Source organism: Garra rufa, chromosome 20 (assembly GCF_049309525.1).
Source record: "Garra rufa chromosome 20, GarRuf1.0, whole genome shotgun sequence".
In the NCBI taxonomy this organism is placed as follows: Eukaryota; Metazoa; Chordata; class Actinopteri; order Cypriniformes; family Cyprinidae; genus Garra; species Garra rufa.
The window spans coordinates 33816952-33880263 of record NC_133380.1 but is presented as its reverse complement, the minus strand read 5'-3'; the positions used below and the strand labels follow the sequence as shown (position 1 = coordinate 33880263).

The window sequence follows — 63312 nt, the reverse complement described above, 5'->3', positions numbered from 1 at the left end:
ATTGTCAGGATCATGGACCCGTTTTGCCCCTGTCTCTGTTTCGTTTTTTTCTTAATTTGGTCATGTTTAATTTGGTCAATTTGGGAAAACCAATTTAGATAAATAATTTTCTAATAATTAAATTAAAAAAGGAAAAGCACCTGTAGGGTCCATCTTCAGAAGCCTTCATACAGAAAAATTCATGTTCCCACAGTTGTTTTTCCTCGGCTAAGATCTCAACTACATCAGTTCCAGTGTGTGGTTTGTATTTGGGTTTTCTCTTTTTCTTGGTTTTAGTTTTTTCCTTTGAGGCTGCAGGCTTCTCATGTTCAAAACTTCAAAACACAGACAAACTCATTATAATCTTCAAAGCAAAGCAAAGAAAAGGTGAATGAATGGAATAGGTTGGCAACACTCAACTTACTTGAATCTTCTAACAGGTGCCACAAAAGAGGTTCCATCTTTCCGCACGGTCTCTCTGACTGGCACTTCAGTGGCCATCTGTGATGATAATAACTGAGGAAGTTTAACAAGACAGATCGAATTGTGGAGGGCTGAGGGCGTGAAAAGTTGAGGGTGTACATTTAAATTCTGGTGTAGCAGCATGAGATTAATGAAACATCAGTGGAGGCTGAGAAGGGGAAGGTGCAGGTTTAGGACTGCAATCTGACGAAAAGCTTGTTTCCTCTCTTGCTTCGGGTGACAGCGGGTTCATTTTTTTGAGGTTCTCTCTTGGTTGAGGACATGGTTAAAAGTCAGTTTGAGATATCACTGACTGCACTGTGAGACTTCTTCAAAATCATCATCTGAAAACATTCAATTTTTCATCATGAACTGGCAATATGAATCAAAAAGTAGTATTTGTTCAAATATCGAACACGAATTAGGTTAAGACGACTACTTATGACAGCATTACTACAAACAAAACAACATTTGACTAGCATTAGGCTACTATATAGTACTATGTAGTTAAAACTCCAAGCCCAACTTCTCCTTTTATACACCAAATGAAGGCTACATCATTGTGGCCAAACAATTCAATTGTTGTTTCATCTGACCATAAAACTGAAGACCAGAAGTCTTCTTTGTCCAGATGAGCATTTGCAAAGGCCAAGCGGGCTTTTGTGTGTCTTATCTGGAGAAGTGGTGTCCTCCTTGGTCTGCGTCCGTGGAACCCAGCGGTGTTCAGTGTCCGTTGGACTGTCTGCCTTGAGATGTTGCCACCAGCAGAGCCCAGATTCATCAGGATGGCCTTGGTGGTGATCCTTGGATTCTTTTTTTACCTCTCTCACTATCCTCCTGGCCAGCACAGGTGTCACTTTTGGCTTCCAACCACATCCTCTGAGATTTTTCACAGTGCAGGACGTCTTGTATTTAATAATACTTTGCACTGTAGCCACCGGAACTTCAAAATATTTAGATATGGTCTTATAGCCCTTTCCTGACTTGTGAGCAGCCACAATGTGCAGCCGCAGGTCCTCGATGAGCTCCTTTGTCTTAGCCATGACTGTCCACAAACCAACAGCAGAGAGCTTCTGTTTTTCACCTGTTGAGTTGATTAAAACAGCTGTTCCTAATGAATCAGGGTAATTAGGATGCTTTAGAACAGCTTGGGCTGTATCCGAAATCGCCCCCTATACCCTATTCACTATTCCCTACATTAGTCCACTCATACAGTTCACTTGAAGCAGTGAATGAAAACGAGTGAGTGAATTCGGACACTAAGAGCACCGGAAGGACTGCCGCTTTTGCACAGTATGCTTGCTGTTTAATAATCATTGTAATCCAGTAGTAAGATTAAAGCATTTATCTTGAACTATGTCACAGAAATTACGTTTAAACCATAGTTAAACAATTTTATAATCAATTTACAACGAATTTGTACCCGTGTTGTACGCCGTGGACGAGCCCGTTGTAGAATGAACGGATGGATGATTCTGCTGCGGCGCCATCTTCTGGTGAGACGCGGGAAATCAATCGCCGTGCTGCGCGACTCTCACAGTGCATTATGGGTTATCTCTAGCCTTTGAGCGTACATCAGTTGTACACTCGTTTTTGCGGTGTATTGTGGGATTGAATGAGTGCACTCGAGAACGTCCACTATGGTTTCGAACACCACTTAAAATGGATGTCCCCTCAAATAGTGCACTATTTGAGGGTATAGGGGGCGATTTCGGATACAGCCTTGGACTATTTGGAATGGTATAGAACTTTGGATTTTCCCATAGACTGTGACAGTTTGCAAAGGGTATGAATAATTTTAGACGTGCCACTTTTTGTTCAAATGTAAATAAAAGCTGAGAAATATTTTTTTTTTTCACAATGACGCCTCTTCATCGTCTTATTATCTTTTGGGAGAAGCCTGTGTCATTTCCGGTCAAAAAAAAAACTATACAAAAATGACTAAACTTATTAAAACCCCACTAATTAATACAAATTTAAACTAAAAATAAAATATAAAAGGAAAATATAAAAATAAAAGCTAATAAAAAACATTCATGGAAACTATAATAATATCTCAGCGACACTAAAAAGCTGATAAAGCACCCCAAACTCTATTGAAACCAACCAACAGAAACTTTTTTTTTTGCAAATCAGCATATTAGAAGGATCGTGTGACACTGAAGACTGGATTAATGATGCTGAAAATTTAGCTTTGACCACTGGATGAAATTACATTTTAAAAATATATTCAAATAGAAATCAGTCATTTTAAATAGTACAAATATTTCACAACATTACTGCTTTTGCTGTGTTTTAGATCAAATGCATGCAGGCTTCTTTAAAAAAACATTAACAGAACTTATAATAGTATCTCGGTGATACTAAAAACCTGGTAAACTTGGTAAAGCAACCCAAACTCCATTAAAATTAACCAACAGATACACTGTTTTAAGCAGTTTCAGAACAGATTTCTCTGTGGTGTCTCATTCATTAAGCAGCATTATTGACCTACATACTACAGATTTATAGTTCATTGTGCCCTAGCTTTCAGTTTTACTTACTTATTTTCCAGTAAATTGACTTCTCAGGAAATGTATACTATACAATAACCACACTGTTTAATAAATGTATTGCAAGATATATCTCACACTGTCCTGGTGTATCTAAATGGACTGAATCCTTAAAATAAACATTAAAAAAAAACATTTGAGTTTGAATATCAGAAGTGGTTCTTTATGTCAGGAAAAAAAGAGCTATAAACAAATAAAAATGCATTTCACACATTCACTATTGAATAGACATGTTTATAAAATTGACATAACCAATAGCTGTATTAATGTTTATGCACAGTAAACAAAATCCCAAATAATAGCATAAAAAGACTGTAGATTTATCAGAATTCAGTCATTTTCTTATGCGTGTCTGCTTTCTTCTGCTCTCTCTGGATGGACTGTTCCTGAGCTTTTAGCTGCTCCAGCAACTTACGGGAAGCAGTGAGCTTCTCCTCGATTCGACTGACCACTGCTGCATCCCTGAGGACAGAGAGAAAGCAAAAACTAAGAAACATTTAAAGTTGACAATAAACACAATTAATGAAAACAATTAAATTCATTATTTCTGCATGATTATTCTAAATGTTTCTTCATCTTTCCTTTTTTCCAAATAATTTTTTGTTTCTTTATTAAGCAGTTTGAGAGAGACTGATAATCGGTAGTTCATTTGTAGGTTTCTCTTGTGTCCTCAATATAACTTTTCAAACTGAGACTATCATAGTTGGTGCCGAAACAACATATTTAGAGAAAGAGAAATACGTAAGTTTAGAGAATAAGAAACTTAAAACTTTACTTTTTCAGCAGCCAAATTAGCGGTTTTGGAAACAACGCCTCTGCAACAAAACAATTCATTGCTATTTTTGTACCAGATTTATGTCAGAGCAATGGTGATAATTAAAGGTGCTCTCCAACTGTATTTTTTTTGTACAAGCAGCTTTATAAAATAATGGAAATAGAAATAATATTTTGCATGAATGCACGTATAAATATCTTCAAAAGTGATTCATCTAATCATCTGGTTTAGACAGTTCATTCAAAAGGATCAAATAAAAAAAAAAGCTTCCAAATCCAAAAAGGCTGCTGCAGTTTGTTCAAACAACTTGTTTAAATCGTTTAAATTCAAAAATGAGTCGTCAAAAATTTTGATTCATCCAATTGATTTGTTTATACAACAAATTTAAATGGGTTGAATTAGTCAAAAAGTCTTCCAGTCAGTTTGTTCATTTAAATGGTTTAAATTAAAAAACGAGTCTTTAAAAAGTCAGATTCATCCAATCGCTTGGTTTGGGTTCAAAAAAGGTTGGTCAGAAAGTTAATTCGTCCAATTTGTTTATTCAACCCATTTGAATAGTTAAAATTCAAAAATGATTTGTCAAAGTTTTATTCATCCAATAGATTCCTTCATAAAACTTAATTTAAATGGGTTAAATAAATAAAAATTGGTTGTAAAAATGTATTCATCCAATCAATTTGTTCAAACAACTCTTTGAAATAGTTTAAATAAAAAAAATGAGTCATTAAAATGTTTGATTCATCCACGCTATTTGTTCATACAACTCATTTAAATGGGTTAAATAAAAAAAATGAGTTGTCAAAATGTTTGATTTGTTCAAACTCTCAATTAAATAGTCAAAAATTGATTAATCCAATTGATTTGTTCAAACAACTCATATAAATGGGTTAAATTAAAAAATGAGCCGTAAAAAAGTTTGATTTATCCAATGGATTTGTTCATACGACTTATTTAAATAGGTTAAATAAAAAAAAAGTCGTAAAAAGTTTGATTCATCCAAACGATTTGTTCATACAACTAATTTAAATGGGTGAAATAAAAAATGAGTCAACAAATGGTTCATTTAAATAGTTTAAATAAAATAAAAAAAGTCTAAAAGGCTTGATTCATCCAATCGATTTGTTCAAACAACTCAATTAAACAGTCTAAATGAAAAAAATGAGTCATCAAAAATTGATTCATCGATCCATCCAATCGATTTGTTCACACAACTGAATTAAATAGTCTAAATGAAAAAAATGAGTCATCAAAAATTGATTCATCCAATTGATTTGTTCATACAACTGATTTAAATGGGTTAAATTATAAAAAAATACTTGTCAAACAGTTGGATTCATCCAATCGATTTGTTCACACAACTGATTTAAATGGGTTAAATTAAAAAAATTAGTCGACAAATGGTTCAATTCATCAAGTCGATTTGTTCAAACAACTCATATAAATGGGTTAAATTAAAAAATGAGTCATAAAAAGTTTGATTCATCCAAACAATTTGTTCATACAACCAATTTAAATGGGTTTAATAAAAAAAATGAGTCGACAAATGGTTCGATTCATCAAGTCGATTTGTTCAAACAACTCATATAAATGGGTTAAATTAAAAAATGAGTCATAAAAAGTTTGATTCATCCAAACAATTTGTTCATACAACCAATTTAAATGGGTTTAATAAAAAAAATGAGTCGACAAATGGTTCGATTCATCAAGTCGATTTGTTCAAACAACTCATATAAATGGGTTAAATTAAAAAATGAGTCATCAAAAATTGATTCATCCAATTGATTTGTTCATACAACTGATTTAAATGGGTTAAATTATAAAAAATACTTGTCAAACAGTTGAATTCATCCAATCGATTTGTTCACACAACTGATTTAAATGGGTTAAATTAAAAAAAATTAGTCGTAAAAATTAACTTGTTAAATTAAAAAAATGAGTCATAAAAAGTTTGATTCATCCAAACAATTTGTTCATACAACTAATTTAAATGGGTTTCATAAAAAAAAAAAGAGTCGACAAATGGTTTGATTCATCAAGTCGATTTGTTCAAACAACTCATATAAATGGGTTAAATTAAAAAATGAGTCATCAAAAATTGATTCATCCAATTGATTTGTTCATACAACTGATTTAAATGGGTTAAATTATAAAAAATACTTGTCAAACAGTTGAATTCATCCAATCGATTTGTTCACACAACTGATTTAAATGGGTTAAATTAAAAAAAATTAGTCGTAAAAATTAACTTGTTAAATTAAAAAAATGAGTCATAAAAAGTTTGATTCATCCAAACAATTTGTTCATACAACTAATTTAAATGGGTTTCATAAAAAAAAAAAGAGTCGACAAATGGTTTGATTCATCAAGTCGATTTGTTCAAACAACTCATATAAATGGGTTAAATTAAAAAATGAGTCAATAAAAAGTTTGATTTATCCAATGGATTTGTTCATATGACTGATTTAAATGGGTTAAATTGACCAATGACTCAAACGGTTTGATTCATCCTATCGATTTGTTCACACAACTCATTTAAATAGTTTAAATTTAAAAAAAAAAATTGTCAAAAGGCTCGATTCATCCAATCGATTTGTTCAAACAACTCAATTAAATAGTCTAAATGAAAAAAAATTAGTCATCAAAAATTGATTCATCCAATTAATTTGTTCATACAACTGATTTAAATGGGTTACATTATAAAAAAATACTTGTCAAACAGTTGGATTCATCCAATCGATTTGTTCACACAACTGATTTAAATGGGTTAAATTAAAAAAATTAGTCGACAAATGGTTCAATTCATCAAGTCGATTTGTTCAAACAACTCATATAAATGGGTTAAATTAAAAAATGAGTCATAAAAAGTTTGATTCATCCAAACAATTTGTTCATACAACCAATTTAAATGGGTTTAATAAAAAAAATGAGTCGACAAATGGTTCGATTCATCAAGTCGATTTGTTCAAACAACTCATATAAATGGGTTAAATTAAAAAATGAGTCATCAAAAATTGATTCATCCAATTGATTTGTTCATACAACTGATTTAAATGGGTTAAATTATAAAAAATACTTGTCAAACAGTTGAATTCATCCAATCGATTTGTTCACACAACTGATTTAAATGGGTTAAATTAAAAAAAATTAGTCGTAAAAATTAACTTGTTAAAATAAAAAAATGAGTCATAAAAAGTTTGATTCATCCAAACAATTTGTTCATACAACTAATTTAAATGGGTTTCATAAAAAAAAAGAGTCGACAAATGGTTTGATTCATCAAGTCGATTTGTTCAAACAACTCATATAAATGGGTTAAATTAAAAAATGAGTCAATAAAAAGTTTGATTTATCCAATGGATTTGTTCATATGACTGATTTAAATGGGTTAAATTATAAAAAAATACTTGTCAAACAGTTGAATTCATCCAATCGATTTGTTCACACAACTGATTTAAATGGGTTAAATTAAAAAAATTAGTCGTAAAAATTAACTTGTTAAATTAAAAAAATGAGTCATAAAAAGTTTGATTCATCCAAACAATTTGTTCATACAACTAATTTAAATGGGTTTCATAAAAAAAAAAGAGTCGACAAATGGTTTGATTCATCAAGTCGATTTGTTCAAACAACTCATATAAATGGGTTAAATTAAAAAATGAGTCATCAAAAATTGATTCATCCAATTGATTTGTTCATACAACTGATTTAAATGGGTTAAATTATAAAAAAATACTTGTCAAACAGTTGAATTCATCCAATCGATTTGTTCACACAACTGATTTAAATGGGTTAAATTAAAAAAATTAGTCGTAAAAATTAACTTGTTAAATTAAAAAAATGAGTCATAAAAAGTTTGATTCATCCAAACAATTTGTTCATACAACTAATTTAAATGGGTTTCATAAAAAAAAAAAGAGTCGACAAATGGTTTGATTCATCAAGTCGATTTGTTCAAACAACTCATATAAATGGGTTAAATTAAAAAATGAGTCAATAAAAAGTTTGATTTATCCAATGGATTTGTTCATATGACTGATTTAAATGGGTTAAATTGACCAATGACTCAAACGGTTTGATTCATCCTATCGATTTGTTCACACAACTCATTTAAATAGTTTAAATTTAAAAAAAAAAATTGTCAAAAGGCTCGATTCATCCAATCGATTTGTTCAAACAACTCAATTAAATAGTCTAAATGAAAAAAAATTAGTCATCAAAAATTGATTCATCCAATTAATTTGTTCATACAACTGATTTAAATGGGTTACATTATAAAAAAATACTTGCATGAACAAATCAATTGGATGAATCCAACTGTTTGACAAGTATTTTTTATAATTTAACCCATTTAAATCAGTCATATGAACAAATCCATTGGATAAATCAAACTTTTGATGACTCATTTTTTGATTTAACCCATTTAAATCAGTTGTGTCAAATCGAACAAATCGATTGGATGAATCCAACTGTTCGACAACTGATTTAAATGGGTTAAATTATAAAAAATACTTTTGGATTTATTTACTTTTGGATATAGTTGGATTCATCCAATCGATTTGTTCAAACAACTCAATTAAATAGTCTAAATGAACAAAATGAGTCATCAAAAATTTATTCATCCAATCGATTGGTTCACACAACTGATTTAAATGGGTTAAAAAAAAAAAAAAAAAAAAACTAGTCAACAAAAGGTCTGAAAGGTTTAAATTCTAAAGGGTGTTCAAAAAGCCTGATTCGTCCAATTGGTTTGTACGGACCAAACCTAAAAGATTTGTTCAATTTGAAATGAGGAAAATAATTTCCATGTTCATATGTCCCCAAACAGAATCAGATTTTCGAAAGAGCAGATGGTAGTTGAACTACTTAAGTAGCTTCTGCAACACTAGTAAGAGTAATATTAAGAACGAGGGGCGATGAAAAGGAAAAGAGGAGAAAACTGTCCAGCTGCAAAAAAAGTGATGAAAATATACCTTCCGTTTCGTCTACTGAGAGACTTAGTGAGTTGCTGAATCTCTCTCTCCACTTGAGCTACTTTCTCCGTAGCCTGAAACAGACGCACATTCAAGGAGCGTTTGGTGCTCTTTCCGCCCCTGTAGGCCTCTACACCTGGGACAGATGAGCTTGATGAATGAGGCACAGGCTGAGCTCCGTCACCAAGCTTAGAGTTCAGGAAATCAAAAACATTGTGTCGTGTTGATGTGGAGGCTTTCCTCTTTTTAGCCTTCGTTTTTCGAGAGGCCGGGTTATTCTTAGCGATAGCGGCTGCAGTCTTTCTCTGAGTGAGCTCAGCACATATGTCCAATGAGCGGCCTTTCGGAAGAACCACGGCCTGAACGGGCTCTACTCGACCAGAGAGGGTTTTCCCCAAACCTGTGCATACACAGAAACACTTGTTACAAACATATGCACAAGATATAAATAAGTGGCTGAACGATATGGATATTTGGATAGCTGATAAAAATCTGAAATATATAGCACAATATAAAAAGATAGTAAAAACACATGCGCAATTTATATTTACTTTACATAATATTCACAAAATTTGACAATTTAGAAGTGAATAAATTGAAAGCAAGTCAGTATTGCAGATAAAAGTCACAGTTTTGACTTTTTTTCTTGCAATTATGATTTTTTCCCCTCACAATTGTAATATCTCGCAACTATGATTTTTTTTAATGATTTTTTTATTTTTACTCACAATTGTAATATCTCACAATACTGATTTTTTTGTCTTGCAATTCTGACTTTTTTCTTGCAAATTCGAGTTTATATCTCAAAAATTCGGATTTATTTCTTGCAATTGTGAGTTTCTCACAATTCTGATTTTTTTCCCCCCTCACAACTGAGTAATATCTCACAACAGATTTTTTTTTATATTTTTTATCTTAGTATTGCAGATAAAAGTCACAGTTTTGACTTTTTTTCTTGCAATTATGATTTTTTTCCCTCACAATTGTAATATCTCGCAACTATGATTTTTTTTTTTTATCTCACAATTCTGAATTTTCTCACAAATGCAAGTTCGTATCTCGCAATTCTGACTTTTTTCTCGCAATTGCGAGTTTATATTTTTTTACTCATAATTGTAATATCTCACAATACAAATTTTTTTTCTCGCAATTCTGATTTATTTCTTGCAATTGTACGTTTATCTCACAACATATTTATCTCTCAATTGTGAGTTTATATCTTGCAATTCACATTTTTACCTCAGAATTGCAAAATATATACTCACATTTGCAAGAAAAAAGTCAGAATTGCGAGATACAAACTCTCATTTTATCTCGCAATTCTGACTTTTTTCTTGCAAATGCGAGTTTATATCTCGCAATTCTGATTTATTTCTTGCATTTGTGAGTTTCTCACAACAGATTTTTTACCTCAAAATTCTGACTTTTTTCTCGCAATTGTGAGTTTATATCTCGCAATTCAGATTTTTTTTCCTCAGAATTGCAAAATATAAACTCGCATTTGCAAGTAAAAAGTCAGAATTTCTAGATAAAAAAATAAATCATAATCGTGAGATATACTCAATTGTAAGAAAAAAAGGATTGCGAGATACGAACTCGCATTTGCGAGAAAAGGCTAAACTGCGAGATAAAAAAAATCAGAATTGCAGTATAAACAAGAATTTGTCACGATTCAGACTTTTCTCGCAAATGCAAGTTCGTATCTTGCAATTCTGACTTTTTTCTCGCAATTGCGAGTTTATTTTTACTCACAATTGTAATATCTCACAATACTGAATTTTGTCTCGCAATTCTGACTTTTTTCTTGCAAATTCGAGTTTATATCTCAAAAATTCGGATTTATTTCTTGCAATTGTGAGTTTCTCACAATTCTGATTTTTTTCCCCCTCACAACTGAGTAATATCTCACAACAGATTTTTTATCTCGCAATTCTTTTTTTCCCTCATAATTGCAAAATATGATAAGATATTACTCACAATTCTAAGAAAAAATTTAAATTAGAGATATAAACTCGCATTTGCCAGTAAAAAGTCATAATTGCTAGATTAAAAAAAAAAATCTGAATTGTGAGATATAAACTCAATGGCGAGAAAAAAAACTATTTTGAGATATAAACTCACATTTACGAGAAAAGTCAGAATTGTGAGATATAAACAAGAATTTGTCACAATTCTGATTTTTTTTTATATAATTTATAGTAATATCTCGCAATACAGATTTTTTTCTCTGAATTTTACATTTTATATCTTGCAGTTTAGATTTTTTTCTCGCAATTGCGAGTTTATATCTCACAATTCAGACTTTTTTCTTCACAATTGTGAGTAATATCTCACAATAGATTTTTATCTTGCAATTCAGATTTTTTTCTCGCAATTGTGAGTAATATCTCACAAATGGGAGTTTGAGTACCGTTCCGCAATACTAATTTTTTTCTCGCAATTTTACATTTTTATATCTTGAATCGCGAGTTTCTAACAATTTTTTTTCCTCACAATAGATTTTGTATCTCGCAATTCTGACGTTTTTCTTGCAATTTTGAGTTTATATCTATATCCTGAGGAAAAAGTCAGAATTGCGAGTTTGTATCATGCAATTCCGACTGAACAATTATGAGAAAAAAAGTCTGAATTGCGAGAACTCACAACTGCAAGAAAATAAAATTAGAATTGCAAGATATAAACTCACATTTGTGAGAAAATAGGCAGAATTGTGAGAAATAAACTCAAAATTGCGAGAAAAAAAAGAATTTCGAGATACGAACTAATTTGCGAGAAAAGTTAAAATGACGAGATACAAAAAAATTCTAAATTGCAAAATATAAACAAGAATGTCACAACGCTGACTTTTTATCCCACAATTCTGACTTTTCTTGCAAATGCGAGTTTGTATCTTGCAATTTTGACTTTTTTTCTCACAATTGTGAGTTTATGTCTCACAATTCTGACTTTTTATCTCACATTTCTGATTTTTTACTCACAACTGTGAGAAATATCTCACAATACTAATACTGAATACGCAATAGTTAGTTTATAACTCGCAATACTGATATTTTCTCACAATTCATTTTTTTCTCACAAATCTCACAATTCATATATTTTTTCTCATAATTGTAAGTAATATCTTGCAATACTGATATTGTTATTCACAATTGTGAGTAATCTCTCACAAATGGAAGTTTGTATCTCACAATTCAGACTTTTTTCTTGCAAGTTTAAGTTTATATCTCACAATCCTGAAAAAAAAATGCAGAATTCCACATTTGTATCACGCAGTTCCGAGAAAACATATCAGAATTGTGAGTTTGAGCAAACTGGAATCAATTTTTTTCAAATAAAGACAAGGTAGTGCTAATTTTACATATAGCATGCAGTGAATGTGACATATATAGTGCAGCATAGTTTGAAATCAACTATTCAAACTCTCCTGTCAGCGTCTAATTCACACAGACTGACTGTTAAAAGAGTAGTTCACAGATTTTGAACTTCCAAAATGCAGCTTCAAATGGCTCTAAAGAAGGGTCTTATCTAGCAAAACGATGGGTTATATAAACATTTTTTTTTTTTTACAATTTATATACTTTTTAACCTCAAATGCTTGTCTCGTCTAGCTCGGCAAGACAAGCGTTTGAGATTAAAAAGTATAGAAGTTGTAAATGTTTTTAGAAAGTAACCCATCGTTTCGCTAGACAAGACCCTTCTTCCTCGGCTGGGAATATTTAGAGCCCTTTGAAGCTGCATTTAAACTGCATTTTGGAAGTTCAAACTTGGGGGGACCATAGAAGCCCATTTATTTAATATCCATTCAATTTTTGTTCTGAAAGGGAACTACTTCTTTAAACACAGAGCACACTTCGTATGCAGTCCACAAATGCACACTTCAGCTGAAGCTGACAAAGTTTGCATACTTTGTGAAATGAAACATTTTCAAAAGACGTGTTTAAATGAAATGTTAATTTGCTGAAAGCTAACATTTTTTACCAAAGTATTACAAAGCATTATAGTATTATAACGTTTGCCTTACTGTTACTAATAATAAAAAAAGCAAATGCTATAAAACTTTTTGGAATACTGTTTTGATGGTTTTTAGACTATTTTCTGATATTTTCGCTTACCTTTACCAGGCTCATAACCCATTTTAAGCAAGAGCTTGGAGCCAATGCCACGCGTGTGAGCCTCCCAACCGCAAAACTCTGCACTGTTTACTTGCGCCATGTCCTCCTCTCTTGATGTGAATACTGTAATGAGAAACAAAGTCAGCATGGTTTCAACACCACCCTGCAAATGTGTTGAAGAGCTCTAAATCTATACAATATTCCAGATGATGCTGTAATTATGCTTTAGCACCTTTAGCGTAGGCGTCATCACACTGGTCATCCTCAGAGTCCGATGAGGAAGAGGAGGAAACGTCATCCTGACGAAGAGGAGGAATGATCCCATCAGCCTCTAGCACAGCCTCCTTCAACAGCAGTGAGTCAAATTTCACTGTGTACAACCCACCTTCAATCTCTGGGAAAAGAGAAGCAGAATGTCCCATGCACACCTGTAATGTCTTGCACTGTTTGACCTCATGTAGTGTTGTGTTTTTTCATTTCAGCTATTTTTCATTAAATGTCCCCTTGGGGATCAATAAGGAATCTCTATGTTTTGTGAATTGCAGGGAAGGTAACAAACAAACGATATCATGTAGCAATCTCTGTTGTTCATTTCTATTAATGGTGCTGAAAGAACTCTGAAATTGTAAAACTGCACCTGATATTCTGGCCGGGTACCAGATGCCATCTTCATGCTTGGCCAAACACGCAGAGCCCGACTCCATATTACTGATGTCAGCCTCCAGGAAGTCCCTGAGCTCGGATACACACACCACCTCACCATGAGAGTACCTGAAAACACACACACTTCAGTCAACAAAACACCTGCAAGCAACATAAAAAAACTAAATAGCTAAAACAAAAACTGCCATCATAGAAAGGGCCACTACAGACCCTCATAACATGTTTAGGTCTATAATGCTTCTTTAAATAACATAACTTTTTATGAAAAGGCAAAGTTAGTTGAGTTTGTAAAAAATGTCATAAGTTGACCCCCTCCCCCAAAAAAATATTTTTCTAAGTAATTATTAAATTAAAAAAAGAACATTTTTAACTGGAAAATATAGTTGAATGTATTAATGTATAAATGTATTAAATGTATTCGTTTAACTTTTTTAAAATTATAATCACATTTAATGATTGTCCACATAAATATATTTTCATAAAAAAAGTATACTTTTACAATTATAATAAATTATTTAGAAAATGTATATTTACAATATAATTAAAACATTTTTGAAAATAATATTTATTTTGAATGAATTTATGACAGTAATGATTAAGATGTGTGCACTCACATGTATTGTAGTTATAAGGTATAATATATATATATATATTTTTTTTTGAGGGTTAATTATTAAATGTATTTTATACAAAAAAAAATACTTTTCAACTTGAAAATATAATTGAAATGTTTTATATTAAGAAATCACTTTTTATTATTACCTAAATAAAAAAATATATATTTTCATAAAAAAAGTTTATTTTTACAATTATTAAATGTAATTATATATAATAAATTATTTAGAAAAATATAAATATAACATACTTAAAGACTTTTTACATTGACAATATCAAAGTTTTTTTTAAATAATATTTGTAATTATTTTATGCATGTATGTACAGAATTTATTGAAAAATACATGTTTTTTAATTGAAAATAATGATTAAGATATGTGCACTCACATGCATGAAAGGTGTAAGAAAATATATAGAATTAAATTTTTTTAATTGTTGAAAATTTTTAAAAAGTTTATATTGTTGCTATGACAATAAAACAGTTTTATGAAAAAACATTAATTTTTGAGGGTTAATTATTAAATTTATAAAAAAATAATTTTCATAAAAAAGTATATTTTTACAATTATTAATGTAAAAATATATAATAAATTTTTAGAAAACTATAAAGATATCATACATAAGACTTTTTACATTGACAAAATCAAAGTTTTTTTTAAACTAATATTTTTAATTAATTATTTGCAAGTATGTATGTACAGTATTTATTGAAAATACAAGTTTGGTAAGATTACTTGCACGTTTAGTGGTGCAATTTACGAGATACATCACATGTACCATTCACTCCTGTAACAAGCAATTCGAAAAACTCTAATATCTCCATAAATGTTCGACTAAGGTAAAAAAAACTTCGGATGGGGTATTTACATGGGCTTCGGAGTGCATAGCAATGAAGTCAATTCTACTCCGAACCATCCCTTTAAGCTTGAAAATAAGATTAAAAATAAAAATAATGTATTAAAGGTGTAAGAATACATCTTTTTTAATTGACAATTTAAACTTGCTGAAAAAACTTTTTCAAATCTCTGTAGTTATGGCAATAAAACAGTTATATGAAAATAACACTAATTTTTGAGGGGTAATTATTAAATGTATTTATAAAAAATACTTCTTTAACTTTAAAACATAATTGAACATTTTTATTTAAAAAAAACACATTTAATGATTACCTAAATAAAAAAACATATATTTTTCATAATTTATATTTTTACAATTATTAATGTAATTATATATAAGAAATTATTTTAGATATTTATAAATTACATTCTACACTGACAATATATATTTTTTTGATAAAACTTATTTTTAATTATTTTACGCATGTATTGAAAATATGAAAAAAATGAATTTAACCTATATATATGATTTTTAATGAACATAATGATTAAGATGTGTGCACTTACGTGTCTTGAACTTAAAAATTAAAAATTATAATCACATTTAATGATTACCTAAATAAAAAAAATATATATTTTCATTTTAAAAAAAGCATATTTTTACAATTATCAATGTAATTATATATAATAGATAATTTAGAAAAATATAACGATATCATACTCTTAAAATGTTGTTTGTTAAAAATGTTATAAAAGTTTTTTAAATCTTTTTTTCAAAATTTGTAATGTTTTCTTTTTGTGAGAATTACGTGGCAGTCAAAAACTACACAATTTGTACATCAAGCTTAGATTAAAATGTGAAGAAAAAAACTGACATAACATAAAGACACCACCTGCAGTTGTCCATGAAGCGGCACTTGCCCTCAAGGTAGAAGCCACAGGGTTTCATGGATTTGTGAGTGGGATAAAGGTAAAGCACCCGAACTTGAGCCTCTTCTCCTTCTGGCTCTTCAGAACAGACCACCATGGCGTTATGGTACTCTAGAGTTCCCCACGAGGTACGGTAAGGAGCTCGTACCTTAGTTCCACTTATATCCACCTCCTTCTCCTCCTCTTCCTCACCAGCTTCCTCCTCAGGTTCAGTATTTTGTTTTACCTCTGCGGAGTCTCCAGACAGTTCAGCACAGAAAGCAGAAAACTCATCGTCTAAGCCTGTTTCTTGAGTAACCAACGTGGCATTTTGGTTCGTGGAGAGCTCCTCCAAAGAGGCCAGCAACTGGCTTTTTTTGACAGACACCAGGCTGGACTCTGTGAGCTCGATGAGCTGCTGCAGGTCCTCCTTTAGCTTCAACAGGTCAGCCTGCTCCGCTGAGCCCAAACCAGCAGATAATGCCACCTCCACCTGCTGAAGCTGAGCTCTGTAGGTCTTGATGGCTTCTTCCAAACTGCTTTCATCCATAGTCAGGATCAGCTACTCGCATGACAGGAGCTCACTGAGATACAACTGCAAGAATAAAGCAAGTCTCGTTACATAATACAAAACACTACACTCTTCACATATTTCATAAAACAGTATTTAATGTTTTTGCGTTATATATACAGTCAAGCCCAAAATTATTCATACCCCTGGCAAATTCTGACTTAAAGTTACTTTTATTTAACCAGCACGTTTTTTTTTTTTTTTTTTTTGACTGGAAATGACACAGGCTTCTCCCAAAAGATAATAAGACGATGTACAAGAGCCATCACTGTGGAAAATTTACATTTGAACAAAAAGTGGCATGTCCAAAATTATTAATTCCCTTTGCAAACTGTCACAGTCTATGGGAAAATCCAAAGTTCTATACCATTCCAAATAGTCCAAGCTGTTCTAAAGCATTCTATTTACCCTGATTCATTGGGAACAGCTGTTTTAATCAACTCAACAGGTGAAAAACAGAAGCTCTCTGCTGTTGGTTTGTGGACAGTCATGGCTAAGACAAAGGAGCTCACTGAGGACCTGTGGCTGCGCATTGTGGCTGCTCACAAGTCTGGAAAGGGCTATAAGACCATATCTAAATGTTTTGAAGTTCCAGTGGCTACAGTGCAAAGTATTATTAAAAAATAAAAGACGTTCCGCAGTGTGAAAAATCTCAGAGGACGTGGTCTGAAGCCAAAAGTGACACCTGTGCTGGCCAGGAAGATAGTGTGAGAGGTAAAAGAGAATCCAAGGATCACCACCAAGGCCATCCTGATGAATCTGGGCTCTGCTGGTGGCAACATCTCAAGGCAGACAGTCCAACGGACACTGCACACCGCTGGGTTCCACGGACGCAGACCAAGGAGGACAGATGAAACAAAAATTGAATTGTTTGGCCACAATGATGTAGCTTTCATTTGGTGTAAAAAAGGAGAAGCCTTTAACCCTAAGAACACCATCTCCACTGTCAAACATGGTGGTGGGAACCTGATGTTTTGGGGGTGTTTTTCAGCCGGGGGACCAGGGAACCTAATCACAGTAAATGGCACCATGAAAAAGGAGCAATACATTAAAATTCTCAACAACAACATCAGGCAGTCTGCAGAGAAACTTAGCCTTGGGCACCAGTGGACATTTCAGCATGACAACGACCCAAAACACACAGCAAAAGTGGTGAAGAAATGGTTAGCAGACAAAAACATTAACGTTTTGCAGTGGCCCAGCCAGAGTCCTGACTTAAATCCAATTGAGAATCTGTGGAGGGAGCTAAAGATCAGGGTGATGGCAAGGAGACTCCAACCTGAAAGAGTTGGAGCTCATCACTAAAGATGAATGGGCAAAAATAGTGGAGACATGCAAAAAGCCGGTCAGCAATTATAGGAAGCGTTTGATTGCTGTAATAGCCAATAAAGGCTTTTCTATTGATTATTGAGAAGGGTATGAATAATTTTGGGCATGCCACTTTTTTATTATTAATAATTTTTATGATTTTGAATTATCTTTTGGGAAAAACCTGAAAAAACGTGCTGGTTGAATAAAAGTAACTTTAAGTCAGAATTTGCCAGGGGTATGAATAAATTCGGGTTTGACTGTATATGTATGTATGTATGTATGTGTGTGTGTGTGTGTGTGTGTGTGTGTATATATATATAATATAGGATGAGAGTGATGTGGAGGAGACTGCAATTATGCCGGTTAGCTTTGAAGCTAACGTTACAGACATCCCGAAAGTTAGCACTCTCTAGCTAGTTTCCTGCTTTATCTTAACTCAGATAAATAATTTTACGTTTGTACCCGGCTAAAATGACGTAAAAATCACGGACTTACATTTTAAATCTGCCGTTTGTCGTCTTCGTAGCATTGTTTTGCTTCTGTATGGACACTGACAGACATGGTGAGAATTTCTTTCGCTGCAGCTCATTGGCAGGCGATCAACTTTGACCTCACTGTCGTCATCGATCAGCACTTGCTTCCTACATCCGAGTTCAGTAAAACCCTGCGTCTCAATGTTAATACTATCCATCCTAAATAGTATGTGAGATTACGATAAGAGTATGCTAAACGTCCCCGGATGGTTTACTATTTCAGGTCGATTTTTGAAGTGTGGATTCGTGCACACTCTAATGGCTAATATTGCCCACAATCCATTGCACTCTGGCAAAGAATTCGGTCCAGGACTACAAACACTAATAAAACGCGTTAAAAACTACAAACATGGCGGATTGTGCGTGACCAGATGATTAGGAAAAAAGGGTTTAAGTTACTAATAATCAACCTGGTAAAAAAAAAGAAAAAAAAAATCTGAGTATAAATTGAACTTTGAATTCAGTATATTGTATTGAATTCTCACTATAAAAGTAATTATTGTGCTCGATCAAAAGGAGGAATTTTTTTTTACTCATTCCCAGTAGGTCGTTTTATTTTTTGAGCCATCTAACATGTTTTAACATGTAAGCCATTTTTATTTGGCTTTAATGTATTGTTTTTACAGATGGATTCATCAGTTTTTAATCAATAGTTTACTGTTAGTAATATAAAATATTATACAAAAAAACAAAAACAAAAAAAACAGGAAAACCAGAATTATTTAAAATAAGTCATTTTAATTGGCTTTAATGTGTAATTAAAATCACAATTCCTTAATATAAGCCATTTTATTTGGCTTTTAATGTATTGTTTATACAGATGAATTCATTAGTTTTACAAATCTTTTACTGTTAATATTTAATTTGTTTAAAAATGAATAACTAGAAGCCTATAGTGTTTTACGGAAATAAAGTAACAATGCATATTCAATCAATTTAAATTTCTAAATAGCTAAATGTTTATTATTTAACTGTATATTATTCATAATAACAGTATCTTAGCATTGTACTTTGTGTTATATTTTCCTGGCAATCAATATTCATAAATATCCCAACTCTAAACATGAGATTGAGATTTGTTTATATAAACACATTCAGTCTTATATCTTTTCTCAAGAGAAAACAAATATAGTGCTAAAGCCGTCCAAAAAACAAACAAAAACTATAGATGGATATAGATATATAGATATAGAGCTACTTAATAGTATAGGGAGGATAAAATTGTCAGATACCAAATCACTCATATATTTTCATTTCAAAATGATTTTACATTAATAAAAAAGAACTTAAACACCATTTAAAAGAAGTATAAAGCTCATTTATTTAATAAAAGTATTTAATGTAAAGTATTTATTGAAAAACAATTAAGTACATATAACACAATGAAATGTCAGTTGTGCAATATTTTGTAACATTCTTCTGCATAAATCTCTTCATGCGTGTTATGTGTAAAATATATGAAGATACTGATTCAATATCTTAGAGCAGCATTCATGAAAAGAAGGATGATATCTTGCTTTGAGTCTTTCCTGCAGATAAGGGAGATACTGGAAGAAAAATAACAATTAAATAAGAATAATTAGCATTATTATCTACCATCCTTGCAGCAGAATAAATTTGCATACACTTACTACAAAGAATACCTTGATTTGGTTGACTTGATCCCATGTCTGAATCCTGGATTGTGACAGAATCATTTCCTGTCAAGGATTTCAACAGCTCAGCAAACTGCTTCCTGTGCTGTGGTCGAATGAGCACAGATAACCCTAGACCAGAAACAAAAAGTTCAGCTTCTTTCCCAACAGATAACCAGTGGTTATGATGAACCTAAAAGAAACAGACTAACGTTCTAGTAGAGCGATGTCTTCATCTCTCTCAGTCAATAAGCTCACAACAGTTGACACCATCTGTTCGTAATTGTTTGATGTTTTATAGGCCTGCAAGGCCAAAAACATCTGACGGGTTTTTTCTGCACCGATGGCTTGTTTAATGTCTGACAGCAGAGAGGAGCATGACAGACCTTCTTTGATGGATGTCTGTGGTTTCTGGACTTCACTTCTCACATTCACTGTGGGAAACGTCAAACTCACACAATCAGAACAAGCACATAATATAAATATACAAATGTCTGCATCAAGAACAGAGTGGCAATTTCTGTAACACCTGAAAGGAAGACACTTTTGCAGGTTTTGAAGCCAGGATAAAAACTGAAAAATAATCCTAAACCACATTTCTATCAAGGAGCAATATTTTCTCCTAAAATTTATACCTAGGAAAATAATTATTTTCAAATAAGAGTGGGCACGGCCATTTGTAAATTTAATGGGTTTGACTTTTTTAGCTGTGCAAAACTGCTGCTTGGTATTGCAAATCTGGTGTGTCTTACCCTATTACTTAAATGTCTTATCTTAATTTTGAGCACACTGGTTTGTAGTGCAAACAGCAAACAGAAGTCTCAATCACACGCTTACTTCCGCGTAAAAATATAGGTAGATATGGGCAAAATTTCTAAACATATTAAATGTATGCATCCTGTTTCATGTAAATTCTTATATTTATGCAATAAATTCAGTTAGAAATATAGCTGCAAGCAGCAATTATGGGGCCAAGCACTCCAAAGGGAAAATGAGGAGCTAAGGATGGCATGGAACACCAGACCAATTGCAACAACGAGTAAAAGGAAGCCATTTTAAGATGATTTATGAATTATGTCGAACTGGTATGATTTAATGGCTTATTACGTTTGACCAAAAGGTGGCGCTGTTATCAAATCGATGTGGTGTGTTTAGTGTGAGGTGACAAAGGCACACACAAAGTTTGGTGTCTTTATGTCAAAGCTTTGCAGAGATAAAGCCTCAGAATCATTTCGGCATCAAGCCTAAAATTTGTAGAGGCGCTGTACGAAAACTAGTGTATATCGACACGAAATTCAAGGCTTTTTGTCAGCATGCTCTGAAGATGATCCGAGTCAAATTTGGTGAAAATCCGACAAATGGTCTAGAAGGAGTTCGAAAAAGTAGGTTTTCTACAATAATCAAAATGGCGGAAGGAAGTTCGGCCAATATTGGCATAATTGGTATCAATGGTCTCAGCATGACCCAAGGAATATTCTGAGATCCCTTTTATCACAATAAGCCATTTTTCTCAGAAGTTATTAGCATTTTTCTAAGTTTCACTATAACTTTTGACCAGAAGGTGGCACTGCCACCAAACTTTTTGAGTACTGTTAGGGCTTGGTGCTGAAGACACATACCGAGTTTTGTAATGTCAATGCGTTTGGAAAATATAGCATTTTATGACAAAATTCAAAATGGCTGACATGGGAAAATTGGACATGGTTCGACTCGGCATGCTCCTACGAATCTAACGAGACCAGTTTTGGCCAAACCATTGAGAAGTTATAAGCTAAAAGAGCCATCTTTCATATCTCCTGACCACTAGGTGGCACTGTGACAAAACACTGCAGGTAGCCTCAGGTCATGCTTGTTATAACACACACCAAGTTTGGTCTCAATACGCCAAAGTGTTGCAGAGATATGGCCTCACATCCATTTTTGAGTGTTTTTCATAGAATTCGTTAGCATGTTATTCGAGAACGGTTTGTCCAATCAACTTGAATTCCATAACTTTTTGCCAGCATAATCTGAAGATGATCTGAGCCAATTTTGGTGAAAATCAGACAAACCGTCTAGGACGATTATTGAAACCTTAAGATTTTTGAATTTTGGTGTTCATTCAACTCGGCATGACCCAAGGATTCAGAGGAAGAAGAAGAAGAAGAAGAAGAAGAAGAAGAAGAAGAAGAAGAAGAAGAAGAATTCTAACGGATACAATAGGTGCCTACACACCTTCGGTGCTTGGCCCCTAATGATAAGACTGGAACCCATTATAATCATAATCTATCTTTGTACCACAGAAGTGGCACAAAAGCTGCATCTGAAGTGGCATTTAGACGCATTTACACAGACTGTTCAATGCAGCTCACAATCCGATTACAATTCATAAATAATGTTAAGAGATAATTGCGCTAAATATATAACATACTGAATACAAAACTATGAAATGATACATTAAATATGAAACTAAAACCATCAGTAGGTGGCGACAAGTCAGATCTTTTTATTTTTTATATGAAGTCATGTCAAAAACAAATATTCTCTGATAAAGTAATCCGCATGATACCAACGCAAGCTCAAGTTTTTCCTGTCTAAACTCATTCTCTTATTTCTTTTCAAACTTTAAACATTCATGTGAGATGCGCGGACGTGTAGGTAAACACCCACATCACCTCTGTAAACAAACGTGAACATTCATCAAGTTCATCACGGCTACTTTTCGTTTCAGGAAGACGTCGCGCTGAGAGGAATAAGCCAGAGTTTACCTCAGAAGAAGAAGGCAACGTGATGCAATGCGCTGCTTTGCAGGTCCTATGAAAATTGAATTACAGTAATGCCACATTTTATTTTCAGTAACAGGGGAAACAGTAATTTGTTTTTCTCATTACTGAAAAAAGTAATGTCGCCATTATTGCCATTACTGTTAATTATTAATCCTCACATTGTTCCAAACCTGTAAGATCTTCGTTCATCTTCATAACACAAATTAAGATATTTTTGATGAAATCCAAGAGCTTTCTGACCCTGCATAGACAGCAACGCAACTGACACGTTCAAGGCCCAGAAAGGTGGTAAGTACATTGTTAAAATAGTCCATGTGACATCAGTGGTTCAACTGTAATTTTATGAAGTTACGAGAATACTTAAAGGAATAGTTCACCCAAAAATGAAAATTTTATGTTTATCTGCTTACCCCCAGAGCATCCAAGATGTGGGTGACTTTGTTTCTTCAGCAGAACACAAAGATTTTTAACTCAAAGCGGTGCAGTCTGCCAGTCATATACTGGCAGTGGATGGGCACCAGACCTTTAAAAGTAAAAAAAAAAACATGCACAGAAAAATCCAAATTAAACCCTGCGGCTCGTGACGAGACATTGATGTCCTAAGACACGAAACGATCATTTTTTTTGCGAGAAACTGAACAGTATTTATATCATGTTTTACCTTTGATACACAGCAATGTCCATCTGTCCTAAGCACGAGCTGAGCATCCGGCTCGTTACATGTGTTCACGCTCTGGCGTAGTATATGCAAACACCGGGAAGAGATCTGTGGCGTGTAAACGACACTCATTGTTTACACAGTGCACAGAGATTGTGTGTATAGCAGCTATTCAAAATAATAACTACTTGCGATTATCCTGATTGTTCAAACCAATTTAAAGCTAAAAGATTACGTTTACTTGCACAAACTCATCCGGGACTGTTGACTTTTCACCGATTTCCCCTTCCGGCGTTTGCGTGTACTACACCAGAGCGTGTACACATGTAACAAGCCGGATGATGAGCTTGTGCTCATGACAGTTGGACATTGCTGTGTATCAAAGGTAAAAAATTATATAAATACTGTTCAGTTTCTCGCAAAAACCAATCGTCTTGGAACATCAATGTATCGTCACGAGCCGCAGGGTGTAATTTGTATTTGTCTGTGCATGTTTTTTTTTTTTTTTTTTACTTTTAAAGGTCTGGGGCCAGATTCACGAAACATTCTTAAGAAGAAAATTCTTCTTAACTGCCATTTTCTTCTTATTTTTTAAAATAAGAAAAAAAGTTAAGATTATTTTGTATTCCCAAAAAATTGTCTTAAGAATATTCTTATCTTTTTACTTAAGAAAATTCTAATTCTTGAAAAGAATCTTCTTAAAAACCATCGTAAATAACTTCTTAAAGTTAGGATAGCCCGAGACTTGTCTTAAATCCCAAATAGTAAGAATTATTTAATTAATTTATTGGGTTATTTCAAATTAACTGTTATATTTAAGCATTGCAACACTACTAGCTACATATAATACATATTAGGACTATTAATAGAGATGAGCACGAGTTCGCTGAAGTGACATGACTGATAATGTAAACAATGATCTGTCATGATTAGCCTATGTATGACCCTACATTTTTGCCAACATCAAAACTTAATAGCAACTCTACAAAATCGAGTCAGATAGGGAGATTTAATTAAACATTTTTTTATTTTACTTGGCCTATAAATACGACATAATCTTTGGCCGTATTTAGCGCATATGTGCAGGACGCGTTTGCTGTAGCAGCGCACACACATACCGGAAGCGTTCATTCAGACGAGGGAACAAAAACAACAGAAAAGTGAATAAAACTGATCGCCAAAGCTTAAGACAGACCCTTTAAAAGTAACGGTTCAAAAACACGGCGCATTAAAAACATGAAGCCGAGCGCCAGTCAAGGTCGTGACGAAAAAGTGTGTTCTTATGATTATTAGGATAACCTGCAGAAACCGCAAAAAAGACGTTCAAGTGTTTATAAATGCGTCTTCAGCCATGTATTCACTCAGATAGATGTATCATTTTTTTTCTTAAGAAAAAAATTAAGATGTTCTTAAGAACATATTTGAGAACTTAAGATTTTTTCAAGAATTGCACTTAAGAACCTTCTTACGAACTTCTTAGAATTTATCTTAAGAAATTTCTTAAGAAGATATTCGTGAATCCGGCCCCAGGTGCCCATCCACTGCCATTATATGGCTGGCAGACTGCACCGCTTTGAGTTAATAATCTTTGTTTGTGTTCTGCTGAAGAAACAAAGTCACCTACATCTTGGATGCCCTGGGGGTAAGCAGATAAACATCAAATTTTCATTTTTGGGTAAACTATCCTTTTAATGTGCACAAAGAAAACAAAAATTATGACTTCTTCTCTTCCATGTCTTTGCACATTTAGAGTATTTTAGCGAGTAATTAATTAATAAATTTTTGGGTGAACTGTCCCTTTGACATGAACATAACATCAGCAACCTAAAACCAATAAATGAGAAGCAGACCTCTTTATTCTTTTTATTTTTTAAATCGTGGCAAGTATAAATAAACCCCAATATACCTGCAATTTTGCTGTCTCCTCCATTAAGTTCTGTGGTTCCCATGTGAGAACCACCTTGGTTCAGCTGTTGAGTTGAATTCAGCTGCTCACTGGGTGGATTCACTGGTGAAACCTCAGCTTTTACTTGAAAAATACAATACAAAAGCATGTTATGTATGATTATGCAGAGACAAAAATAAGGCCCAAATGTTTTCTGTAACCGGTACACGCCATTTACAAGTCAGGTGTTACCTGTGTTTAGCCTCAGAGCCTTTTGCTCCTCCCTGGACAGCGAATGCTCTTGTTTATAGCCACAACCTTCACCTGTTAACTCCAAACAACTCTCATCGAACTCTTTCTTATGGTGTGGTCGGATAAACTGATAGAGACCTTGAGGAAAAAGATGAAATTTGAATGAAAAAGATGCTCCTTATTTGCCATTTTTAATTCAAGTCACAATCAGAGATCAGTGATATTAGGAGGCATATTAGCAGTGAAAAGCAACTCGCTTAACACTTTGGAAAGAATATGTCGTGATTGCGCACCTCTAAGCAGACAGTGTGTGTTGTGGTCTTGTATGAGCGGTTCAGTCACATTAGCCAGGAGGTTACTCAGGTCATCGTTTGTCTTGTAGGACTGCAGCGCCTCCATGATGAGCTTGAAGTTTTCATGACTCAGGCATCGTCTTAGCTCCATCATGAAAGCTTTGCCTGTTTTCGCAGTACAGGAAGCCACGGTTTTCTAATGCACAGCAAAATAAAGACAAAATACATTTAATTTAATGTGTTTAATACAGGATCATGGCCTGTTCCATTTGGATGCACCCATCCATATACAGTTGTGGTCGAAAGTTTCCATACACCCTGCAGAATCTGCAAAATGTTAATTATTTTATTAAAATAAGAGGGATCATATAAAATGCATGTTATTGTTTATTTAGGACTGACCTGAATAAGATATTTCACATAAAAGATGTTTACATATAGTCCACAAGAGAAAATAAAGGCTGAATGATCCACAGCTTTGTTTAGTGATAGTTGTTCATGAGTCCCTTGTTTGTCCTAAACAGTTAAACTACATGCTCTTCTTCAGAAAACTCCTTTGGTTTTTGGCATTTTTGTGTATTTGAACCCTTTCCAACAATGACTACCAGACCCACCTTTCACACTGAGGACAACTGAGGGACCCAAATGCAATGAATACAAAAGGTTTAAACGCTCACTGATGCTCCAGAAGGAAACACAATGCATTAAGAGCTGGGGGTGAAAACTTTTGAACAGAATAAAGTTGTGTACATTTTTCTTATTTCGACCAAAAATATCATATTTTCTCATTTAGTACTGCCCTTCAAAAGTTACAGATATTTACATGTTTACCAGAAGACAAAATAAGTTACATTTACCCTGATCTTCAAATTCATAAAGGCTCTTAATGCATCGTTTTTCCTTTCTTCAGTTTCAGTACTAGATAAAAATAACATGCATTTTGTATGATCCCCCCCCCCCTCTTGGTAAAATTAACATTGTGCAGATTCCGAAAGGTGTGTGTAAACTTTCAACCTCAACTGTATATACAAACATTTTCTTAGATGAATGTGAATCTTTAATTTGACTCATTGATAACATTTTTGCATAGGCTTGTAATCAATAGCATAAGATAGTCTACATGCATCAAAAGCACACAAAAATTCAATCAAGATCCCTCACCCGTTCTTGAACCACTTTAATTTTCCGTTTCCCGCCCCTCGATTCATCATCCAGGCGTTTGTCATGCTGGAGCGAAAGAGTAGACAAGCGACTCGCCTGCAGGGTCAAAGACCAATGAGAGAAAAGGAAAATGAGTGAAAAGATTTGATCGTCTTTATGTTACGACATATGAGACATTTTTACAAACCTCTAACATTAGAGAAATAGATAAAAAGAGATCAAAGTATGTCATTCAAACCCAGATCATGATTTATGAGGTAATTCCTTACCATTTATATCTCATTTATTGAGCAAAAATTCATTTTCTAGGCTATTCACTTCCAATTTCTCTGAGAAATGTGAAATCGCTGCCTACATCAAGTTTCTCTCGCACTAAGCGATCATGTGAATTCAAAAGACCTGGAAAATGGCGCACAGGTCGCATGTGACTACTTCTATAACACTTGTCCTCTTTTGGACAATTGCTGTATACGTTGCCATCCACTTTCATTATATGGAAAACAGCTGCTGACAATGTGCATTACATCTCATTTTGTGCAACAGAAAGAAAATAAAATTGGTTTGGAAGCAAGCAGATGATTTCTTGTCTTACTCTTTCTTCCCCAGCCATGGTGTCTTCCCTCCCTCCGTTGTTGGTTGTGTCATCCAGGGCGTCCAGCAGGCTGACTGGTTTCCTTTTACTTGTCATCTCCATCTCATATTGAATGCAAAGTCTGGCCGCTCCATCCCGTCCAGAATGCTCTTCTGAGTCTAAAACATCACAATAGTTTTATCTGACATGCACTGAGTGTTTCACTGCTGAAAATGTACTTTCTTTCTTCAGTCGAAAAGAAATAAAGGATTTTTAGGAAAACATTCCAGGATTTTTCTCCATATAGTGGACTTCTATGGTGGCCAATGGGTTGAAGGTCCAAACTGCAGTTTCAATGCATCTTTAAAGGGCTCTACCCAATCCCAGCCGAGGACTATTCTATACTTTTTTAACCACAAATGCTTGTCTTGCACTAGCTTGACTTCACACATTAGATAATCATATTGGAAAAGTCACACATGGTTAGTTCTTCATCTGTGTACTTTGGTTCAAAAAGGTGGGGTAGGGTGAAAAACCCCATTACATTTTCTCCTCCAACTTTAAAATCATTTTTAATCAAATTATTGTTTTACCTTTTTTTGTAAAGGGTGACTTTCTTTGCACGTTCGCTTTATAAACACTGTGTTGGTACTTTCCTTCTTTCTTTTGGCATTTCTTTCCAACATGACTACAAAATGTGATAAACATTTGTGGTTAAAAAGTATATAAACATGCACTTTTTAAAAAAATGACAGAGTGTTTTGCTAGATAAGACCGTTATTCCTCAGCTGCATTGAAACTGCAATTTGGACCTACTGACCAACCTATTGATCCCCATTGAAGTCCACTATATAGAGAATTTCTTCCCGACTGAAGAAAGAAAGACATGGACATCTTGGATGATATGGGGTGAGTAAATTATTAGGAATTTTTTTTAGTCTGGAAGTGAACTAATCTTTTAATATCTCTCATGCTCACCAAGGTTGCAATTGTTTGAACAAAAATACAGTAAAAGCAGTAATATTGTGAAATATTATTAGAATTTAAAATAACTGTTTTCTATTTAAGTGTTTCCCCTGCCATTATATTAGGGGGGCTTCAGAAATGTTCTTCTTATTATCAATGTTGAAAATGTTGCCTCACAGTAATGAATTACATTTTTTAAATATACTAGAAATTGAAAAGTTATTTTACTTTTATTTTATTATTATTATTCTTTTTTGAGCACATAAATGTAGTTTTGGTGAGAAACACCATTAAAAACATATTGAAGAAAAAAAATCATTGTTTTATTTAAAAAAATCATATTGTTTCCACATTTTGACAAGTACTGTAACTGACAATAATTAGTTCAAAAATAATGTCAAATCATTCTCCAAATGATCAAAGCTTCTGTAAAAAAAGAAAACTTCCAAGCATTATCTAATGTTATTGTTTAACTGGTTCAACTGGGCTGTTTTATAAATCACAGTCTCAGAATGAGACCAAATTATAATTTATTGCTTAATTACTTGACTTCTACATTGATTACCGTTTAAAACATTAGATTCAAGCAGGACATTCATAAGAGCTGGCGACAAAAACCTCCAAGACATGGAATATGTCTTAATGAACACATTCATCAAAAAACCTCAAAACAGACCAGAAAAAAAAAAAGAGGAATAGAGGTGAGCTCACCTAATTTTCTCCTCTTTAGGCTGGGGACGTGTGAGTCTAGTGTTTTGGCCTTTTGAGAGGTGTCACTGATCCAGACGCTCTTAGCAGGACAGCTGGAGCCTGTGCTGAGCGGCCCGGTGTCTGCCTGATTTTTACAGGCCTCTTTTCCTTTCCTGGCAGGCGCTGGTCTCTGATACACAAATGTGAACATCAGCTCTTACTAGGGTAAAACAGGTTGATGGTACTGGAGAACATAAATAAAAAAACGGACTTACAGTTTTTTGTGCCGTCCGAAAGAATTGAGCCACATCACGGATAATGGTACCGAAGTTATCGTAAATCTTAACGTATGGCCTTACCCATGAAGGAAGCTGATTACGGGCTTCGGTGCCTTTGAACCTGGATTACACAAACCAGAACATTAATATCTGTGCACTTGCTCTCCTGTCAAATTAGGAACTGCTGCTAAAGCAGTCAGAGCACTGACCTGTGATCACAGAGGAAGATGGCTCCATAGTCTTCTCTGTGTCTGATCACTCTGCCAATGGCTTGATTGACAGCTCGAGAGGCCTGCTGTCTGTACCACTCCTGCCCTGACAGATACTAAACAACCAGACACACAACTCTACCTGAACCATACTTTACATGTGAGTGAACACACTTTATTACACTATTTATTGATCTTTGTTAATGTTAGTTAATGAAAATACAGTTCATTGTTTATGTTAGGTCACATTGCATTAACTAATGTTAACAAGCACAACTTGATTATAATAATGCATTAGTAAATCCTGTAGAAGTATTGTTCATTCTTAGTTCATGTTAACTAATTTAGAGAGACAGAGAGAAATTACTTGAAATGGAAATCTAATTATCGAGGATATTTTTCTTCATTATAATATCAAGACAGTTGTGCCATCCTGATATTTTTCATTTTATGCCCAAAATATCAAAATCTATTAATTCACAAATAAAAAAATGGTCTTTATAGGAGCTGCTTGCATTTACATTATATGTGCTGTATTTTTTTTTTGTGTATTTTTGAACATATAAGCAGATATTCAAAAATTCATTCATATTTTAATATATGGGCCAAAGACCTAAGCTAAATCTAACCTTCTTTTCGACTGAAGAAAGAAAGACATGAACATCTCAGATGACATGGAGGTGAGAAAACTTAATTCTGGAGTGAACTAATTCTTTAATGTTTCATCTTGAAGAGCATGTACCTTCACTCCACTAATTTTATTCCTGCACATCTCGTCCAGATACTGCATTTTAAGCACCACTCTGGGGTCCATCCTGGGGGGGAAGGGAAGTCCAGTGATCACCACCCCTCGCCCGTACGTGTCAGCAAAATCCAACCCTTCGCTTGCCTAGGAAAACAAAATGAAATGTGTTGATATTACTGCTGTTGGTTCATAATAAAGTATTTTTTATTGCATCAAATATTTATAGCCTCACCTTTCCTCTACATACGGCAAAGAAACTGCCTCCGCTGGAGTTAGGGTCGTTCACCTTGTCATAATAACCATCAATCACCTGCAAGAGAATCCAATTTCAGCGCAGCGCTGACTGACAGCTTGTGCAGATCAGGCCGTGTTAGCATCTACATCAATATTGAGTGAACCATTATTACAGGACTGATAGCAATAGCGGTTACCTCTGTAAAAGTGCCTTTACCCCTCGGTTCTATAAACATGGGCTTCACATTCTCAATGCGGTCGGCATGTCCATTAGCCTGAGAGTGAAGAAAGTGGTGTATAATAACTTAAATGCTACAGTTGGCCAAAGAAGAACAGGGTAATCATGAAATATACATCAATTTAACACTTAAAGGAAACTTGGAAAAAAATAAGTGCTTGTAAAATAGTCTTTTATTTATTTTACAAAACACTTTGAAATCACAGCTTATCCCTTATACTCAGGGCTCTATGCTTACTTTTCCTCTTAAGAGCACGTGTGCTCCTAACTTAAATTTAGGAGCAGTGTCAAAATTTCAGGAGCACATTCTAATCAATAATCAAAAAAATCATTGTGTGACTCAGATGCAGAGGAAGACTCTAATTGAGCGATTGAGGTGTTCTGTTGTTGGATGTAATAATGAACACAGCAGTAGTCATTTACTCCTGACATCTGAGCCGCTGAAGAGGCAGAGGACAACGTTACTTTTGTTTTTAAAAGGAAAGCACCGATCCCGATCTACAGATGTGTCTATGTTCATGTGAATCATTCGTGATGCAGCTTCACCCACAGCAGAAGTGAGTATAAGCGTTTTTTTATGCATCTTTGCAAATGGCCTTCCTTAATAATGTGCTTGTTGGCAAATTTCGCTGATAAACGCAGCTAAATGCAGCTATAGTAAACATTACAGCTCGTAATCCCTCAGCAGAAAGGGGCGGGGCGAGCAGAGCTCATTTGCATTTAAAGGGCCCATGCGATAAAATGAGCTGATATTTTGCAGAGCTGATTTTAACAAGGTAAAATGGTGTTTTTTAAAATACTATTGAGAATATTTTAAAGTATATTAGAGACTTTTCATTAAGACCCTAAAGAATCATATGAACATGTGGAAAATGGGCATCCGATGACCCCTTTAATAAAATAAGTAAAATAAGTTACCAATGGAATGAAATCAGTATTAACATAAATTAATTTGTACTTAACATAAAGAACATTAAAGTGGCTTGTAGGTATATTTTCATATATTTAATGAGGCTCAGTGGTGGCATGAGTGAAATCAAATTCATAAATTCATGTTGAGATTAATGTTTTAAATATAAAATTAACTGAAAAGATACTTAAAAAATTAAACTAAATCTGCCAGCAGGTGGCAGCAAGTCACTGATTTAATTACTGAATCATATCATTTATTTGATTTGTCTGAACAGCTGATTCACTCAGCAATAAATCAAGTGACTGTCTTTATGAATGGGAAATGGAATCATTGACTTACTAGATTCGTTTAAAAATGCATGTTCATTCATAAATGAAACAAAATTGTGTTTGAATGTAGAAGCACAGCGGCTCAGTTGTGACTTGTTTCAGACCATTTTTGACGGCGAAATAGAGCAAAATCAGGCAATAGTGTTATAGTCAGACAATGTAAATCACTTCTTGTTTATTTAACTGTTAAATCAATAACTCATTATAAAACTCCCTTAAAATCATTAAAGCTGTCACTCATCTTAGTTCATCGCAATTTCACAAAGTTCCATTATAATCAACAAAGCTCTCTGCACTGCACAATGAATCTCTTATTTACAGTCTACCTACACTTTGTTTAAGAAAGGATTCGTGAGATATGTCCATGATGCATTACTCAATGTTGCAAAAACACATGGAAATCTTTGCTGATCAGGTCAGTCCCACATGGTGCTCCTAAATATTTTTTCATAGTCGCACTCGCACTGTATAGCCCTGCTTATACTGATGGGCTCATTTGAACTGATAAGTCAGCTACTTGTATTTTGCATAAGTTACTGCAGCTTTAAGTATTTTCTCACCCTCCAGAACTCCAGAGTCTTGTCCATCACCGGATACGAGGGGAAAAACACCAGCAGTCCGTGAGGAACCACCCGCGCCAGATTAACTGCAGAGCCAATAATAATCATTATAGTGGTAATCATGCTGATCATCAGATTATGATTGATAAATTAAGCTGCTTTTTTTCCTCACCCAGAGTGTTTCCCATTGATGACATGTTTTCAGGAACAAACCTTCAAAAACCAAAGAGCCATGTTCACATACTAAACTGAACCTTTACCCACAAACTGATCAAAAGGCTTCAGATTTTGAATATGTAGATTTTGAATGATGAATTTGATACTACTTTAATGATGCTTTTATATATATATATATATTTATTTTAAATTAATACCTTTATTTAGCAAGGATGCTTTAAACTGATCAAAAGTGATGATATTGACATTTATAAAGTTACAAAAGATTTCATGTGACTGGAGTAGTGATGCTAAAATTTCAGCTTTAAAAATCCCAGGAATAAATTACATTTTAAAATAAATTCAAATAGAAAATTATTTTAAATAGTAAAACAAATTCAGAATTGTATTTTTTTTTCTGTACTTTGGAAACAAATAAATGCAGGCTTAGTGAGCAAAAGAGACTTACTTTCTAAATGTAGTGTAAGCTAAACTAAAATAAGTCAATTATACATTTGTATTTTTTTTTTTTTTTCTGTTCATGTTTATTTTATTTCAAGTAACAATTGTGTTTATGGTTTTAATTTTACTTTTAGTTTTAACTCTTAAAGGATCTGAGGATCCTCAAATGCAAACTGTGTGTGTTTTGCTTCATGAGAGCAACCATACATTTGTGTTGTTTTTTTACTTTCTTTTTATATTCTTCATTTATGCTTCATTCATTTTTAACCATTTAACCATTTTATTATTCCATTTAATCATAATCATTATAGTCATTTATATATCCATTTCATTGATTCATTAATTGATTAGTCATTTATATTATGCTATATTTTTGTTGGGTTTTTTTATATTTTTTTCCATTGTTGATTATTTTGATGACTGTGTGGGTTCAAGGGCTGTTTGTCTTCATGAATAAGAGAATGTTTATGAACAAGGTTTATGGGTTTGGGGTCTGTAAGATTTTTGTTTTGTTTTTTTAAAGTCTTTTATGATACATTTGAACTATAAATGTTTTTACTGCAACTTTTAATAATTTAATTTGTCCTCTTCATGCAAAGGATGAAAGCCTTTGATGAAACACTCACCTCCTGTTAAAGGCTGTGCTCAACTGCACATTGTCCGGACCTTTTTCAATAATACTGACGAAGATCTGATCACGCTGGATGACGTGAGGATTCTCCAAGGATACAGGAAAAGGACTGCAGAAAAATCAGCAGAGAATTAGCATCCAACCCGCATCAACTCATAAACCTCAGAGGGAACAGCTAGAGGAGAAGAGCACTAACATTTGCATTTCACAGGTGAAGGACGAGAGCGGCGAGAGAGTTCCACTGGTCAGAATGATACTGCGGACTTCCTGTCTGAGCAACTCCTGCATGCTGAACCCCGGAGAAAAACACCAGTAACTCAACACATTCCCTATAAAATATAAACACACACACTTTCAATCTTTCATAGCGTTGGCATACAAGTTTAACAAGCAAGATCATAGCATGTGCACCAAGACAACCAACACTCTTAATATTGAAGCAATAATAACTCTCAGATTCTCAATGACTTGGAAACTGCATAAAAACTCCAGGTTTTCCAGAAGATGTGCATTTGCTACACATGAGGCTACACAGAGACTTCATTAAGAGTATCATACCTTGTTTCTTGGTAGAAGAGGAAGCCCACACATCAGTCACCTGTTTCCTCTTGAAGTTGCTGTTGTCTGGATGAATGTGGACCTGATATGAGACAGATTCAGTAATCGTAAGCAGAAAGTGAATGTGAAAAACAATGAATGGAGGAACTGTTGACTGACATACACTATTAGGGGTGGGAGAAAAAAAAATCTATTCTCGGATGGATCGCAATTCTCTCTTCAAAGATTCTGAGCTTGTTTTTTTTTTTCGCACATGTGCGTGCTAGAGATGCAGCAGACTTTATTGCACAGAATTTGCACTGTGAGACACGTGCGCATTGCTTGAAAGTGTGTGCTTCCACTGTCATGTTTTACATAAGATATGCTTTCATTTATGCCATTTGGAATGCAGTACTATTAGATGCACAAAACTCATGCACTGACAGACTTTCACATGCGCTTTGTGTTTGCTCATCCTACAGCTCGATTGCAAAAATCGTAATTAAGAAAATTGTCAAGATTCATACATCTACTTTTAAGATGCCAATATTGACATACAGAGATTCCGACTATAAACAAAAAGCAAAGAAACTGCAGTTTTACATTTTGTAAAAATGTAAAGTTGTAAAGACGTATTTGCACAGCAGAAGAATTAATTGGTGATAAAATGTAGATCAAGAATCGTTTTGGAATCGGATCGGATTGTGCCTGAAGATTTCCACCCCTATACACTATACAGTTCAAAAGTTTGGGGTCAGTAGTTTTTTTTCTTTAAATGTTCGTGAAAGCAAAAAAATTTTTAACAAGGCTGAATTTATTTGATCAAACATACATAAAAAAAAATATATAGGGTCATAGTGTGTCAAAACAACCAAATTTCTGAAATGTTCAGCTCCTTCACCAATTTTTAATTTTGTCAATACTTTTTCTGAAGAAAGATAAACGTATAGAGAAGAAAGCCAAAATATTAAAATGTCATGGATGTATGTTTACGGCGTAATCCATTTTGTATCGGGGGGTCAAATTGGCCATTCAGCGCCAAATTACAAGGTAAAAATGACTTTAGAAAGCAGACATCATCAATATTTCATTTTTACCCAGGGACTGGTTTGTCTATTAGTAAAATCTGTTGACTTCAGTAACCTTTTTTGCAGTATATGCCAGTGGTGATAATTCAAAAATGTGAAAAAGCATTTTTCTCTTAAAGGGGTCATCAGATGCCCATTTTCCACAAGTTCATATGATTCTTTAGGGTCTTAATGAAAAGTCTCTAATATACTTTGGTTAAAAATTCTCAATAGTAGTTTAAAAAAAAAAGAAAAACACCCGTTTACCTCATCAAAATCAGCTCTGCAAAATATCAGCTCAATCAGCTCAATGCAGCTCCATATTTCAATAATTTAAGATTACCCATTTTCAGTGGTCGAAAACCAAACGTTGTTCACTTTGCATACAGCTGATTGGATTTTAAGGAAAAACATACATCCATGACATTTAATATTTTGGCTTTCATCGATTTACATGTTTATACTGACAAAATCAAAAATCTGAGCCGGGGACCACTGCTAGAGTTAACATGGAATGACCCTGTAATATTGTGAAATATTACTAACCTTTGAGATTATTGTTTTCCTTGTGAATACTGTTTCAAATATAATATATTCCTGTGATGGAAAAGCTGAATTATCAGCATCATTACTCTAGTCTACAGTGTCACATGATCCTTCAGAAATCATTCTGATATGCTGATTTGATGCCCGAGAAACATTTCTGATTATCAATGTTGAAAACAGATTTACTTAACATTTTTGTGGATTTTTACCTAGACTTTTTTGGTGAATAGAAGATTAAAAAAGCAGCATTTATTTGAAAAAGACATCTTTTATAATGTTATAAAATGTCTTTACTATCATTTTTGATCAATTTAATGCATCCTCACTGAAAAAAAGTATTTATTTCTTTACAAAAAAAAAACTGGTAGTTTAAAACTGCATGAGATTTGATGAAATTCTACAATCTTTTAAAGCACAGGACAAAACATGAAACACCACAACTTGAGCTGGCACTTCGTTTTAAATATAGCAACATTTCCACTCTTAAAATAATTAGAGATGCATAGAAAATAACCTTCACTTTATATGAAAATCAACTGAAGCAAACCTTAAACTCCTTCATGCTATTTCCCATCTGTGATTTCTTGCTGCCCTCTATAGGATCAGCTGCAAACACCAACTGAATTGGAATAAAGAGGCAAACATAATAAATACAGAAAATATACAGAAAATGGCCAATGGGTCTCTTTAACATGTTCCTGACCTGAATTATATCTGCCACTTTCTGTAGTCCACTAGTGTTCAAAAATACACCGGACTCTGCAAAAAAAAAAAATAAACACATAAAATTCAAATATGCATCAGTATTGCACAATCAACAGGTGAAATCAATTATGCTAAGTATTTGTAAAGACCATTTTATAGATACAATACTCACTCCCTGCTAAATATCCTGTGATCTGCTCCATGGCTTCCACCACAGCTGTTTTAGTATCATAGTTCACATGAGCTGATTGAAAAAGCTCATATATAAAGCTTTAAAACAGGAAGAGACAGAATATTAGTTGTTGTGCATGTAAAATTGTATTTTTAACAGTCAATATGTGACCCTGGACCACAAAGTCCTAAAGAATTCAGAACAAAAATTTACAGAAAATGTACTCACCACCTTGTCATCCAAGATATCCATGTCTTTCTTTCTTCAGTCATAAAGAAGTTATGTTTTTTTCTTTCCATATAGTGGATAATGTATGGTGCCCAGAGTTTGAACTTCCAAAATGCAGTTTTAATGCAGCTTCAAAGGGCTCTAAACGATCCCAGCCGAGGAAGAAGGGTCTTGTCTAGCAAACGATCTTTCATTTTCTAAACAAACTGACAATTTATATACTTTTTAACCTCAAAGGCCCAGTGTTTACAAACTGAACATACAATAAAGATCAAACGCCCTTTACAAAAAAAGGTAAAAGAGCATTGTAGGACATTTTTGATGTTGAAGACAAAAACGAGGTTAAAAGTACAGAAATTGTCAATTTGTTTAGAAAATAACTAATCGTTTTGCTAGATAAGACCCTTCTGCCTCAGCTGGGATCGTTTAGAGCCCTTTGAAGCTGCATTTTGGAAGTTCAAACTTGGGGGCACCATACATTTCCATTATATGGAGAGAAATCCTGAAATGTTTTCCTCAAAAAACATCATTGCTTTATGACTGAAGAAAGAAAGACATGAACATCTTGGATGACAAGGGGGTGAGTACATTATCTTTAAATTTTTGTTCTAGAAGGTGAACTTCTCCTTTAAGTAGCATGGGTAGTTTTGTAGCAATAGTCTAAAATACATTGTATGGGTCTAAATATCCTTTGAAGCTGCATTTTGGAAGTTCAAACTTGGGGGCACCATACATTTCCATTATATGGAGAGAAATCCTGAAATGTTTTCCTCAAAAAACATCATTGCTTTATGACTGAAGAAAGAAAGACATGAACATCTTGGATGACAAGGGGGTGAGTACATTATCTTTAAATTTTTGTTCTAGAAGGTGAACTTCTCCTTTAAGTAGCATGGGTAGTTTTGTAGCAATAGTCTAAAATACATTGTATGGGTCTAAATATATATATTTTTTTATGCCAAAAAATCATTAGGTTATTAAGTACAGATCATGCTCCATTAAGATATTTTGCAAATTTTCTACAATAAATGCATCAAAACTTAATTTTTGATTAGTAATATGCATTGCTAAGAACTTAATTTGGACAACTTTAAAGGCGATTTTCTCAGTATTTAGATTTTTTTGCACCCCCAGATTTTCAAATAGTTGTATCTCGGCCAAATATTGTCCTATCCCAATGAGCCATACATCAATGGAAAGCTTATTTATTCTTAGGATGTATACATCTTAATTTAAAAATGGTTTTGTGGTCCATGGTCACATATATCAAGGTCACTGATACACATTCACCGCACTGAACTTTGCTGACCTGCCCGGTTTGGTGATTCCTTGATTATTTGCTGGCATCTCAAACCCGTTAATAGAAGATTCCAGATCCATCAAAACTTCTGTACGATTAAACATTATAAACATTATAATGAATTCCAAATAACTCCATATAAATTTTACAATATTAACTTGTAAAATGCAACCTACGCTTTATTTTTGCAATTGTGGTAATATCCAGTTTCAATCCTGCAAAGAAGTATGTGGGATATAAACAAGGGAGATTATTATTAGAATAATATTTCAAATATAAACAATATTTGTGTTTATATATATAAACAAAAAAACTAACCAGAGCTCATCGATTCCACATTAAAATCTTCAGAAGAATCTGTTTTGCTAATGTCTGAGGCCTGTTCCCGCAGCAGTCGATCCACGGCCTCAATGGCAGAAATCAGGTCGTACGGGGTCAGGTCAAACGAGGTGGACTCTTCACACATCTTCTCCTAAAAATGTAGACAAACAGTAAATAAAATATAAAAAACAAGAACACAGAACTGCATAATTGTATAAGCTGAATGACTATGAGGTCTCAAACAACATTAAGATACTTACAACATTATGAGCCTCATCAAAAATAACCACAGCTCCTTTTAGCTCTATGTTGTGTGCCCTTCGACTCTGCAAATCAACAAAAATCATAATTTAGAAACATGTCTATCCCAGAAGAATACACATCAAATAAAACTATACACAGTAAAGATGAGTAATAAAAAAATAATGTTATCAGATTTAAATTTTGAACTTAATATTTTTTAATATTAAGATTTATAAATGCTATATAGCTATTGCTCACATAAAGTATTATTGTTAGTAAATTTAAACAAACTTAATATTAAGTTTTATATATTGTTCTGTGTGTGTTTTACTCTCTTGATGTTTTGGATTAACCCTTTCATTGCTGTAACCCCTAAAACCAGACTTCCAGAGGGTTACTGTAAATCTGTGTGCCTGCTGTGCACCGTCGAGTTAGCACTGGCGGCTTGGGCCCATGATCGCTGCTTGCAGCTATATTTATAATATAAAGACACTATAATATGCAAAACTTTTCAAATAAATAAATTTTTTTATTCAACAAGGATGCATTAAATTGATCAAGTGACAAAGACTTTTTAAAAATATTAATAACGATTTATTTTCCAAATAAATGCCGTTCTTTTTTAACTTTCCATTCATTAAAGAACAAAAAAATCAGTTTCCAGAAAAGTATTAGGCAGCAAAACAAGTTTCAACATTGATAATAGTCAGAAATGTTTCTTGAACATTGGAATGATTTCTGAAGGATCATGTGACACTGAAGACTAAAGTAATGATGCTGAAAAGTCAGCTTAGAATCACAGGAATAAATTACATTTTAAAATATTGAGAGTTATTTACTTCAAATAGCTTTTGATGCATTTTCAAATCAAATAAATGCAGCCTTGGTTAGAATCAGAAAATTGAATGGTAGTAGTCATTTAAAGGCATAATATGTAGGCATAAGATTTTTCTATTAAAATATCTAAAAACCACTAGAAGAGTGTTATATATTTTGCTGACTTGTGCACTTACATTATCCCAAATGTTTTAAAGAGTGTTTAATTCCAGAGAAATAAGCTATTTTAACTAGTGTAACGGACCGTGTGCTTGCGTCGCCTGCCAATGACGTCACACACCCTCGATTTTCTGTTTTATTTTGTAGAAAACGTGGAAACCCTAAGACGCTTTAATATGTTATGTATTTTATTCATTATTAATTTACTCACCCCCATCCAAGATGTTGATGTCTTTCTTTCTACACTCGATAAGAAATTATTTTCTTGAAGAAAACATTTCAGGATATCTCTCTATATAATGGACTTCAATGGTGCCCCCAAATTTGAACTTCCAAAATGCAGTTTAAATCCAGCTTCAAAGAGCTCTAAACGATCCCAGCCGAGGATGAAGGGTCTTTATCTAGCGAAATGATCAGTCATTTTTTTTTAACAAACTCACTATTTATGTACTTTCTAATCTCAAACGCTTGTCTTGTCTATGTCTGCGTGAACTCAGGGTATGTCGAAAAACTCCCATCTCGTTCTCTTCCCCAACTTCAAAAGCATCCTACATCGCTGCAGAAGTCCTGACCCAGTGTTTAAAAAAAATGAACATGCAAAGAAGATCAAACATCCTTTAAAAAAAAAATTTGATGTTGGACGATTTTGAAGTTGAAGAAGAAAACGAGATGTGAGTAGAGATGTTCCGATACCCTTTTTTCCTTCCCGATACCGATTCCGATACCTGGGCTCGGGGTATCGGCCGATACCGAGTACTAATCCGATACCTGGGTGTGTAATTGTATATACAGTTGTAGATAATACTAATAAATTATTTTATTGTGTGCTTCAGACTTATTCCTTAATAAAACAAATATACAGTGATATATACAGTGAACTAGAGTATTTTTATTATATGACATACATTGAACTTTTATTATATGACATATACAGTGAACTAGAGTATTTTAATTATATGACATACATTTGACAGTAATATTTTTTCATATAGTTAGTATTACTAATCTGGTTTTCTGACGTACATCAGCCCTGTTTATAACAGAGAATTTTGGCCAGAATTTGAAAGATTCTCACTAGATCTCGCAGCAACCTTATTCATTGTGCGGCATTTTCAAATGCTCCTCACTGCATCTCGCAGCAGTAACAGTGTTGCAAAATCAACGTTGGCTCCCGAATAAAGCTGTTCGGGGTTTGTGCAAGTTTGTTTGCGTTGCAGTCCAAGCTAATAAATGGTCAGCGCTGAGCAGCTCAAACGTGTCGTGTTAATTTCACTTTCGTTTCGCGTGCCATTTTATGTTTCTCATCTGAGACAGAAATGCCAGTGCTTATGAGTTGAACAACGCGGTGGTCGCGCCAGTGTGACCGCTCACGAAAATTAGTAACACTGGCAGAAAAATTGGTCACAGTCTGGAGCCCCTACCGCAAGTGTCCCGCGCGCTTCAGTACAAGGAGTAAACAAACCACGCGCCTGTACAATTCATTAACACAGAACCACGCATTAATTCATATTTAAACAGTCGGTTTTTGGCTTAATATTAGTCCATAATCACGATTTGATTTAAGTGTAATGAACTACCTTTGATTAATGCATCAAACTTTGACAAATTCCGTGACGTTCCGCGTTAAACTGTAAGTTCCATTTTGACTGGATTCCGCGATTCCGTCCGTGTTTTCCGCATCGCAGAAATCATAAAGCCCTACATATGAGACATGCCGCCGTTTTAGTGGACAAACTGCTAGCACATTTGTATTTCTTCTTCGCTGCTCTAAACAGTGGTTGCTTATGGCAACACTGTTTGCATTCTGAGCCGCGAAGAAGAACTGGCTTCTGATTTGCTAGCGGGAATAACTTATATCTTAAGAAAATGGTATCGGATCGGTACGTGGGTTCAAGTACTCACCGATTCCGATGCTAGATTTTTTTGTGGTATCGGCGGCATTTCCGATACTAGTATCGGAATCAGAACAACCCTAGATGTGAGTTTTTCGACAAACCCTAACCGTATTGACCCGGATCACACAGACTACGCATGCACATCGCAGAGACGGGACAAGATGAGCATTTGAGGTGAAAAAGTATATAAATAGTCAATTTGTTTCGAAAATGACTAATCGTTTCACTAGATAAGACCCTTCTTCCTCGGCTAGGATCTTTTAGAACTGCTGCATTTAAACTGCATTTTGGAAGTTCACTAAATGGAGATAATTCCTAAATTGTTTTCCTCCTGAACCATAATTCCTTTACGACTGAAGAAAAAAAATACATGAACATTTTGGATGGCAAAGCGGTGAGTAAAGTATCTGGACTTTTTTGTTCTGGAAGTGAACTAATCCTTTAATAATTCTTTAATACATTAGCTCATCCATGAACATGATTTCTGCCCGAGACCCGTTGGATTGCATCGGCTTTGAGGATGAAGACTACAACTCCCATGATTCCACCTTCACAGGGACATCAAACTTCTTTGTTTGTTTTGAATATGCGCCCTCTAGCGGCAACAACTTACATATTGTGCCTTTAAAATGATGGTATCAGCAGTAACGATGCACCAAATGTTCGGCAACTGAAATTATTCAGCCCGAAAATAGCTAAATAAGTTTTATTGGTGTTCGGAATAAGCAAAAATGCAAAATAAATTATACCAAACAATGATGTGACGCATTCAAATAGAGGCGCACACTAATGCAGCAAACATGTCAGCAGTGTGGAAGCATTTAAAACTGTCAGAGAAAAATCATTACAAGCACCGACAGCACGAGACTGTTTAGTATCGCATCACATGTCGTCCATGAGAAAAGAAAGGGCTGGTTGATGCTGGTTACTGTATGATGACTGAAATCATGAAATGGCCTTAAACCAGCGGTTCCCAACCGGGGGGTCGCGACCCACTAGGGGGCCTCAGTGATCCTCCAGGGGGGCCGCGAGATATCTTAAAATTAATTTAAATATTATCCTATAATTGTTTAATTTCATTATTAATATGCTAAATGAAAATAATAAAAGCACAGCCTCTCTCGTGTTCTGTGATTGATTGCTTCAGACTCGGCACAGCAAGCCTCATCGCACTGTTAAATACAGACTAAATGGCGGCTCAAAACTTCCAAACGCTGTACGCAAACTACTGTTTCATCTCTCAGCTGCATGCATGAAGCAAACCGTCGCTCTAATGTAAAGGTAAAAATGATTAGTGTCATAACGAACTTGCGCGTGCCTAATGTATAACACTCGTGAATGTCAAAGTCGTACATGAGACACGCAAGTCCGCTATTGATTCACAAACTATGCGCGCTCTCGGGGCTCTGATCCCTATCTTATTTTTGCGTGAAATTTCAAACATTTGCCTAGTTGTCCAAATTATTGTCCTGTGAGTGTTTTATAATGGATGCTCGCCCATCGAAGAGGAGTGAGGCTCGGTGTTTATAAGCATCAGGCGCGCACTGACAGAGTTCACTGATCCCAAACCTTCACATCGATGTGTTTCAACAGATTTAGAATGTATTTGCTGTATTTTGAATTTGTGTATTAGTTTTTAATGGATACAAACAGTAGATATTCAGTCAGTCAAGTTCAAAGGGATAGGTTTAGTGGTCTTTTGGTATCTCCCTGTTAAACGGCAGGTTCACTTTTTTAAGTACTCTGAAGTTGTAAAGAATGTCTGAAGTAAAATAATTTTAAAAGTTAGAATTGAGCAGAGGTTTTCTTTAAAGATTATAAGGTATATTTTAAGTTTTAATTTAAAGTTTGTTTGAATTTTGAGTTTTTTTTATAACATGCAGTAGAAGAATAATAAGGCAAAACAAATGTTTTGGTTAATAAAAAAAGGTTTCAAAATAAATACTTTTTCTTTACTGCGGAAGTACAGTATAAGAGGACATGTCAGGCATAGGGGGGCCTTGCAAAATTGTCCGGAGAAGGAGGGGGGCCCCGGAGTAAAAAAGGTTGGGAACCCCTGCCTTAAACCATTAGTAAATAAACTACGGAACGTTATGTGGTCAAATACACGCACAAATTGTATTTATTTTGACGGCGCTACACAAGCTCCTTAGCCAGGGTTCAAAGTCCAAAGCGCAAGGAAAATCTGTGTGATCAGAATCATTCATAAATCTGCTGCTGTCAGCAAAAAGCAGTACTGAGGTCTTCTTGTGGGTTTCCGCCAAAATAAAAGTCAACATTCATAAATGTTAGTGTTGTAATTTTACAGTTGTTCTGTAAAATAAAATAAAGTAGTAACACAAAAATAATGATGACAATCATTACAACAGCTCTGTTAATACATGTATTATAACATACTCCTTTGTTCAGCGAGGCTGCATTTATTTGTATATTAAAAACACATGCCTGATTTAAGAAGGGGGTCTTAAAAATGGCCAAAGAATATTATTTTACTAACTTATTAATTTATAAGTTAAATTGTGCTTTGTTGGTAGGCTACAATGTCTACTAGAATATTAAAAATGTTCAGCGTTAAATAAATATTTTTAAATTATTTTGTAATTGACTGATTTTAATTTTTTTGAAAAGAAAGACAAAATTGTAAAAAGAATATTTTGGCTATTATATTTATGCAATGGTGAAAAAAATTAGCAATGTTTAAACGTGTTCGGTAATCGGACAGTGTTTAATCACACAAATTTTTGTTTGTTTTGAATATGCTCCCTCTAGCACCGAAAACCCACATATTGTGTCTTTAAAATGATGGTATCAGCAGGATAAATGCCTCACCTTTGGGTCAAGCAGGTAGTTGTATGGCATGAAGATGACATCAGCGTGTTGTTTAAGTGTGCGTGACAGGTAGTATGGACAAACTCTACAGGAACAAACAGTCTGATCAATGTCACAGTTTATAAACAGAAAAAAGACTCACGTTGGAAACACGTCAGATGCTTCGTCAGCAGATTTAAGAAATGTTTTAAACTCCACCATTTCTTTCAGTGCTGTAGTGAAGGCATTAAAGCAGCATGCAGTGTCTCACCTTTGCTTTTTGCCTGTTTTTACCAGATCCTCCACATCCAGGATTGAATTCATGATTTCTTTGTCAGTGCTTTTCTCTAAAAAGGGAAAAAAAAAAAAATAATAATTAGGACCATTACAACTAACACAAAGCTCTACTGATGTGTCACCAATGGTAATCTCATACCATCAACATTGTTGTAGAAGACACAGGAGCGGGTTGACACTTTTGCTCTGCACATGTGAACCTTGAAATAACACAAAATGCCTTAATTAATATGGAACTCTGGTGCAGTTCGATTGAAATATGAACGTGATACGGACCAAATACTTCTAAACGAACCAAAAACAGGAAGTAATGACAAGATGCGACGCTTTGCGACATGATTTCACGAAGGGAACAAGCAGTGTATCCAAAACAAAATGAGCAGAGGGCAAACGTGGAGCAACGAGGTAAAGTGGCTTTTATAAGCTCTTTGTGAGGCTTAAGTCTTAAGCTTAAGAAGCTTTAGGTCAAACACACCTTTTTCTTTTGTTTGGAGTGTTCGGTGAGTTTTATTATCAAACATGCCAGTGTGAACGCTAAGCCGACCAGAACCAAATGTGAAAATGATACATTTAGTCCTGGTCCGCTTAGCATTCACACTGGCATTTTGGTCCAGACCAAATGAACCAAACGAACCGAACTAGTAGTTAAAGAATTAGTTCAATCCAGAATTAAAATTTTCAGCTAATTTACTCACCCCATGTCATTCAAGATGAATTCATGTCTTTCTTTATTAAGTCGAAAAGAAATTAAGGCTTGTGAGGAAAACATTCCAGGATTTTTCTCCATATAGTGGACTTTAATGGTGGTCAATGGGTTGAAGGTCCAAACTGCAGTTTCAATGCAGCTTCAAAGCGCTCTACACGCTCCCAGTTGAGGAAGGGCAAGCATTTGTGGGAAAAAAAAAAAATATATAATTTTCTTTTAGAAAACGACCGATAGTTTTACTAGAAAAGACACTTATTCTTCAGCTGGGATCATGAAGCTGCATTTTGGACCTTCAACTAGGGCTGGGTATTAATTCAGATGTCCCGATTCGATTCGATTTGATTTATAGATTTAGAGCCCTTTGAAGATTTAGATTTAGATTTGATTCCCTGTTTTTTTTTTTTTTTTTGGATTACATTCAGTGAACATAATTTTAATACAAAATGTTAATGATATTTTATGCTCAAAAGCCCTCCAATGTGGCTGAACTACAACAATTCTGCCAACATGAGTGGGCCAAAATGCCTGCACAGCGCCGTAACAGACTCATTGCAAGTTATCACAAACGCTTGATTGCAGTTGTTGCTGCTAAGGGTGGCCCAACCAGTTATTAAGTTTAGGAGGCAGACACTTTTTCACACAGGGCCATGTGGGTTTGGATTTTGTTTTCCCTTCATAATAGAAAACTTAAAAAACGGCATGTTGTGTTTACTTCTGTTATCTTTGATAATATCTAAATTTGTTTGATGATCTGAAACATTAAAGTGTGACAAACATGCAAAAAAAAAAAAAAAAAATCAGGAAGGGGGCCAACACTTTTTCACACCACTGTATATATAAATTATAAGAAAACAAAACAGACCAAAAATATGAATAAAATAATATTTATACAAACTATGATATCTCAATTATACTAAAATAAGTCATACCTTCATGTGGTTACTTTCATGACGCATCACTTCCTGGTTTATGCAGAGCTGTTCTCTGGATCCCAAAACACAAATCTTTGGCCTACAATCAAGAAAAATACAATTGTTAGAAATAGTTACAAATGTTTAATACTGTTAAAAGGAATCAATTTTAATCAGCAAGGATGTATTAACTGATTGTCTTTTTTTTAATCAATCAGAATACTTATAATAATGTTACTAATATTTCTATTTCGAATTAAAACGGTTTTGAAATTTATCTAATTTCTAAAAATCAGACTCCACAGAAATTTAAGGCAGCACACCTGTTTTCAACATTGATAATAATGTTTCCTGAACAGCAAATCAGCATATTAGAATGATTTCTGAAGGATCACGTGACACTGAAGACTGGAGTAATAATGCTGAAAATTCAGCTTTGATAACAAGAATTGCATTTTACAATATATTAAAATAGAAAGCAGTTATGTTTATTTGTAATAATAGCTCACAATATTACTGTTCTTAGTGTATTTATTAAAACTGTAATGTATCGGAAAAAGCTGAAAAAAAAAAACAATGTCTGACTGTACAATACCCTTTAAATGTGATGTTAACTCAGTTAGCTGACCTGTATGAAGTGTTCTTCAGCTCACTGATGACTTGCGTTAGCTGTGAATGCGTCCTGGATGCATATATGATCTTGGGGATGTCCGTGTAATACGCTAAAAAAAAAAAAAAGCAAAGACAAAACTCATGATTATGACACTTATCTTTTCAAAATGTTGTCCATCATGTAAACTATCACATGCAATTATGGGTGTGCGATATTGACCAAAAAATAACATCTTGATATTTTCTGGAATTTTATCGATAACGATAATTAGATGATATTGTGCTGATAACTTAAGCACTTCATGTTCTGTGTGCTGGTCAGTTCACACTGATAGAAATTAATATTTTCCAATAAGTTTAAATAGTTTTTTACTTTTTACTTTTCGCTTTAAAAGCCATTTTTGTAAAAGTGTGCATTATCTTTTGAGTCAGATTCTTACATTTAATTAATGAATTAGAATAATAAGACATTCAGGCTGTTACCAATCAAACTGAAATCAGTATCAACAAAATTTGTCTTTGTAATGCAGAGGAAACACAGAAAATGCATCTGTAGTGGTTCATTTGGTCAGTAAATGCAGTCACGGGAAAAATTACAGAGACGCTGGTTGTGTTTTTTGGGCTATTTTTATAAATGTACCGCGGCTGCCTAAAGTTTGTCTATATACAAATCAAAATGAAAATAGATCCTTTTACTAATGTGTATTATACTTGGAATGAATACCCAGCAACCAAAGAACAGAAAGACGGATGTCACAAACTATTAGATGAGTTTTACCCACAGCAGAGATGTTAAGGCTTTCACACAGCAGAAATAAACACGACATTATCCTATATTTTAAGATTGAAAAATTGTTAAACATTATTATTCCATTAAATTTGACACCTTTTTTATGATAAATTTGTAATAAATAATACAAAATAAATAAAATGGAAAACACAGAATTTAGGGCAAAATAAAAAGTCCCTAAATTAAAAAGTGGCTTAAAGACTTTAATTTAATTTTTAAGTATACATGTAATTTAATTCAATAAATAATTCAGTTATACATTCATTCTCAGGGTCTAACAAACAAGTGAAAAACATTTCCTTCCATATTAATGGTAAATTAATATTTTGATAAATACTGATATAGTATGATACATTGTCATAATCTTTCTGGCCATATCGCCCATAAATCTTAATTTATCATGAAAAGTTCTGAAAATGAAAATGAGGAAAAGAAAATTACAATAAAATTGAGATTGAATAATAAAAAAAATGCACATACGTAGCCTAAACAAGTCTCGCTAAAATGAAAAACAGAGAATAAATAAAATTAAAATGTTTAATTTAAAGTGCATTAATGGAATAAAGCAGTTGTCAACTGTGTTTCGACATGATTGGGCTAGTTATTTATCTTTTGTGGCGGGTTTTGAGTAAGCTTTGGGCTGAAAATTTTTCTGGGACCTGGCATTCCTGGTTAATAGGCGAGTCATTGCGATTGAACCGAATCATTTCAATAAATTCAATGCACACAGATTGAAGTAGTTTAAGTCTTTGGTTCTTTTAATTGTCATTATTTTGGCTTACATTTAACAAAAACCCACCAATTCTCAACAAATTAGAATATGGTGACATGCCAATCAGCGAATCAACTCAATCAACTGAGCCTTCAAAATGGTCTCTCAGTTTGGTTCACTAGGCTACACAATCATGGGGAAGACTGCTGATCTGACAGTTGTCCAGAAGATAATCATTGACACCCTTCACAAGTAGGGTGAGCCGCAAACATTCATCGCCAAAGAAGCTGGCTGTTCACAGAGTGCTGTATCCAAGCATGTTAACAAAGTTGAGTGGAAGGAAAAAGTGTGGAAGAAAAAGATGCACAACCAACCGAGAAAACTGCAGCCTTGAGAGGCTTGTCAAGCAAAATCAATTCAAGGAATGGACTGAGGTTGGGGTCAAGAGCCACTACACACAGACGTGTCAAGGAATTTGGCTACAGTTGTCATATTCCTCTTGTTAGGCCACTCCTGAACCACAGACAATGTCAGAGGTGTCCTACCTGGGTTAAAGAAAAGAAATGGACTATTGCCTAGTGGTCCAAAGTCCTCTTTTCAGATGAGAGTAAGTTTTGTATTTCATTTGGAAACCAAGGTCCTAGAGTCTGTAGGAAGGGTGGAGAAGCTCATAGCCCAAGTTGCTTGAAGTCCAGTGTTAAGTTTCCACAGTCTGTGATGATTTGAGGTGCAACGTCCACTGTGTTTTTTGAAAACCAAAGTCACTGTACCCGTTTACCAAGAAATTTTAGAGCACTTCTTGCTTCCTTCTGCTGACCAGCTTTTTAAAGATGCTGATTTCATTTTCCAGCAGGATTTGTCACCTGCCCACACTGCCAAAAGCAACAAAAGTTGGTTAAATGGCCATAGGGTTGGTGTGCTTGACTGGCCAGTAAACTTAGAGAATCTATGGGGTACTGTCAAGAGGAAAATGAGAAACAAGAGACCAAAAAATGCAGATGAGCTGAAGGCCACTGTCAAATAAATCTGGGCTTTCATAACACCTCAGCAGTGCCACAGACTGATCACCTCCATGCCACGCTGAATTGAGGCAGGATTCAGGAATTAAAGCAAAAGGAGCCCTTACCAAGAATTGAGTAAATGAACATACGATAAGTCGAGTGTCGAGCACGAAGGAAACTACAACCTGATAAGTTGATAACCTGATAAATTCCTTGGTGCTCGACACTCGACTTATCGTGACTAAATTTAAGATGGCGGCGGCCGCTAAACTTCTTGCAGTTACTGTCTGTATAAATCTTCTTGTAAATAAACTACCGGTGCTTTTTCTGAGTTCTCAATGTCTCGTTTTAAATGTCAGGGCCCTTGGAAGTCTACCAATGAAGTGTGGAGCTACTTTGTGCCTCGTAAATGGCGTAAAACAGTGATTTATTTACATGGCTTCTTCGATGCCCTGTTGACTCTCATTGACAACCTGTTGTGAGCATCGGCTAACTGACCCCAGATTTCGGACAGCAGTGGACAAGACGAGATGAGATATGCAAGGTACGTTTACACGCGGTATCATGATTCAATACACTTTAGGTCAAAATCACACCGGAGTTCTCCTTTAATAGAACCAAAGACTTAAACTACTTCAGTCTGTGTGCATTGAATTAATTTAATACAGGAGTTTCACAATTTCAGTTGAATTGCTGAACTAAATGAACTTTTCCACGACATTCTATTTTATTGAGATGCACCTGTATATCGGACACCCTTACATATAATTTAGTTTATAAGTCATATTAGTGTAAGGATATTACTTGGATTGTCTCCATCGGTGGCTGCCGTCCCCCATGATGACATTGGTCTGTCTGGGAACAGCTCCGCACCTCCCATTCTCTCTGCTATCTTGCGGGCAGAGATGGTGTCTTTGAAGTGCTCTCTCCACCCCAGCGCTGAACACAGCAGACAGAGAGTCTTGCCTGTGCCAGTGGGACTTTCAAGAACTCCATTCACTTTCTGAAAGAGTACAAAGACATGTCAGACCATTAATAGGCAATGAATGGAACAATGTGACCTTACAGAGAGACTTTAAAATCTTTATTGCATTAGATTAAATCGCAGAGCCTTCATAATATACTTGAACCAAAATGACATTCGACCTTCTGCAGAATGTCATTTAGAGACATCTGCAAGTATATTTAACCTCCAACAGAAAAAGTGTTTGAACTTTGAGAAAACTAAAAGTGGCTGACTTTTGTCTTTGTTGAGAAGATTATAATGTGATGTTATACAATTCTGTCGCTTTCCTATCTTTAAAGCCCCTTAAACCTGGTGCAAAATTCATTTTTAAAATATTATTGGCTGTTAACGCAAACATTAAAAAGGTGCATTTTTATTGGATTCATTAAAAAAAAAGTCTACTTCATTTCTTTGTACACTTTGGACCTTAACCCCTTAAGCTCTGCGGCTATTTGGGGGATTTCCGCCTGCATTTGGCCTACCTAAATTCAAATGGTTCCCCTATACACATACAATGGAGGAAATTAAAAAAAATGGTTTCATTGTATAGAAAACCTTTTAAACTACATAATATCAGTGTAATTCTTTATAAATAACATTATATAGATTTCAAATATTACAATAAAAACAAAAAAAACATAGGCGCTTTTTGATTTTTTTTTCAAAAGTTTTTTTTTGAAAGTCTATAACTCAGGATTTAGGTGTCTCAGTTCTTTGCAAATTGTTTTGTTTGATTCCACTAGGTCTCAGGATATACCAGAAAAAAGATTTTTTCATATAACAGTTTCTAATTGAAAGTTATTGAATTATAACCGAAGGGAGTCGCATTGCCCCTTTTCCCCCTTTTTCCCCCTAAAAGTGTCCTTCTGTTTCTTTGCAAAAACAGGCTTTATAAAGCACATTATTGAGAATAGAATAGAATAGAATACTATTTTACTATGTACCATAGCACTTTTCATGATAATTGACTGAATTATGTTTCATTTTTATGTTTGCCTGTGTATTTACTGAAACACATACTGTACTTTACTGTCAACATTCAATATACACTCAATACATAGCTTAGCAGATTGTTTTGGTGTCCTTTACGTTTCAAAGTAATTATAAGAATAAAACAAACCTGAATAGAAGCACTGTTATACTTATAGACGCGCTTATGAGCCGCGGATCCTCTGCTCTCCATGGAAACGGCCCGTTATTTATTCATTTAGCGTCTATTTTGGATAACTGAGACCGCTATATTCCTCTGAGACGCCAACAGACGCATATCTCCGGTGTAAGAGTCCAAAAACTACATATCCCACAATGCCCGGCACCGTCGAAGCATCTTTTGTGACCCGGAACCTCTCCATGGCTCTGCTTCTTCTTCGCGTCTGGAGAGGCTGAGCTGTCATCGTTCACACCTCGGAGCAGCACGGCATGCGGTCGGAGGGTGTAATCTGATCTACTGACACGCTCTAAGTGCAGCCGCAGACACACACACACCTGCTTGAGCGGTTCAGAGCGCGTTTTGGAAAGCCGCGCTCGAGCGCATCTGGCAAAACAACGGTTTCTCAGCAATGGTGCAACGCAGAAACGTGAAAATGGTCTTGTTTGAAAGAAGAGATCCTAATCTAAAAGATAAAATGGAGTTTGTGGCTATTTGCGGCTAACTGAAGCAGTAGTATGTGGAGGAAAGTAATATAATATATCATCATATTCTTCAAGTATATTCTGACATCGCGATTCAATTGAAGATTATTTGATCTGTGTTTGTCACACAATGAAATGATGTATATGGTCAGATTCTTGAGAATGAGCACTTTCTTGTGATATATGATTTGTCTGTTTTGAGAAAAATATAAGAAATACACATTCTTTGTAATAATTCTTCACAATTGTTAGGCGGAAATTTGTGTGTGGAACAACATAAATTCTAAGCACACATTTACTACTTTATGAATCATAAAACTAAAAGTTATGGTATTCCTAGTAAAGAGGAGACTCTAAGCTTTCAAATGAGACCATATATGGGCTGATACTATGTGAAGAAGGTCGTGTAAATGAAGCAGCAACATTTTGATTTTTTTTTTTTATTATATTCTGACATCGTGATTCAATTGAAGATTATTCGATCTGTGTTTGTCACACAATAAAATGATTTATATGGTCAGATTCTTGAGAATGAGAGCTTTCTTGTGATATATGACTTGTCTGTTTTGTGAAAAATATAAGAAATACACATTCTTTGTAATAATTCTTCACAATCGTTAGGCGGAAATTTGTGTGTGGAACAACATAAATTCTAAGCATAATTTTACTACTTTATGAATCATAAAACTAAAAGTTATGGTATTCCTCGTAAAGAGGAGACTCTAAGCTTTCAAATGAGACCATATATGGGCTGATACTATATGAGGAAGGTCATGTAAATGAAGCAGCAACATTTTGAAACACACGCAGAGTTTAAGAGGTTAAAGACAGAAATGTTCCCACTGAAAAATGTCTCACCTCCCCTGAGCCCATTGTGTTTTAACAGACCCCCTAAAGCAGGGTTCCTCAAATCTTACCCTGGAGGTCCAATGCGCTGCAGAGTTTAGCTCCAACCCTCATCAAACTCACCTGCTTGTGATTCTCTAATGATCCTAAAGACCTTGATTAGCATGCTCAGGTGTGTTTGATTAGGGTTAGAGCTAAACTCTTCAGGAAAATGGATCTCGTGGGCCAGATTTGAGGATCCCTGCCCTAAAGCGTGCAGTGCGTTTGTTGGGGGGTAATTAAGAATGAATAGGGTAAAGTCACGTGAGAAAAGGCAATGCCTCAACTGCAATATGATTGGATATGACTGGTTATGATCGGCTGTGATTGGTTCACGCGATAAATAACGCCTCTTGTGTTTGTGTGCGTTTGCAAATCAGCCTGAATGAACAAAATAATAGCATTAAATAAAAGTATAAATAATAGCACAAAAAGTAAGTAAACAACTCACATGTAAATATAACCACTTTGTTACGTCAAAAAAATACTTAAAATTGCATTAAAACATGATCTGTGGGTTAAACTTTTAAAGTTGGCAAATCAGCTTATATTTACCGTTTTCTTTTCTTTTTTATTCACCATTTTGCACCTAATTTTTCAGTCCTACAAAGAAAATACTAAACTAAATTGATTTTATGTAATTCTAATTGTGTAGACGTATCCGCATTCAATATCAAATTGTGGTGTCTACTAAGCAATATGTGGGAATGGTAGTTTTATTTTAGTTTTTTTAAATCTGACACTGCATTAAAAGAAGTACTGTTGTAATAAAAAAACTGTTTAGCATTTAATATGACAACAGTACCACTACATACACAAACTGTCATTTACCAGGTCAAAATACTACAAATGAAAGAATTTTCTGGTAGTTATGATCAGGGCTGATGTTAATAACAAAATATATGGCAGTGAATGCCAAAATAAAAATTAATAAATGTTTTTATGACTCCAAGAACCTCTGTGTAACTTTTTTAAAGTGACGCACAAGGGTTAAACTTTTAAAGTAGTGGGCAAATCAAAACAAATGGTATTTCGTGCCTATCGAGACTGTAAATGTAGCTTTAGTAAATGCAGGATTGTATTCTACCAGTCAAATAGTAAGACTTTTAATGGTTTTTAAAGAACTCTCTTCTGCTCACCAAGTCTGCATTTATTTGATCCAAAGCACAGCAAAAACAGTACAATTTTGAAATATTTTTTACTATTTAATATAACTGTTTTCTATTTGAATATATTTTAAAATGAAATTTATTCCTATGATCAAAACTACATTTTTAGCATCATTACTCCAGTCACATGATCCTTCAAAAATCTTTCAAATATTCTGCTTTGCTGCTCAAAAACCATTTATTATTATTATGTTGACAATTATTATTATTATTATTATTATTATGTTGTTTTTTTATGAATAGAAAGTTCAGAAAAACAGCATTTATCTGAAATAGAAATCTTTTGACCAATTTAAAGCATCCTTGCTAAATAGAAGTATTAATTTCTATAATATCTTTCCCCCAAAAAATAAAAATAAATAAATACTGAGTCCAAGCTTTTGAATGGTATAGTGTATAATGTTACAAAGCTTATTATTTCAGACAAATGCTGATCTTTGGATCTTTCTATTCATCAAATAATCCTGAAAAACTGTACTCAGCTGTTTTGACTATTGATAATAATAATAATAATAATAATAATAATAATAATAATAATAAACGTTTCTTGAACAGGAAATCAGCATATTAAAATGATTTCTGAAGGATCACGTGACACTGAAGACTGGAGTAATGAAGCTGAAAATTTAGCTTTGATCACAGGAATAAATTACATTTTAAAATATACTTAAATAGAAAGCAGGTGTTTTAAATAGTAAAATATTTTACAATATTGGCTCAAATAAATGCAGGCTTGGTGAGCAGGAGAGACTTCATTAAAAAACATTAAATATCTTACTGTACAAAGACTTTTGACTGGTAGTGTATATGTTCTTACATTCTGCAGGCACTCGATGACTTTGTTCATGTAGTCCTCCTGGCACGGATATGGAGTGAAGGGAAAGTCCACAGTGACTCCTCTGAGCTTTATAAGAGGCATTTTCCCCCTAAACACACTTCTCACATGTACACAGCTGCACTAAAGCACTATAAAACTGACCCGCTATTAAACTCTAACCCCTTAACAAAGCTCGAAAAAATAATTCATTCTGAACGGCTATGGTTCAGTGAAACGCAACAACATAAAACTGTACGAAAATGACATCTAAACCAAATGACAACTCTCGAGTCTCCAGCAGCGCGGCATTTGTTTTTCTCTTCTTCTTTCCCGCTTCACAGATAGACTCGAACTGGATCTAAGTGTGATGCTGCATCCTGCAGGTCGCGCTGGAGAAGTGCGGCCAAATCGACATTTGCTTACCTGTTGCCCCAGAGTCAGAATAAATACCATAATTCAGTTTTATATTAGAAGATTTAACTTAATATAGTCTTTATTTAAATAAAATAATATTAAAAATGTAACGTTGCTGTAACTGTTTGGGCACTGTGTTTACATCGTGATCAACTAAAAATGAAGGAATCAGTATTATGAAGTTACAGTTAAGGTCAAAAGTTTACACACACCTTGCAGAATTTGCAAAATGTTAATTATTTTACAAAAATAAGAGGGATCATACACAACCCTGTTGAAAAAAACAGCATATGCTGGTTAGGTATGTTTTGGTGCTTTGATGCTGGTTTTAGCCGGTTTGTGCTGGTCTTTTGCTGGTTTATGCTGGTCCTTTGCTGGTTTATGCTGTTTTTTTGCTGTTTTATACTTGTCCCTAGCTGGTTTATTCTGGTCCTTTGCTGGTTTATTGCTGGTTTATGCTGGTCCATGCTGGCCCTTTGCTGGTTTATGCTGGTTTATGCTGGTCCTTGGCTGGTTTGTGCTGGTCTTTTGCTGGTTAATGCTGGTCCTTTGCTGGTTTATACTGGTCCCTAGCTGGTTTATGCTGGTCCTTGGCTGGTTTGTGCTTGTCCTTTGCTGGTTTGTGCTGGTCCTTTGCTGGTTAATGCTGGTCCTTTGCTGGTTTATACTGGTCCCTAGCTGGTTTATGCTGGTCCTTGGCTGGTTAATGCTGGTCCTTTGCTGGTTTGTGCTGGTCCTTTGCTGGTTTATACTGGTCCCTAGCTGGTTTATGCTGGTCCTTGGCTGGTTTGTGCTTGTCCTTTGCTGGTTTGTGCTGGTCCTTTGCTGGTTAATGCTGGTCCTTTGCTGGTTTATACTGGTCCCTAGCTGGTTTATGCTGGTCCTTGGCTGGTTTGTGCTTGTCCTTTGCTGGTTTGTGCTGGTCCTTTGCTGGTTAATGCTGGTCCTTTGCTGGTTTATACTGGTCCCTAGCTGGTTTATGCTGGTCCTTGGCTGGTTTGTGCTTGTCCTTTGCTGGTTTGTGCTGGTCCTTTGCTGGTTAATGCTGGTCCTTTGCTGGTTTATACTGGTCCCTAGCTGGTTTATGCTGGTCCTTGGCTGGTTTATACTGGTCCCTAGCTGGTTTATGCTGGTCCTTGGCTGGTTTGTGCTGGTCCTTTGCTGGTTTATACTGGTCCCTAGCTGGTTTATGCTTAGTCCTTGGCTGGTTAATGCTGGTCCTTTGCTGGTTTATACTGGTCCCTAGCTGGTTTATGCTTAGTCCTTTGCTGGTTAATGCTGCTAAAACCAGCATCCCAGCACCAAAACATACCTAACCAGCATATGCAGTTTTTTTCAACAGGGAATTCATGTTATTTTTCATACTGACCTGAATAAGATATGTCACATATAAGACATTTACATATAGCTGACAAGAGAAGATAATTAAAATGAATTGAATTGTGTTGAATGGTAAAATGTATAAAAATGTTCTTCAGGTTTTTCAGCATTTTTGTGTATTTGAACCCTTTCTGACAATGACTGTATGATTTTAAGATCCATCTTTTCACACTGAGGACAGCTGAGGGACTCATATGCAACTATTACAGAAGGTTCATATCATATTTTTTACTTACATGTTTCCCAGAAGATAAAACAAGTTAAATTTACTTTGATTTTTAAATTCTTTGCATTGTTTTTCCTTCTGGGGCGTATGAGTCCCTAAGTGTGAAAAGATGGATCTCAGAATCACACAGTCTTTGTTGGAAAGGTTTCAAATACACAAAAATGCTGAAAAACCAAATAATTTGTGAGCCCCTAAGGATTCTTCTGAAGAACAGCAGGCCGTTTAAGTGTTCAGGACAAACAAGGGACTCATGAACAGCTATCACTAAACAAAAAAAAAAAAAAAAAAAACACAGCTGTGGATCATTCAGGTAACAATACAGTATTAGAAAACAAGTGTATGTAAACTTTTGAACAGGGTCATTTTTTATAAATTCAACTACAATTTTCTCGTTTGGACTGTATGTAAACATCTTTCATGTGAAATATCTTATTTAGGTTAGTATTAAACAAAAAATAACATGCTTTTGGTATGATCCCTTCTACTTTGGTAAAATAAATTTAGCAGATTCTGCAAAGTGTATGTAAACTTTTGACCTCAATTGTATATACAGTCATAAAAATATCAAATTCTTAAAAAACAAAAGCACTTAATCTGGTAAAATATTATGTTCATTATTAACTAATTAAAAAAAATGCATTTTAATAATAATTGTTATCATGTGATTATATGAAAAATAATATGCATGATAAATAAAATTCAGAATGTTTTACTGTTAGTAAGTGATCAGTTGTCGGTGTTGTTATGTGTAAGTACAAATCTACTTTATGGAATTTTAAGGGATCAGAAAAGAGAAGAAAAAATAGAATTCAAATAGAGAAAAACAAATCTATTGCAATGTTTACCAAAAAAAAAAAAAAAAAAAATCTGTTACTAGAGTTAACATAGTAACAATGCGCATGTAAAACTAATCTACACTCCCACCATAAATATTGCCAGGAAATATGAAGTGTTGTTTCCTTCTTCCCAGGATTGTAAGGCAGAGGCGTCTATTGCAGCATACAAATTCAGGACTAAATCATTTTCCTTGAAAGCAAAGAAGTATTTCTCATCACCAGTGTTCCTTTAAAGTCTACTGCACAGATCAAACCAATTTAATGCAATTTCCTGCATTTGGCTCAAATTGTAGCTTGTATGCTTCCATGTATTCAGGTCTGAATAGTCTGGATCACTTCTCACTTCTTAGAGTCTCTTATTGGGCTCTGAAGTGTCTGGTGTCTCTATAAGAGCTTCATGGGAATGAGGTCTCAGCTCCTAAACAGCAATAAGAAACAGGATATGACTAAGCTAAAACTAGACATGATCTGAATGCTGATATGAAGTCAAGCCAAAAAAAAAAAAGGATTGTGACCCTGGACCACAAAACCAGTCTTAAATAGCATGGGTAGGCTTATATTTGTAACAATAGCCAGAAATACATTGTATGGCTCAAACTCAAAATGATATTAAGTAAAGATCATGCTCCATGAAGATATTTGGTAAATTTCCTACCGTAAATATATCAAAACATAATTTTTTATTAGTAATATGCATTGCTAAGAACTTCATTTGGACAACTTTAAAGGCGATTTTCTCAATATTTTGATTTCTTTGCACCCTCAGATTCCAGATGTTCAAATAGTTGTATCTCAGCCAAATATTGTCCTATCCTAACAAACTAAATTTCTAAATTTTAGAAAATGTACCCTTCTGGTACATTTGGTCCAGGGACACATTTGCTTTCATTTTAAAAAGCTCAGTCCAGGTTTAATAATAAAATGCTATTTTTAAATTCTGTTTATTTGTCCATTTATTAACCAATATATGTATATACGTATTATATAATAAAATGATTTACCTGAGGATTTAACGTGAGTGAACCCAGGTGTGCGATTTAATCATAAAGCATGTCAAAATAAAATGGCAAATGATTTAATAGCAGAAAATGACTCCAAGAACCTCTGTGTAACTATTTTAAACTGGGTTAAACTTGTAAAAGTAGTGGGAAAATCAAAGCAAAGGGTATTTCAGTGACTATCAAGAATATAAATGTAGCTTTAGTAAATGCAGGATTGTATACATAATGTTTTTTAAAGAAGTCTCTTCTGCTCACCAAACCTGCATTTATTTGATCCAAAGCACAGCAAGTACAACAGTACAATTCTGAAATATTTTTACTGTTTAATATAACTGTTTTATATTTGAATATATTTTAAAATGTCATTTATTGCTTTGATCAAAAATACATTTTAGCATCATCACTCCAGTCACATGATCCTTCAGAAATCATTCAAATATTCTGCTTTGCTGCTCAAAAACTATTTATTATTATGTTGAAAACAGCTGAGTAGAATTTTTTCAGGTTTCTTTGATGAATAGAAGTTCAGAAAAACAGCATTTATCTGAAATGGAAATCTTTTGTAACATTATAAATGCCTTTATCATCACATTATATAATAAAATGATTTACCTGAGGAGTTAACGTGAGTGAGCCCATGCGTGCGATTTAATCATAAAGCGTGTCAAAATAAAATAGCAAGTGATTTAATAGCAGAAAATGAATAAAAAATAAAGCATTTGAATATATACCAAATATGTTTGACCTGAGTTTTATTGGTGTTCATCCAGTCTTGCCTCTATTTTCACTTCTCGGTGTTTCGTCACAACATGGCGACGCGCTCAAACGCCAGGCACAAAAACACCGAAAACACACAGGTACTGTACCTCAACCTGCTCACTGCTGAACATTTATTTTAAATACACCGTCATTAACAAGTCTAACGGCACAAAAGACTTGCTGTACGATACACACTCGAAGGGAACCTGTCGCCGCCGTAAATGCGTGTTATTTACGAAGGAAGTAGCTTTAGCCCGCTAACCAACTTACGAGAGCACTTTCAACTCACGTTATCCAAATATCAAGGCTAAACATTTGGATCGGGGTTTATTTCTAACGCGACGGTAAACATCTCTTTTTTGAAACAGAGTTAAGATAATAAAAATCTTGAATACACACGCATGTGTGTTGAACAGGGTGAATATGGAGTTAGCGAGTTAGCCTGAGGTTTACAGCTTTATCACTTTACAGATTTCACGACAAGATCATTTTTGGGCTCTGAACAGTGGTCTGTTTAATAAATAGTTATTTAAAACTTTTAATCAGGGGAAACTAATGTGGCTTGTTGGGGGGGTTGAGTTGCCATATGATTAAACATTAAAACTATTTTGCGTTATATGCGTCAGGAAACATAAGTATGCTTGAATAAATATTTAAAGTATTTCATATTCATAAATTTGTAGCGTATACTGGTATTGGTCAGTGTTGACGCATTTTCTTTGCAACAGATTATGAGTTGACACGTGCTTTGAATAAATGCCTCAGCGGGCTGATTTGTTCAAGTCTTAACCCGTTCCCTCTCACTTATTTTGCTTATGCCTTACTGGTTTTATGTTGACTGTGGCTTTAAACTTAGCGAGCTTCGTGTCTATACAAAAATGTAAACGTAAGGTGCCCAAAAATGCTGCCTAGGTAGGTAGGGAGCTCACTGGAATTTGAAACACAGCCTCTCTTTCGCGTGTGTCTGCAACACGTGCTCATCTCTCTCTTCCTGTATATAGTGAGTTTATTTTTATATTTGGCTGTGTTTAAAGTTAATATCCAGAAGTAGTGCAGGTGGATATAATATGTGTCACTTATAGTGAGTCAGTGTTTAATGTCATTGTCAAAACTGCACAATCTCAGCTTGGTTAACCTAAACACGTTTTTTTGTGTTGACACCATCAGCGCACTGAAGTCATGGAGGAAATCATTGGGGTCTGTGGTCTGGAAGCCAGAGGACTCGATGAAGGGAGCAGCTCACCTCCGGATGTGGAGACGCCATCCCAGGACAATGTGGAGGATTTCGCCGGGCTGGTGAGCAGCGAGGAGGAGAGAGGAGAGACGCCCGGAAGGGAGGATAGTAACCCTGACCCCCTCGATGTGGAGCTGGACCCTAACGCTGAGAAAACCAAGGACCAAAAAGCATTTGGTTAGTGTTCAGCGTTTAATATGAAGACATTAACAGAGCTCTGTGTTCTTTTAAAGGGATAGTTCATGCCCCCAAAAAAAGTAAATCCTCATTGACTCAGCATTGACTTAAAAGCCATCATTGACTCATCAACTTGTTCCAAACCTGTTTGAGTTTCTTTCTTCTGCTGAACAGAATGCGTGAATCCAAACAGAACAATGATGATAGAATTTTAATTTTTGGGTGAACTATCCCTCTAATCAGTAGATGAACTCAACAGGTTATTCTATGCAAAATTCTTCTTTTGTTTGTCACATAGGCAAAGAGGTTTTGTTGCTGATGCAGGCGCTTCATACCTTAGCCACCCCAGAAGAAAAACTTGCTGCCCTTTGTAAGAAATATGCAGACCTGGTATGTTTTTGAAGCTAGAGAAATAATACTGCACAGTTATACTGAATATCCTAAGAAATTGCAATCTAAATGTTTTTGATTTATTTTCTTTGTAAAACACTACTCTTTTTTTTTTTCCATACAAAGTATTATACAATTAATTTGGTATAAAATACTTCTAATAATTTATTTATTTAACCAAAAACAGATTTAGCTGAAAACATTAAGCAATGTTTGGTAATTAATTTAGAATTTTGGGTAAATGAGAAACCTATATGTGTATATATATATATATATATATATATATATATATATATATATATATATATGTGTGTATATATGTAGCAGCATCTGATATTATGACCACAAAGGCTGAGCACAAAACCAGTCATAAGGGTCATTTGTTAATTGTTGAATAAATAAGCTTTCCATTGACGTATGGTTTGTTAGGATAGGACAATATTTGGTTGAGATACAGCTATTGGAAAATCTGGAATCTGAGGGTGCAAAAAAAATAAAAATATTGAGAATTGTTTTTAAAGTTGTCTAAATGATGCTCTTAGCAATGCATATTACTAATCCAAAATTAAGTTTTGATATTTACGGTAGGAAATGTATAAAATATCTAAGATATTTAAGAACATGATCTTATATCCTAATGATTTTTGGCATAAAAGAAAAATCGATCTTTTTGACCCATACACTGTATTTTTAACTATTGCTACAAATATACCCGTGCTACTTTAGACTGGTTTTGTGGTCCAGAGTCACATTTGTCCAGAAAACGTTTTATTATAATTTAGCATATGCATTAACTTGCATTAGTAACAAGGCTTTCACATTCTTTGTTGCGGTTGCCAGATTTCAAGTGTTAAACAAGAGTTTGAAAAATTTTATTTCATAAATCAATATATTTTTTGCTTAGTGGTTTATAAATCTTTCCAACCTGGCAACACGCTTGCTATTTGTTATGGAAAAAACACTGATGATGAGCTGAAAACACCAGCAAACATGTAAGTTGGAGTTTAGTGATCTCGAATGAGACATTTTGCTCAAATAATTGTAATACAGCCAGTCTGTTTTCGTTTGCACTGTTTGCGGCAACTAAATCTGCAAGCAAACCGTGCAAGTTAAAGTTCTCTTAATTTGTCACTGGGTGACAGTGCAATAATTCTGATGAGGTGTATATTTCAAAAAATGTTAAATGACAATAATCATGATTACATTTTAGAGCAGTTTAGCCTTTCCAAAGCCAAAAAAGCACCTTTTAAAAGTAATTTTTGTTATTGTCCAAATTATTTCAGTTTCTGTAATTTCTGTGCATCACTAAATACTAGGGATGTAACGATATAAAAATCTCACAATAGAATAATATCTCAATATGAAGTCCACAATGCAATAATAAAAAAAAAAGACAAATTAAGACTTGCTTTTTATTTGTGACCCTGGACCTTTCCATTGAATAAGCTAAATAAACTTTCCATTAATGTATGGTTTGTTAGGATAGGACAATATTTGTTCGAGATACAACTAGGGGTGTGCGATTTTGACAAAATATTGGGGAAAATTGTAATTTTGTACATTTTAAAGTTAAATTCTTCTATCTAATGCACTTTAAGAGTTCAACCCCATGTTTTTAACT

The 63312-nt window shown here is 34.4% G+C and overlaps 3 protein-coding genes across 4 annotated transcripts in view; 1 reads left to right on the top strand and 2 right to left on the bottom strand.

Moving 5' to 3' along the window:
- Positions 1 to 3128: 3128 nt before the first annotated feature.
- Positions 3129 to 18357, bottom strand: zgpat (zinc finger, CCCH-type with G patch domain). Of its 2 annotated transcripts, none has more exons than XM_073826133.1 (7): positions 18251 to 18357; positions 15840 to 16468; positions 13488 to 13621; positions 13083 to 13244; positions 12851 to 12973; positions 8739 to 9138; positions 3129 to 3455 (listed from the first exon to the last, which is right to left on the bottom strand). In XM_073826133.1, exons 2-7 carry the CDS (start codon positions 16421 to 16423, stop codon positions 3317 to 3319), a joined length of 1542 nt encoding a protein of 513 aa, XP_073682234.1. In that variant the 5' UTR covers positions 16424 to 16468; positions 18251 to 18357; the 3' UTR covers positions 3129 to 3316. The 2 variants fall into 2 exon arrangements, with proteins under 2 accessions (XP_073682234.1, XP_073682235.1); XM_073826134.1 differs by having other exon boundaries at positions 15858 to 16468.
- Positions 18358 to 19584: 1227 nt separating this feature from the next.
- On the bottom strand, positions 19585 to 55564 carry rtel1 (regulator of telomere elongation helicase 1). The gene is made up of 33 exons (XM_073825704.1): positions 55275 to 55564; positions 50570 to 50768; positions 47279 to 47372; positions 46669 to 46750; positions 45173 to 45233; positions 45008 to 45083; positions 44758 to 44842; positions 39055 to 39120; positions 38792 to 38945; positions 38650 to 38688; positions 38483 to 38561; positions 36946 to 37043; positions 36772 to 36827; positions 36616 to 36687; positions 34477 to 34558; positions 34115 to 34247; positions 33914 to 34027; positions 32842 to 32882; positions 32670 to 32755; positions 30827 to 30904; positions 30628 to 30705; positions 30393 to 30539; positions 29651 to 29766; positions 29439 to 29562; positions 29185 to 29353; positions 27529 to 27686; positions 26937 to 27032; positions 25776 to 25971; positions 25483 to 25620; positions 25252 to 25374; positions 20135 to 20356; positions 19932 to 20054; positions 19585 to 19835 (listed from the first exon to the last, which is right to left on the bottom strand). Exons 1-33 carry the CDS (start codon positions 55374 to 55376, stop codon positions 19780 to 19782), a joined length of 3543 nt encoding a protein of 1180 aa, XP_073681805.1. The 5' UTR covers positions 55377 to 55564; the 3' UTR covers positions 19585 to 19779.
- Positions 55565 to 59940: 4376 nt separating this feature from the next.
- txlng (taxilin gamma) overlaps positions 59941 to 63312 on the top strand; it is a 23064-nt gene continuing 19692 nt past the window's right edge. Inside the window, exons 1-3 of the mRNA XM_073826074.1 lie at positions 59941 to 59988; positions 61058 to 61301; positions 61600 to 61691. Coding sequence (XP_073682175.1) covers positions 59941 to 59988; positions 61058 to 61301; positions 61600 to 61691 — 384 coding nt within the window. The remainder of the gene's footprint in view (positions 59989 to 61057; positions 61302 to 61599; positions 61692 to 63312) is intronic.

Bases quoted from the DNA above. Each gene is read 5' to 3' on its own strand.
- zgpat (XM_073826133.1), bottom strand. From the start codon at position 16,423: ATGGATGAAAGCAGTTTGGAAGAAGCCATCAAGACCTACAGAGCTCAG. The intron at 13,622-15,839 runs GTCAGTTTTTTT...GTGTGTTTTCAG, and splicing joins AGGTGGTGTCTTTATGTTAT to GTACTCTCATGGTGAGGTGG. The intron at 12,974-13,082 runs GTGCTAAAGCAT...TTCTCATTACAG, and splicing joins TGATGACGCCTACGCTAAAG to TATTCACATCAAGAGAGGAG.
- rtel1 (XM_073825704.1), bottom strand. From the start codon at position 55,376: ATGCCTCTTATAAAGCTCAGAGGAGTCACTGTGGACTTTCCCTTCACT. The intron at 27,033-27,528 runs GTAAGACAAGAA...TTGACCCTGCAG, and splicing joins CCATGGCTGGGGAAGAAAGA to GCGAGTCGCTTGTCTACTCT. The intron at 20,357-25,251 runs GTATATTGGGGT...CGTTTCCCACAG, and splicing joins AGGAGACAGCAAAATTGCAG to TGAATGTGAGAAGTGAAGTC.